Below are 72,089 nucleotides of genomic sequence, written 5' to 3' on the forward strand. Positions count from 1 at the left end.
AGCTGTGTATTGTCCGCATAGCAGTGAAAGTTAACATTATGTTTCCGAATGACATCCCCAAGAGGTAAAATATATAGAAAAACAATAGTGGTCCTAAAACGGAGGCTTGAGGAACACTGAAATTTACAGTTGATTTGTCAGAGGACAAACCATCTACAGAGACAAACTGATATCTTTCTGACAGATAAGATCTAAACCAGGCCAGAACTTGTCCGTGTAGACCAATTTGGGTTTCCAATCTCTCCAAAAGAATGTGGTGATCGATGGTATCAAAGGCAGCACTAAGGTCTAGGAGCACGAGGACAGATGCAGAGCCTCGGTCTGACGCCATTAAAAGGTCATTTACCACCTTCACAAGTGCAGTCTCAGTGCTATGATGGGGTTTAAAACCAGACTGAAGCATTTCGTATACATTGTTTGTCAGGAAGGAAGTGAGTTGCTGCGCAACAGCCTTTTCAAACTTTTTGAGAGGAATGGGAGATTCGATATAGGCTGATGGTTTTTTATATTTTCTGGGTCAAGTTTTGTTTTTTTCAAGAGAGGCTTTATTACTGCCACTTTTAGTGAGGTTGGTACACATCCGGTGGATAGAGAGCCATTTATTATAGTCAATATAGGAGGGCCAAGCACAGGAAGCAGCTCTTTCAGTAGTTTAGTTGTAATAGGGTCCAGTAGGCAGCTTGAAGGTTTGGAGGCCATGATTCTTTTCAGCAATATGTCAAGAGATATAGTATTAAAAACTTGAGTGTCTGCCTTGATCCTAGGTCCTGGCAGTGTTGTGTAGACTCAGGACAACTGAGCTTTGGAGGAATAGGCAGATTTAAAGAGGAGTCCGTAATTTGCTTTCTAATGATCATGACCTTTTCGTCAAAAAAGTTCATGAATTTATCTCTGCTGAAGTGAAAGCCATCCTCTCTTGGGGAATGCTGCTTTTTGCGACAGTATCAAAAATACATTTTGGATTGTTCTTATTCTCCTCAATTAAGTTGGAAAAATAGGATGATCAAGCAGCAGTGAGGGCTCGTCGATACTGTACAGTACCGTCTTTCCAAGCTAGTCGGAAGACTTCCAGTTTGGTGTAGCGCCATTTCCGTTCCAATTTTCGGGTATTTTCTGTATACCAGGGAGCTAGTTTCTTATGACAAATGTTTTTTGTTTTTAGGGGTGCGACTGCATCTAGGGTATTACGCAAGGTTAAATTGAGTTCCTCAGTTAGATGGTTAACTGATTTTTGTACTCTGACGTCCTTGGGTAGGTGGAGGGAGTCTGGAAGGGCATCTAGGAATCATTGGGTTGTCCGAGAATTTATAGCATGGCTTTTGATGATCCTTGGTTTGGGTCTGAGCAGATTATTTGTTGCAATTGCAAACGTAATATAATGGTGGTCCGATAGTCCAGGATTATGAGGAAAAACATTAAGAAAAACATTAAGATCCACAACATTTATTCCATGGGACAAAACTGAGTCGATGATGGCTCCGAAAGCTTTTTGGGGTGGGTCTGTGGACTTTTCAATGTGAAAATTAGCCACCAAAAATTAGAATATTATCTGCCATGACTACAAAGTCCGATAGGAATCCAGAGAACTCAGTGAGGAATGCTGTATATGGCCCAGGAGGCCTGTTAACAGTAGCTATAAAAAGTGATTGAGTAGGCTGCATAGATTTCATGACTAGAAGCTCAAAAGACGAAAACCCAGTTGTTTTTAAAAATGCTTTATTTGCTATCGTAAATGTTAGCAACACCTCCGCATTTGGGGGATATGGTCACTAGTGTAACCAGGAGCTCAGGCCTCATTCAACACAGTAAATTCATCAGGCTTAAGCCATGTTTCAGTCAGGCCAATCACATCAAGATTATGATCAGTGATTAGTTAATTGACTATAACTGCCTTGGAAGTGAGGGATCCAACATTAAGTAGCCCTATTTTGAGATGTGAGATATCACAATGTCTTCCAATAATGACAGGAATGGAGGAGGTCTTTATTCCAGTGAGATTGCTAAAGTGAACACCGCCATGTTTAGTTTTGCCCAACCTAGATCGAGGCACAGACACGGTCTTAATGGGATAGCTGAGCTGACTCCACTAAGCTGGCAGGCTGGCTAACAGCCTGCTGCTTGGCCTGCACCCTATCTCATTGTGGAGCTAGGGGAGTTAGAGCCCTGTCTATGTTCGTAGCAATAAGATGAGAGCACCCCTCCAGCTAGGATGGAGTCAATCACTCCTCAGCCGGCCAGGCTTGGTCCCGTTTGTGGGTGAGTCCCAGAAAGAGGGCCAATTATCTACAAATTCTATCTTTTGGGAGGGGCAGAAAACAGTTTTCAACCAGCGATTGAGTTGTGCCTCTGGCCCCCTCCCTAACTGGGAGGGGGCCAGAGACAATTACTCGATGCCGACACATCTTTCTAGCTGATTTACACGCCGAAGCTATGTTGTGCTTGGTGACCTCTGACTGTTTCATCCTAACATTGTTGGTGCTGATGTGGATAACAATATCCCTATACTCGGCAGTTTTAGCCAACACCATCTTCAGATTAGCCTTAACGTCGGTAGCCCTGCCCCCTGGTAAACAGTGTATGATTGCTGGATGATTTGTTTTAAGTCTAATACTGCGGGTAATGGAGTCGCCAATGACTAGGGTTTTCAATTTGTCAGAGCTAATGGTGGGAGGCTTCGGCGTCTCAGACCCCATAACGGGAGTAGAGACCAGAGAAGGCTCGGCATTTGACTCCAACCCGTTGCTTAATGGGGAGAACCGATTGAAAGTTTCTGTCGGCTGAATGAGCGACACCGGTTGAGCATTCCTACAGCATTTCCTTCCAGAAGCCATGAGAAAATTGTCCGGCTGCGGGGACTGTGCGAGGGGATTTATACTACTATCTGTACTTACTGGTGGCACAGACGCTGTTTCATCCTTTCCTACACTTAAATGACCCTTGCCTAACGATTGCGTCTGAAGCTGGGCTTGCAGCACAGCTATCCTCGCCATATAGTTCTCCTGTATATTATGATTACAGCGACTGCAAGTAGAAGGCATCATGTTAATGTTACTACTTAGCTTCGGTTGGTGGAGGTCCTGACGAACCACGTCCAGATAAAGCGTCCGGGGTGAAAAAGTTGAATGAAAAAAGTTGTGCGAGGGAAAAACTAAAAATATAAACGGTAACTAAAAACCGTTAAGTTGGCAGGTAGCAAAGTAAGGTTAGCAACAAACCACACAGCAGCACGTAAACAAGTCTACTGGTTAAACTAGTTAGGAGTCTGGAGGGACCAACAGACAGACAGTAGTCTACTGGTTAAACTATTAGGGGTACTTCGGTCTGACACTGGACTGGTGGATTAAATCCCTGTTCCTCTCTAGAGTAGCCAGGCATGTCGATTAGGATTCATCCATCTTCTCTGTGTCACGGTTAACACATTTAGATTCACCCAAGCTGACTCACCCTTTCTCCCCCAACTCTTTTCTCTATCTATATCTACCCTTCTCTTCTCTAAAATCTATCTCCATCTCTTTCACCAGCTGATGGCTACATTCAGTTCAGTCACAACCAAAGAAAGATCATACTGTGTAGGTCGACATACAATATTTATTTAGGAACACAAAAAATGCTAAGTTAATTATCAGGTAGTCCACAAATATTGTGGGAATGGTAATACAGTCACACAGGGGGAAACATACACTGAGAAACCATTCAGGTACAGGCCATCCCAAGATGCCCAGATTCAAACAGAAATGATGGAAAAGGGATGAACTGAAACATTATTTTAGTCAAATTAAAGATGGTTTACTGAGAATTATAATGATATTTTCCTGAACATGTTCTTCCTAAAAAAAGAACTTACATAAACAAAGATTTCTAGCTGGGTTTTATTTTATATTCTTTATTCAATTGAAATAACCCAAGGACAACAAAACTGAATGGGGCCGACCCTGCATGTGAATATTGTCTTAAACAATGCTTTACATAATCTGCTATAGGCAGGATCACAGTACACATGTGATCATAACCAGTTATATAATGCTGCTATACAAATTATAAATCAGAGGGATAAACCATGTAGTATCCCCTGCGCCAACAGCCAGAAACATGTCTCGGTTTCAAGTGTTTGCTACAAGACAGTATACATCATGCAAAGTGGCAAGTTCTGCTTTACAAATGGTCAATGTATTTATAGTAGTCTGTTTTTTCTGTAGATTTATTTTTAGCTTCTCCGATTGGCTCTTCCCAAACACAACATAAACAAATCCCTCCAAAACCCCGCCCATCCCTCCCACCAAGAAAAACATGAACTTTAATATATCAAACCATGATTTTTATATAATACCCAAATCTGCAGAACCATTGCAGTGGCCAGTTCTATCTTCCAGAACAGGTTAATAGTAAAGCATCACCCCTCGTTGGAAAGAAAAGCTATAGTAGTGAACAGTGTCATCATCATGAGAAAATACCAGAGCTGAAAAATTACAATCAGTTTAAAAAAATGTTCTGCATTGTCAAACAGTTGAGAATCCCTGATAGGCTGAAAGAAGTCAGGTGACCACCAGGTGAGGTAAGAAGAGTTCCACCTTCTGATGGGTAATGAAAACTATGTCACTGTTTCTTCTGCTCGCTAGTTGAGTGTGTAAGTGTGTGTGACGGTTACACTGCACACAGACACATGTTGAGAATACTGGAGTAAAACATTACACTGCCAGATTCTCTCTCCATGCAGCACAAACACTTCTTATCACAGGTCCCCGGTAGAGGGAAAACACTGGATGGACAGACAAAAAGAAAAGAAGAAGAACAAGAGAAGAAACAGTTGCTGCCTTTTAAGTGTCAGAAAACATCAGCATGATGGTGATTACTTTTAGTTCCATACATTTCTTTGTCTTATCTATACATTTACTGAGAGAGAAGAAAAACAAACTAATAAAGATTTCAGTTGCTCTCTTATTGCTAAGTGTGTGCACTGCTTTTTCCATTAAATGTTTTACTTTTGATTCCTTATTTGAATCATTTTCTCCACCTCTTGTTGAAATGTCCACATTATGTAGTTGCTTGGTTTTGCTTGGTTTATGTAGCTGTCTCTGTCTCCACCCTCCCATCCTCAATTGGAAAGAGACACCTTCACCTTTCCTTTCCTCGTCACCAATCCCTCCCTCTCCCGTCCGCCACCCAGGGCCGTCCAGTCCTGGCCCCTCATCTCTCGGCCTCCATGGCCACACTCGCCTTCTGTTCGGTGGCCGGGTGTTGGTGGGTGTGGGGGTTAATGGTGACCCCCGTGGGCCAGGCTGCGGGGTGGGAGGGGGGCTCCCCCTGAATCCATAGTCCCTGACCCTGTGGGCCGCTCATTGGCATGGGGGGCGGTGGCACGCCCCAGCAATCGTGTGGAGGAGGGGGAGAGGTGGCCATGGAGGCCATGGGGCTGCTGGTGGTGAAGCTCTCTGAGGCCTTCAGCCGGGAGAACATGGCAAGGGCGTCAGGGAAGTTGGGCGGGGTGGCCGGTGTGTTAGCTGGGGTGCACATCTGGAGGAGAGAGACAGAGATGTTAGAGGGACAGAAGAGGAGCCCATACTGTTCATAAACGTCACTGTGTGTGACACACCATCACTGTGTGTGACACACCATCACTGTGTGTGACACACCATCACTGTGTGTGACGTGTGACATGTTTCAGGAAACTAGGCGTATATCATGGCCAATACTTCAGAGGAGAGCCGTTTGAACTCTAAAATCAAAATAGTTTTTTGGGCAGAAATGCCTTGTGAATTTTCAATTGCCTTCATTTTTATTTATCTAGGCAAGTTACTTAAGGACACATTTTTATTTACAACAACAGCCTACTGGGGAACAGTGGGTTAACTGCCTTGTTCAGGGGTAGAACAACAGATTTTTACCTTGTCAGCTCAGGGATTCCATCTAGTAACCTTTCGGTTACTGGCCCAACACTCTAACCACTAGGCTACCTGCCATCTGTAAATATGAGTAAAATTGTTAAATTACAAGCCTAGTTTGTTAACCTGTTTGGGATAGGGGGCAGCATTTTCACGTTCGGATGAAAAGCATGTCCAGAGTAAACTGCCTGCTACTCAGGCCCAGAAGCTAATATATGCATATTATTAGTAGATTTGGATAGAAAACACTCTGAAGTTTCTAAAATTGTTTGAATGATGTCTGTGAGTATAACATAACTCATATGGCAGGCGAAAACCTGAGACAAATCCAACCAGGAAGTGGGAAATCTGAGGTTGTAGTTTTTCAAGTCTTTGCCTTTCAAATATACAGTGTCTATGGGGTCATATTGCACTTCCTACGGCTTCCACTAGATGTCAACAGTCTTTAGAACCTTCTTTCAGGCTTCTACTGTGAAGGGGGAGCGAATAAGAGCTGTTTGACTAAGGGGTCTGGCAGAATGCCATGAGCTAAGTCAGGCGCGCGGCCGTGAGAGCGAGCTCTGTTCCTTTTCATTTCTAAAGACAAAGGAATTGTCCGGTTGAAACATTATTGAAGATTTATGATAAAACATCCTAAAGATTGATTCTATACATCATTTGACATGTTTCTACGAACTGTAATAGAACTTTTTTGACTTTTCGTCTGGACTTTCGTGCGCCTTGTGAATTTCGATTGGTGAACTAAACGCGCTAACAAAAAGGAGGTACATAAAGATGAACTTTATCGAACAAAACAAACATTTATTGTGGAACTGGGATTCCTGGGAGTGCATTCTGATGAAGATCATCAAAGGTAAGTGAATATTTATAACGCTATTTCTGACTTTTACTGACTCCACAACATGGCGGGTATCTGTATGGCTTGTTTTTGTGGCTTAGCGCTGTACTCAGATTATTGCATGGTGTGTTTTTTCCGTAAAGCTTTTTTGAAATCTGACACAGCGGTTGCATTAAGGAGGAGTATACAGTGGGGCAAAAAAGTATTTAGTCAGCCACCAATTGTGCAAGTTCTCCCACTTAAAAAGACGAGAGAGGTTACTAGTCCAACGCTCTAACCACTAGGCTACCTGTCACCCCATACGCCGAGAGTTTGGATTGGTCTGCCATATAGCACGCTTCTGTCTATTTGAGCTGGTCAGTATGTCTAGGAAACCTGTCTAACGCTGCTTTAATTTTTTTTTATTGCGTAGTAAAACTTAACAAAAGACTCCACTATGCAATTATCCATTTCAATAGAAATAGAATAGAATGTCAACGCAAACAACTGTTTCAGAGCACTCTCGTCTGAGTGTGCCAGAGCGCAGAATAACTGATGAATTTACGCACGCTCAACACCGGTTGAATATGGCCGTGGTCAGTAAACACGGCAAAAAAGCGTAATTAAATTGTTGCCAGGAGAACAGTTACAGTCACCAACACTCTGGAGAACATGAAAACCGCCTAACCAGCTCTGCTAGGGCGAGTAAAATGGTCAGAGTTTGGGTGGGGGATGAAGTTTAAGATGATTCTCATGGCATTGCACACAGTCAGTGTGAACCAGAGTGACTTGACACAACAACGGGCCAAGCAAGCTGTACAAACAAAAAGGAAACGATACAGGACGTCTTATTTAATGAAAGGGGTTGCAGTCTGAACCTATTTGGTTAACTTTAGCTAGCTACAACAATCAGTTTGTATTGCTAGTACTCTATGGATTGGTGATTATGGTTCATTGTTTAGCTAGCTAGCTTCATGTATAAACAAAATACCAAGTTAAAGCTTACTGTTAGCTAGCTAGCTGAAGTTAGATGGCTGGCTCGCTAGCTAACATTACATCTATGATCTGTGTGTAGTAATGTTATCTCAGAATGCCAAGCTAGCTATGACAATCGGTTTGTATGGCTAGTACTCTATGGATTGGCATTATGCTCCATTGTTTAGCTAGCATGTCTGAACAAAAAAGACTCCACTTTGCCAGATGATTACATGACCCATCAAGTTAGCCAGGTGTGTCTGACGGTGATTACGGCTATCTATTGAATAATAATGCCAAAACATGGGTATCTGGAATTTGTCTTTCAGCATCAGTAGAAAACGCCTGACTCTCCTCCACCAGTCATACAAGGAGAATGGTCTAATGCCTCCCATCAAAAATACCAAGCAAGCACAGGTTACACCTTGGTATGTAAAGCATAAACAACACGTCTTTATTATTTAATTGACCTCCAACATGATTGTCATTACTTTTATTGATATCACATCATTTCTGTATTTTCCAGAGGTACGTGTAGTTGGGCTGTGTGTTATTATTTCAACTTCCACTTTCCAAGATGATGTTTCTGTATGCAGTTCTGCAGCTCTGCACATTTGTAGGTAAGTTAAACTTACCTGATAATGATGCATAAAAAAAATTGTATTAAGTTTTACTTCACATTTTCTTTTCATGAACTTATCTTAATGTTATTTTGTTGTTTGCAGGGGCACTATCCTTCTGGCTCTATGCAGCCAAGTCCCATCTACTTTTTAACTCCTTGCAAGTGTGGCTTGTTTGGTGTCTGCTGTGAAGGAATACCACAATAAGTCAACTACTTGATTGATGAAGGCTTGTCATCCAGCAAAGGCAGCAGCGCAGTCATCAACTGCATGCACCATTTCTTCACCAACTACAGAGCTGGGGAAACACATGTGGACCTGAGGATGGTACGGTGCTGGTGGAAAGCTATGGCTGGCAACAACACCTGACTCCGTACTTCAGGTCGCTGCCACGGTTCAAGCAGTACCAGCTCTTCAGGTGAATATATTTTTCATTGAATTGTATGAGGTTATTCTTCCTATCTAAACCTGGGAGGTGAATTAATGTAGTTCAAGGTTGTAATGTCTTTTTGTTATTTCCTGTTTTAGAACTTCGATGCTCTGAAGCCTGGTGTTGTTGTCACCAAGGAGCATTGGACTCAGTCAGGACCATGTTTCAGCTGCAGCGCAACGCTGACCTCCTTCCTCCCATAGATGGTCTGCCTGTACAAGCACCACCTGGACTGGACACAGCTACACAAACTTATCTTTTTGAGAAGATCAGGGAGTTTTGCAACAAAGAGGCTATGGACATCAGATGCCCTGCATCAAAGTCAAGGGCAGGACAGAAACAGGCTCTCCGAATATAGATTTCCTTGTTCATGCGTGGTTCGGCTCCTAACACACACCAAACGTTGTTGCTACTATTTCTTTTTTTATCCTGCTGCTCAGCCACTTTACCCCTGATTGTATGCATATAACTACCTCATCTATCACTGATATTGTTATTGACACTGTTCTTGTAAATACTGTATATCATATAGTGATGGTGTGTGACATACAGTGATGGTGTGTAACATGTATGTTACACACCATCACTGTATGTTGCACACCATCCCTATATGTTGCACACCATCCCTATATGTTACACACCATCCCTATATGTTACACACCGTCACTGTATGTTGCACACCATCCCTATATGTTGCACACCATCCCTATATGTTACACACCATCCCTATATGTTACACACCGTCACTGTATGTTGCACACCATCACTATATGTTGCACACCATCCCTATATGTTACACACCATCCCTATATGTTACACACCATCACTATATGTTACACACCATCCCTATATGTTACACACCATCACTATATGTTACACACCATCCCTATATGTTACACACCGTCACTGTATGTTGCACACCATCCCTATATGTTACACACCATCACTATATGTTACACACCATCACTGCATCCAGGATGAGGAGGCCAGTATCTAAGCCTGTATATGGTTAGTCCAAAATAGAGAGGAATGTAGGGGAATCCCGTCCTCTCTCTCCCTGAGGATCCTGACGACATTCCTCCCACCCCTTTCTCTGTTCGGTTCCTAACAACCTGTGTTTGGGTCCAGCCTCTCCACGACCTCACATCCTGTTAGCAGTACACTGACAAATCTCTCTGCCAACCCCCATCCTCCCCATCCTCCCTCCCCATTGTCACGGCGCCATCTCTGGTAGTAACTCCTTCAGTGAAGATGATAGTGGTGGGGGTGAAGACAATGTCACAACATCTACAGTACAACCCCATACCCTGCCAAAAACAACACCAGCCAACCATCACCTCCCTGCAGTTCAGGAGCCAGGCCAGGCAGGCGTAAACACTGTCTTCATAACACACTCCTCAGAGTGTTGTAGCAACAACACACAGCATCTCACTCCCAGAGGCCTGGTTGTTCCAGGGCCAGTTTCCTTTACTCCACATCGATATTATTATTATAGACTACTGTCTATTCCTGACCTCAACAACAACACGTTACACAGGCAGCCCCATAGAGCTACTGTCTATTCCTGAACTACAACAACAAGACGTTACACAGGCAGCCCCATAGAGCTACTGTCTATTCCTGAACTACAACAACAAGACGTTACACAGGCAGCCCCATAGAGCTACTGTCTATTCCTGAACTACAACAACAAGACGTTACACAGGCAGCCCCATAGAGCTACTGTCTATTCCTGAACTACAACAACAAGACGTTACACAGCCTTCAACTCCCAATGGCAGAACAGGAGGTAAACTAGAATAGCCCAACTTGTGACGATGAATGCTAATTTTGAGAATGGGTCACGAGTACTGTGTCTACACAACACTGTTAGCCTATAACAAAATACATGCCATGTATGCACACAGACACCCAGCAGCGAGAGGAAACGTCCTGTCCTTCATGGTTACCCCCTCTACTTCCTGGTTAACCCCTCTACTTCCTCCCTATTTCCTCTACTTAGGTATTGAAATAGTGATACGCGTGTTGACTCATAACCCACAGTTTAGGGAGGATGAAGGGCGGGTTGAGTAAAGAGAAAACAATACCTTGAAAAATTCATAAATGTATCATTGTTGTGCAATTTATATCTATAGGCTACATTGAGGTTTTTCTTTACTTTAGGCTAGCTGGCATTAGTGCATTACCCTAAGCTTTAGGGCCTAACTGTACTCCTGCCAAATAGCCTACACACCAATTGCTTTTGGGAACAGTCAGAAAAGGTAACGTCGATCCACGGAGGCAAAAAGCTGCAAAATGGAGAATTGAAAAAAAAAGAGAAGCGAGGGCCAGAAAAGTCATGTTTGGGAAAGATTTGGTGATGATTGTGAGGCGCTATACAAATTCCACGGTCACAAGACGGGGATAGGCCTATGGGATGTCAAGCGAACTGTAGTCTATTGTTGAGATGGGTTAAATGGAAACTGAAATCTGGACACTGACTATAGGCCTATAACCTCTCACATAGCCTTAATATTAACTCCTGCAGACCCTTTCGTGCAGTAAAAGTATACACCAAAATCTAGGCAAAATGTTGACTTGGGAACAGGAGTGGATATATGATTTCTTTGTATCAGCATCTTGAGGGAATGTGAATGTGCAGTTAGGGACCGTCTGTAGAGGTGCTGTCTTTATCAGCATCATAAAAGCTGATAGTATTTCATCCACATAAAATATGCATCCAAGCCCAACTGAAATCTGATCAGAAACATGTTGAGTCGTTTTCACAGCTTTCTATTTCCTTTTTTGCGCAGAAAAATCTTTCCTGTTTCCCCCCCCGGTCCCTAAACATCTTTGCTCCAAGAAATAATTGTATTTATCCTATATGTAACTTGTCAAGCCAGTGAAGAACAAATTCTTATTTACAATGACAGCCTACCCCAGCCAAACCCAGACAACACTGGGCCATTGCATGCCACCCTATGGGACTCCCAATCACAGGCAGATGTGATTCAGCCTGGATTTGAACCAGGGACTGTAGTGTTGTTTTTGCACTGAAATGCAGTGCCTTAAACCATTGCGCCACTTGGGAGCCCCAAATAAGTTTTTTACTGATTTCAACTAGATTGAAGCGGTCATTATATCGATTTATAACATTTGCCCTTCTCACTCACATACATTCACTCCTAGACACACACACACACACACACACACACACACACACACACACACACACACACACACACACACACACACACACACACACACACACACACACACACACACACACACACACACACACACACACACACACACACACATTGATCCATAGGGAAACGGACCGGTGCTCAGTGTAGAGGCTGCAACACACTCCTTGTCTGTAGAGGTCTGTCTGTCCTCAACCTTGCAGTCAGTGTCTGTAGAGGTCTGTCTGTCCTCAACCTTGCAGTCAGTGTCTGTAGAGGTCTGTCTGTCCTCAACCTTGCAGTCAGTGTCTGTAGAGGTCTGTCTGTCCTCAACCTTGCAGTCAGTGTCTGTAGAGGTCTGTCTGTCCTCAACCTTGCAGTCAGTGTCTGTAGAGGTCTGTCTGTCCTCAACCTTGCAGTCAGTGTCTGTAGAGGTCTGTCTGTCTGTCCTCAACCTTGCAGTCAGTGGCTGTAGAGGTCTGTCTGTCTGTCCTCAACCTTGCAGTCAGTGGCTGTAGAGGTCTGTCTGTCTGTCCTCAACCTTGCAGTCAGTGGCTGTAGAGGTCTGTCTGTCTGTCCTCAACCTTGCAGTCAGTGGCTGTAGAGGTCTGTCTGTCTGTCCTCAACCTTGCAGTCAGTGTCTGTAGAGGTATGTCTGTCTGTCCTCAACCTTGCAGTCAGTGTCTGTAGAGGTCTGTTTGTCCTCAACCTTGCAGTCAGTGTCTGTAGAGGTCTGTCTGTCCTCAACCTTGCAGTCAGTGTCTGTAGAGGTCTGTCTGTCTGTCCTCAACCTTGCAGTCAGTGTCTGTAGGGGTCTGTCTGTCCTCAACCTTGCAGTCAGTGACAGGGTGCTGATGTTTATCCAGGCTGGAAGGAAGCACATGCTCAGAGGAATAGTCTGTGTACAGTTTATTTTCAGTCATAGCCAGGCAGCACACACTGGGCTGTGAAGACTGCAGACTACAGCATTACGGCCTGCTGTAAAGCCATAGTAGCTTGATCAGGCTGGCAGAAGATAAAAATTAGGACCTGTCTGTCTGTGAAGGACACAACCAGGTAATGCTGAAATGGGTGCTGGGACAGTGTGTGAGGGCAAAGCATCAAATCCGATTGGATGAGTGGGGGCATGTGCACTTGAAATGAGAAAGGTGCATAAATGCATGCATGTACACACTAAGAGAAATGCATGTTCCCGACCACAGCATCCATTATTTAGAGAGAGAGTGTATTTGTTCTAGAAGGAGAGTGTTCTAAAATAGGCAAACACTGAGGCATTGTGATGGTGATGGCCCATTGTTATGATGAAGACAGATCTGGTGGTGATGGATACACACAAAAATAAAGGTGCTAAATTGTACCAGATAGGGGTTCTTTGGCTTGTAACCATAGTGGAACCCTTTTTGATATAAAGAACCATGCTGATAAGGTTCTAAATGGAACCTGTATAGTACTATAAAGAACCCTGTACTAAAATGCTATAAAGAACCATTAATAAAAGGTTCTATACAGCACCAAAAAAGGGTTTCGCTCTGGCTACAACCCTTTTGGGGCTATATAGAACACGTTTGTATGGTTCTTTCTAGAACCTTTATGGAGAACGGTTCTATAAAATAACCTTTCTCAATCTGAAAATCCTTTTGAAGAACCATAATGTTTTTTTTATTCTGGTCAGCCATATTATATTGTTAAATTCCATAGGTGTTATTATGTGTTTATTGACAAGTTGAATCAAGTCAGCTACCTCTAGAACAGCTGGGGGTCTCTGAGGGGAGAATGGACAACTAGTGACTGATTTAGTCAACCATTTTCAAATGACAGAAGGCCATAAGTGAGTCTCTCACAAGACACTGGCCATAGTCATATACAGTATAACATGCAGTAGTGGTGTGCATTTCGCACTCTTTTTAACTGACTCGTGAGTCATGATTTGTATTTCCGAGTGACTCTTTAATTTTAATAGTTTGTTTGATCTGCTGGCTCGCCTGTCCGCAATAAATTCTAAAGCAGGATTAATACGTGCTCCTCTGGTTCAGCGGCTACGGAGACGTGCTCAGACCACCAACTGTCTATCATGTAATAATATAGATCACGCTGCAGGCAGCATAGACAAGGGAAATAACTGAGAAATTATTGCATGGTGCAAGAATGAATTGATTATTGAACGTTACGGATGGACACAGCTTTGTAGAACCAGAATATACACAGCCTGCCTCTGCTCAACACTCAAACTCCAGAACCAATAGTTTCTGCTACATTTCACAAATGATAGCCTATTGTGCAAATCTCTCTCGCAGCAGTCAAACAGCTGAAATCGCAAATAGAGCCGGATTTTCCATCACTAATATGTACTGACATTACACAACATTAGATCAACTGGAATGACACTCTCACTCAGGGTTGCACAAAAAGAGCTGTGAGCAAACCACACCTCAAAATATGCTAATGAGCTGCCGGCCCTACATTTGAGTGATCACTAAAAGAGCAAATAACCCTTTTGTGAACTGTAAAGAACCATTGAAGAGCTCAAAGGTTGACCCACGTAGAACCATCACCAATCCCAAAGAACCCTTGAGGAACCATCATTTTTTTGTGTGTAGGACGTCTGTCATTAAGTTTACTGTGGACTCCAATCTGACGTTTCACACTGCACCACTCTAGACATGCCTTTCTGTCTCTCTGTCCAACCAGCCCTCCACTGTGGTGAGGCTTAAGCCCCAGTCCTCACTCTTCACTAATGTCTCTGACCGACGACATTCCTGAATAAAACCCTGTTTACAGGGAGCAACATGTGTTGAATTTGTAAGGGGAGCAGATATTCCTCCCGATCACTATCCAGCCTGGAGAGGTTCAAACTTTTACATGAATGCTGTAGCCCTGCATATTATTCAACCACATGTTAGTTGTCTCTGTCTGTCTCTTCTTCCAGTGGCTGTTTCATGTCACCCCTTGCAGACAGACTCATGAGAGTTTAACTAGAGAACCACAAAGAGCTGGGTAGAAGTTGCCCTTAGGCACAGATGATCTAGGATCAGTTTACCCTCCCCAAATCTTAACGCTAACCATTATGTGGGCCAAACACATAACTGACCTTAGATCAGTTTCTAGGTGTAACTTTCTATTGTTAAGATTACTTGTTAGATTATACTGCATGGTCGGAACTAGAAGCACAAGCATTTCGCTACACTCGCATTAACATCTGCTAACCATGTGTATGTGACCAATAAAATTTGATTTGATTTTTATTTCGCCAACATCATCTCTCCACCAACATTTCCTCTAGTGTTGTGTTCATTTGATTTGCTAACTGATTTCCGACTTGCTAACTGGTTGAACGCAGCATGTGTATAACTACAACCAGTTAGTCAAAAATGTCAGAGTTTCCTAGTTCCGACTAGCACATAAACGCGGCATGAATCCCTGTCCAATGACGTCCCTTGCTCAATAAACAGGGTAGGGAAGTATTTACAGTTTTTTGCGAGAGCCATGAAAAAGCTGCACCTGTCTTAACTGGTTGAATGTGGAATGTACCGGAGCATAACGTAGAATTGTGCAGGATTGTTTTCAAAATCCATTCTGTCCAATGAGGAGGTCTGTTCCAAAGTCATCGACCTGTGTTGTGACAGAGGGAGAAAGTGACTGACTAGCTCCAGTCCTTTCAGGTCTGTGCAAATACAGGAGAGGAGATAAGCAAAACAATCAACTTTAGACTATTGGGACGCTTCCTCTGACTATCAGGGACCCTTGGGGCTAGGTGACTAGGATGTCCTGTAATTAATATAATAATATGCTAGTTAATATAATTAAATGGTAGGTAATGGAATAATTGATGAGTCTCTGTGTTCCACTGTAAAGCAACCTGATAAGACGCATAATGATGCACAGACTGGCAGCAGTGTTGAACTGTCGGAGAGAAAGAGAGACAGAGAGAGAAAGAGATTGACAGAGTGAGAGACAGAGAGACAAAGACAGAGACCGAGACAAAGAGGCAGAGAGAGACCGAGACAGAAAGAGAGACAGAGGGTTGCCCTTTTCTTGTGGCAACAGGTCACAAATCTTGCTGCTGTGATTGTTATTGTGAAGTGGAAACGTGTAGGAGCAACAACGGCTCAGCCGCAAAGTGGTAGGCCACACAAGCTCACAGAACAAGACCACCGAGTGTTGAAGCGCGTAGCATGTAAAAATGGTCTGTCCTCTGTTACAACACTCACTACCAAACTGCCTCTGGAAGCAACGTCAGCACAAGAACTGTTCGTCAGGAGCATCATGAAATGGGTTTCCGTGACCGAGCAGCCACGCACACATGCATAAGATCACCATGTGCAATGCCAAGTGCTGGCTGGAGTGGTGTAAAGCTCACCGCCATTGAACTCTGGAGCAGTGGAAACGCGTTCTCTGGAGTGATGAATCACGCTTCACCATCTGGCAGTTCGACGGACGAATCTGGGTTTGGCAGATGCCAGGAGAATGCTACCTGTCCCAATGCATAGTGCCAACTGTAAAGCTTGGTGGAGTAGGAATAATGGTCATGGTGGTTTTCATGGTTTGGGGAAGGCCCCTTAGTTCCAGTGAAGGGACATCTTAACACTACAGCATACAATGACATTCTAGACAATTCTGTGCTTCCAACTTTGTGGCAACAGTTTGGGGAAGGCCCTTTCCTGTTTCAGCATGACAATGCCCCCGTACACAAAGCGAGTCCATACAGAAATGGTTTGTCGAGATCGGTGTGGAAGAACTTGATGAGCCTGCAGAGCCCTGACTCCAACCCCATTGAACATCTTTGGGATGAATTGGAACGCCGACTGCAAGCCAGGCCTAATCTCCCAACATAAGTGCCGACCTCACTAATGCTCTTGTGGCTGAATGGAAGCAAGTCCCCGCAGCAATGTTCCAACATCTAGTGGAAATCCTTCCCAGAAGAGTGGAATGAAATGTTTGACGAGCAGGTGTCCACATACTTTTTGTCATGTAGTGTACAAGCGGAACAACACTCACAGTTATCAGTTGAGACAAAGTCGAGTGTGTGGGTGTGAAACCAAAGCGTGCGTGCGTGTACGTGTGTCTGTGTGTGTGTACTGTGCCTGTGTGTGTGTGTGTGTGTGTGCATGCTGTGCCTGTGTGTGTGTGTGTGTGCTGTACCTGTGTGTGTGTGTTGTACCTGTGTGTGTGTGGGTGTGTACTGTGCCTGTGTGTGTGTACTGTGCCTGTATGTGTGTGTATTAGAGGTCGACCGATTATGATTTTTCAACGCCGATACCGATTATTGGAGGATCAAAAAAGCCGATACCGATTAATAGGCCGATTTTTTTATTATTACTTATTTATTTGTAATAATGACAATTACAACAATACTGAATGAACACTTATTTTAACTTAATATAATACATCAATAAAATCAATTTAGCCTCAAATAAATAATGAAACATGTTCAATTTGGTTTAAATAATGCAAAAACAAAGTGTTGGAGAAGAAAGTAAAAGTGCAATATGTGCCATGTAAAAAAGCTAACGTTTAAGTTCCTTGCTCAGAACATGAGAACATATGAAAGCTGGTGGTTCCTTTTAACATGAGTCTTCAATATTCCCAGGTAAGAAGTTTTAGGTTGTAGTTATTATAGGAAATATAGGACTTTTTCTCTCTATACCATTTGTATTTCATATACCTTTGACTATTGGATGTTCTTATAGGTGCTTTAGTATTGCCAGTGTAACAGTATAGCTTCCGTCCCTCTCCTCGCCCCTACCTGGGCTGGAACCAGGAACACATCGACAACAGCCACCCTCGAAGCATCGTTACCCATCGCTCCACAAAAGCCGCAGAGCAAGGGGAACAACTACTCCAAGTCTCAGAGCGAGTGAAGTTTGAAACGCTATTAGCGCGCACCCCGCTAACTAGCTAGCCATTTCACATCGGTTACACCAGCCTAATCTCGGGAGTTGATAGGCTTGATGTCATAAACAGCGCAATGCTTGAAGCATTGCGAAGAGCTACTTTTGCTGGCACAAAAGTGCTGTTTGAATGAATGCTTACGAGCCTGCTGCTGCCTACCACCGCTCAGTCAGACTGCTCTATCAAATATCAAATCATAGACTTAATTATAACATAATAACACACAGAAATACGAGCCTTAGGTCATTAATATGGTCAAATCCGGAAACTATCATTTTGAAAATAAAAACGTGAAATACGGAACTGTTCCGTATTTTATCTAACGGATGGCATCCATAAACCTAAATATTCCTGTTACATTGCACAACCTTCAATGTTATGTCATAATTACGTAAAATTCTGGCAAATTAGTTCGCAACGAGCCAGGCGGCACAAACTGTTGCATATACCCTGACTCTGGGGTGCACTGAACGCAAGAGAAGTGACACAATTTCCCTAGTTTAATATTGCCTGCTAACATGAATTTCTTTTAACTAAATATGCAGGTTTAAAAATATATACGTCTGTGTATTGATTTTAAGAAAGGCATTGATGTTTACGGTTAGGTACATTCGTGCAACGATTATGCTTTTTTGGCAAATGCGCTTTTGTTAAACGATCCCCGTTTGACGAAGTTGGCTGTCTTTGTTAGGAAGAAATAGTCTTCACAGTTCGCAACGAGCCAGGCGGCCCAAACTGCTGCATATACCCTGACTCTGTTGCACAGAACGCAAGAGAAGTGACACAATTTCCCTAGTTAAAAGAAATTCATGTTAGCAGGCAATATTAACTAAATATGCAGGTTTAAAAATATATACTTGTGTATTGATTTTAAGAAAGGCGTTGATGTTTATAGTTAGGTACACATTGGTGCAACGACAGTGCTTTTTTCACGAATGCACTTGTTAAATCACCAGTTTGGCGAAGTAGGCTATGATTCAATGATAAATTAACAGGCACCAGATCGATTATATGCAACGCAGGACAAGCTAGATGAACTAGTAGTATCATCAACCATGTGTAGTTAACTAGTGATTATGTTAAGATTTATTGTTTTTTTATAAGATACATTTAATGCTAGCTAGCACCTTACCTCCTTGCTGCACTCGCATAACAGGTAGCCAGCCTGCCACGCAGTCTCCTCGTGGAGTGCAATGTAATCGGCCATGATCGGTGTCCAAAAATGCCGATTACAGATTGTTTGAAAACTTGAAATCGGCCCTAATAATTGGCCATTCCGATTAATCGGTCGACCTCTAGTGTGTATGTGTGTGTGCTGTACCTGTGTGTGTGTGTGTGTGTGTGTGTGTGTGTGTGTTGTACCTGTGTGTGTGTGTGTGTGTGTGTGTGTGTGTGTGTGTGTGTGTGTGTGTGTGTGTGTGTGTGTGTGTGTGTGTGTGTGTGTGGTGTGTGTGTGTGGTGTGTGTGTGTGTGTGTGTGCTGTACCTGTGTGTGTGTGTGTTCGCTGTACCTGTGTGTGTGTGCACTGTACCTGTGTGTGTGTGTGTGTATGTTACATGAAGTTGATGCAAAGAGTCAATATTTGCAGTGTGGACCCTTCTTTTTCAAGACCTCTGCAATCCGCCCTGGCATGCTGTCAATTAACTTCTGGGCCACATCCTGACTGATGGCAGCTCATTCTTGCATAATCAATGCTTGGTTAGTCAGAATTTGTGGGTTTTTGTTTGTCCACCCGCCTCTTGAGGATTGACTACAAGTTCTCAATGGGATTAAGGTCTGGGGAGTTTCCTGGCCATGGACCCAAAATATAAATGTTTTGTTCCCCGAGCCACTTAGTTATCACTTTTGCCTTATGGCAAGGTGCTCCATCATGCTGGAAAAGGCATTGTTTGTCACCAAACTGTTCCTGGATGGTTGGGAGAAGTTGCTCTCGGAGGATGTGTTGGTACCATTCTTTATTCATGGCTGTGTTCTTAGGAAAAATTGTGAGTGAGCCCACTCCCTTGGCTGAGAAGCAACCCCACACATGAATGGTCTCAGGATGCTTTACTGTTGGCATGACACAGGACTGAAGGTAGCGCTCACCTTGTCTTCTCAGGACAAGCTTTTTTTCCGGATGCCTCAAACAATCGGAAAGGGGATTAATCAGAGAAAATGACTTTACCCCAGTCCTCAGCAGTCCAATCCCTGTACCTTTTGCAGAATGTCAGTCTGTCCCTGATGTTTTTCCTAAAGAAAAGTGGCTTCTTTGCTGCCCTTCTTGACACCAGTCCATCCTCCAAAAGTCTTCGCCTCACTGTGCGTGCAGATGCACTCACACCTGCCTGCTGCCATTCCTGAGCAAGCTCTGTACTGTTGGTGCCCCGATCCCGCAGCTGAATCAATTTTAGGAGACGGTCCTGGCGCTTGCTGGACTTTCTTGGGTGCCCTGAAGCCTTCTTCACAACAATTGAACCGCTCTCCTTGAAGTTCTTGATGATCCGATAAATGGTTGATTTAGGTGCAATCTTACTGGCAGCAATATCCTTGCCTGTGGAGCCCTTTTTGTGCAAAGCAATGATGACGGCACGTGTTTCCTTGCAGGTAACCATGATTGACAGAGGAAGAACAATGATTCCAAGCACCACCCTCCTTTTGAAGCTTCCAGTCTGTTATTCCAACTCAATCAGCATGACAGAGTGATCTCCAGCCTTGTCCTCGTCAACACTCACACCCGTGTTAACGAGAGCATCACTGACATGATGTCAGCTGGTCCTTTTGTGGCAGGGCTGAAATGCAGTGGAAATGTTTTTGGGGGATTCAGTTCATTTGCATGGCAAAGAGGGACTTTGCAATTAATTGCAATTCATCTGATCACTCTTCATAACATTCTGGAGTATATGCAAATTGCCATCATACAAACTGAGGCAGCAGACTTTGTGAAAATTAATATTTGTGCCATTATCAAAACGTTTGGCCACGACTGTACCTGTGTGTGTGTTGTACCTGTGTGTGTGTGTTGTACCTGTGTGTGTGTGTGGATAGCCAGGTCCAGTGTTCTGGGTAGTGTTGCTCGTGGAAACATGCAGAACAGCACGCTGGAACATACTGAGCTCAGGACAAGCCTGCCTGGTACTGTGACACCCCACACACACCACACAGGGAAATACTATACACTCTGCGTGGCCTGAACAGATGGTAAACTTGGAACTACGAGCAAAAATACACACGCAGATACACACAGTCATGCACCCACACACACCTGTCTTTCTCAATACGGGAAACATACAGTGGATTTCAGTTCATTCCAATGGTATTTATCCAGAGACAAAGTGGAACTTTTTTCACCAGCCAGGCAGACTGCCACAGACACGAAGATGATCTGTGTTAGTAACTGAGGAGAATCATCTCTCGTCTCCAAATACTTCATCATCATTACCCTGTTATTACCCTATTCTACCCTGCTGGAAAACCAATACTCTGACTTTATTTTCCTCCCTTCCATATTGCCTCACTACTCTCCTCTCTTTTCTCTCCCTTCTTCCCTCCCTCCCTCTGCCCTCGTGATGAACAGATCATGGTCATTGTCCAGGGCCAGTCAGACAGAGAGGGATAGGACCATTTCTCTCCTAGCAGCCATTGCAAAAGTGCAGTCAGTCAGCCATGTTGTCATTTATGACTGTGATTATAAATATCTTCCCATCTAAAACATGACCAGTTATAGCCTAATGGAGACTTCAAAATAAATGTGTGCGTGTATTTGTATTTATTAAGGATACGCATTACTTCCTGCCAAGGCAGCAGCTATTCTTCCTGTGGTCCAAACAAGATGAAGGCAATTACACACTACTCTACCACAACATATCTACAATACAACACATTATTACACACTACTCTACCACAACATATCTACAATACAACACATTATTACACACTACTCTACCACCACATATCTACAATACAACACATTATTACACACTACTCTACCACCACATATCTACAATACAACACATTATTACACACTACTCTACCACAACATATCTACAATACAACACATTATTACACACTACTCTACCACAACATATCTACAATACAACACATTATTACACACTACTCTATCACAACATATCTACAATACAACACATTATTACACACTACTCTACCACAACATATCTACAATACAACACATTATTACACACTACTCTACCACAACACATCTACAATACAACACATTATTACACACTACTCTACCACAACATATCTACAATACAACACATTATTACACCACTACTCTACCACAACATATCTACAATACAACACATTATTACACACTACTCTACCACAACACATCTACAATACAACACATTATTACACACTACTCTACCACCACATATCTACAATACAACACATTATTACACCACTACTCTACCACAACATATCTACAATACAACACATTATTACACACTACTCTACCACCACATATCTACAATACAACACATTATTACACACTACTCTACCACCACATATCTACAATACAACACATTATTACACCACTACTCTACCACAACATATCTACAATACAACACATTATTACACACTACTCTACCACCACATACAGTGGGGAGAACAAGTATTTGATACACTGCCAATTTTGCAAGTTTTCCTACTTACAAAGCATGTAGAGGTCTGTAATTTTTTATCATAGGTACACTTCAACTGTGAGAGACGGAATCTAAAACAAAAATCCAGAAAATCACATTGTATGATTTTTAAGTAAATAATTAGCATTTTATTGCATGACATAAGTATTTGATACATCAGAAAAGCAGAACTTAATATTTCCTACAGAAACCTTTGTGTGCAATTACAGAGATCATACATTTCCTGTAGTTCTTGACCAGGTTTGCACACACTGCAGCAGGGATTTTGGCCCACTCCTCCATACAGACCTTCTCCAGATCCTTCAGGTTTACGGGGCTGTCGCTGGGCAATACGGACTTTCGGCTCCCTCCAAAGATTTTCTATTGGGTTCAGGTCTGGAGACTGGCTAGGCCACTCCAGGACCTTGAGATGCTTCTTACGGAGCCACTCCTTAGTTGCCCTGGCTGTGTGTTTCGGGTCGTTGTCATGCTGGAAGACCCAGCCACGACCCATCTTCAATGCTCTTACTGAGGGAAGGAGGTTGTTGGTCAAGATCTCGCGATACATGGCCCCATCCATCCTCCCCTCAATACGGTGCAGTCGTCCTGTCCCCTTTGCAGAAAAGCATCCCCAAAGAATGATGTTTCCACCTCCATGCTTCACGGTTGGGATGGTGTTCTTGGGGTTGTACTCATCCTTCTATTCCTCCAAACACGGCGAGTGGAGTTTAGAGCAAAAAGCTCTATTTTTGTCTCATCAGACCACATGACCTTCTCCCATTCCTCCTCTGGATCATCCAGATGGTCATTGGCAAACTTCAGACGGGCCTGGACATGCGCTGGCTTGAGCAGGGGGACCTTGCGTGCGCTGCAGGATTTTAATCCATGACGGCGTAGTGTGTTACTAATGGTTTTCTTTGAGACTGTGGTCCCAGCTCTCTTCAGGTCATTGACCAGGTCCTGCCGTGTAGTTCTGGGCTGATCCCTCACCTTCCTCATGATCATTGATGCCCCACGAGGTGAGATCTTGCATGGAGCCCCAGACCGAGGGTGATTGACCGTCATCTTGAACTTCTTCCATTTTCTAATAATTGTGCCAACAGTTGTTGCCTTCTCACCAAGCTGCTTGGCTATTGTCCTGTAGCCCATCCCAGCCTAGTACAGGTCTACAATTTATCCCTGATGTCCTTACACAGCTCTCTGGTCTTGGCCATTGTGGAGAGGTTGGAGTCTGTTTGATTGAGTGTGTGGACAGGTGTCTTTCATACAGGTAACGAGTTCAAACAGGTGCAGTTAATACAGGTAATGAGTGGAGAACAGGAGGGCTTCTTAAAGAAAAACTAACAGGTCTGTGAGAGCCGGAATTCTTACTGGTTGGTAGGTGATCAAATACTTATGTCATGCAATAAAATGCAAATTAATTACTTAAAAATCATACAATGTGATTTTCTGGATTTTTGTTTTAGATTCCGTCTCTCACAGTTGAAGTGTACCTATGATAAAAATTACAGACCTCTACATGCTTTGTAAGTAGGAAAACCTGAAAAATCGGCAGTGTATCAAATACTTGTTCTCCCCACTGTATCTACAATACAACACATTATTACACACTACTCTACCACAACATATCTACAATACAACACATTATTACACACTACTCTACCACAACATATCTACAATACAACACATTATTACACACTACTCTACCACAACATATCTACAATACAACACATTATTACACACTACTCTATACCACAATATTTCTACAATACAAAATGTATAATACCACAATGTTACAACATTACTGTCACGCCCTGGCCTTAGTATTCTTTGTTTTCTTTATTATTTTAGTTAGGTCAGGGTGTGACATGGGGAATGTATGTGTTTTTGGATTGTCTAGGGGTTTGTATGTTGAATGGGTCAGTGTCTTGTCTGTTTGTATGTCTATGGCTGCCTAGATTGGTTCTCAATTAGAGGCAGCTGTGGTTCATTGTCTCTGATTGAGAGCCATATTTAAGGCAGCCATAGGCATTGGGTTTTGTGGGTAATTGTCTATGTAGAACGTTTGTAGCTTTTGTATTGCACTTACGTTTGTAGCTTCACGGTCGTTTGTTGTTTTGTTTTGTTTAGTTTTGTTATAAGTGTTCGTTTCGTGTTTCTCTCGTCTCTAATGAAAGAGAATGTATTTTTCACACGCTGCGTTTTGGTCCTCTCTCTCACCGCAAGACGATCGTGACAATTACAATGTACGTGTGTGAAAGAGTGTGTTTGTTTGTGTGTGTCAGCTAATCAGAGTTCTTCTAACAGTCTTTTTAGCCCCAACCAGAAACAAAATCACAAGTTTAGTTACCAGAAACTACTCCCCATCTCTCTCTCCCTCCCACCCCCCTCCCCACCGCCCATCTCTCTCTCCCCCATCTCTCCCTCCTCATCCCTCTCTCCCCACCGCCCCTCCCCCTCTCCCCATCTCTCTCCCTCCTCCCCCATCTTTCCCCTACTCCTCTCTTTCCCACCCCTCCCCCCTCTCCCTCCTCTCTCCCCATCCCACCCCCTACCCATCCCTCTCTCCCCCCTCTCCCCCCCCCTCCCTCTCTCCCCAGCCCACCCCCTACCCATCCCTCTCCCACCCCTCCTCCATCCCATCCCTCTCTCCCACCCCCATCCCTCTCTCCCACCCAACATCAGAGTATTCATAGTTCCAGGAAACAAATGTTCAACTACTCTTGTTAACTTACTCTGCTGTCCAATCCTTTCTTGACTACGTCAGCGTATCCAGACGACAGCTAGCCAGCTACTGTGAATGCCAGCATTGTAAAGAGTGGTTCATTGGACCACAAGACGACACATGGAGTCTAATGGTTTGTTCATTGATCATCTAGACCTACAATATCACACCAGACATGAATGAACAATGACATCCATATCCACAAACTGTATATTTGTGTTGGAGTGAGTCACATCCCCTGGTTTTGATAATACAATAGTGACATGAAATTAGTCAAATCTACAGGCATATTGTATCAGTCTAGGCTTTATAAACTGTATTTCCTGGTTGTTACTGTAGCTGGTTCTCTAGGTTAGTGATCAGTCACATGTGCTGTAGTGAAAGTCAGCCCACTTCCTTCTCCCAGGTCACGTGATGCTCCATTCACTTTACTACAGCTGTAAGGCCCAGATAGAGATAAGAGAAGTTACTTTCAGTTCCACTCTCCAGCAAAGCCGCCAGTCAACAACACACACACACACACACGCACACGCACACACTTCAAAGAGTGGGTGGTTTCACCACCTCCTATTCAGAAAGTCCCCCAGCTCACACCCTCATAGAGGTGCTGTGTGACCTCTGTCTATTCAGAAAGTCCCCCAGCTCACACCCTCATAGAGGTGCAGTGTGACCTCGGTCTAGGCCCAAAACATAGCCAGATAGTTAGCTCTGTGTCTGCAGCCTAGCTGGCCCCTGCTGCTCTGAAAGAGTCCATTTGGAACAGCCGGAGTCTGGCTTCCTATTGGAATGTGTTGCGGTGGCACTGTTTGTATGGGCAGATAGTGTGTGGAGAGGGAAACCGCGGAGGGGAGAGCCGAGCAGACACAACAAAGAGGAAAACCTAAACATGGCTGAGCATAGGCTAGCCTCTGAGGACCGCTGGGTCAGGAGGGACAGGAAGGGGCGAGGGCGGAGAGGAGTACAGGGAAGGGCGGGGGGGGGGGGGCAGAGTGGAGGGTAAGGAGGGGCAGGCGGAGCAGGGAAGAGAGTAGGGAGGGACTGGAGGAGCAGAGTGGAGGGTAGGGGGAACATGAGGCTGGAGGGTAGGGAGGGGCAGGCGGAGCAGGGAAGAGAGTAGGGAGGGGCTGGGGGAGTGAGTGGGGGGTAGGGAGGGGGGGGAAGGGCGGGGGGGGGGGGCAGAGTGGAGGGTAAGGAGGGGCAGGCGGAGCAGGGAAGAGAGTAGGGAGGGACTGGAGGAGCAGAGTGGAGGGTAGGGGGAACATGAGGCTGGAGGGTAGGGAGGGGCAGGCGGAGCAGGGAAGAGAGTAGGGAGGGGCTGGGGGAGTGAGTGGGGGGCAGGGAGGGGCAGAGTGGAGGGAAGGGGGTGGGGGCAGGCGGAGCAGGGAAGAGAGTAGGGAGGGGCAGGGCAGCAGGGTGGAGGGTAGGGAGGGAATCTACCCAGGCAGCCGGCAGGAGTTTAGGAATACATTTCCCCTCGCCACTGATTTGAAAGGTCTATAGGTCTCTAGTCCATCTGATGGTTAAGGTTAGGATTTAGGGAGGGAAAGCTGATCCTAGATCTGTACCAGAAAGGCTACTTCGGTCCTAAGCTCCTCACTGAGTAGTAGGCTCCTAACTCCACCACGGCTAGGCTAAGTCTCACTTTAACTACAGGCTTTAACTAAGCCCCTTACATCAGTAACAGGCTCACAGAACTGAAGTCCACAGTAAAGGGTCTGCTTCACGCCCATTAGTCTTTGTGTTGTCAAACAGAGGATGCTTCATTAGTATTCTATCCAATAAACACGACTAATTTGAAGCCTGTTATGCTCTCTGAAAAAAGATTGTGTACAAACACACACACAAACACACACCCATCAAATCTGTGTCTGTGCAAAGCTTAACGTTTGTTTATGTTGTGCCAGGGAAAGGGCACGGCACTCCTCTAGCTTTGCAATAGCTGCTGAAAAAATAATAAAAAGCTTAAGTTAGGCTAAATCTCCCACCTTTCACAACATTATGCAAGAAGAGACAGGGGCTGCTGCATGCCGCTACTGGGACCAGTCCATATTTAATTGGTGATCAATCTCCAGCTGGAAAAAGCTCATTGGTAGAATGTGTTGATGCTAGGGTAAATACTATTTAGACTTAGCTAAAGGAAAGTCAGAATTAATAAAGATAATATTTTATAGTATACTCTGGAACAGTCATCATCTCATTATACTGAGGATAAACATTTATGTGAATTCATGAGCATAGAATAGAGAAATCCCACCTGCTTGAGGACAAGAGGTTAGCATACATTAGAACACTACATACAAACACATAGCTAAGTATCTTACCATTCATGTTAGGGGTAGATTTATATTCATGTGTATTGCACTGTAGAGCATTGACATGGTTAATGTTCAGAACAGTTGCTCAGGACCTGGTTTATGCCGGTTTCCTTTACGGCGCTTTAGCTGTATCCATCAGGTCTGTCAATCACTATAAAGTGTGTCAGTCAGAGGAAAGACTGGAGCAAAGTGGATTAAGTCTCTATAGCCAAGCCACACATACAGGCTCCAGTTGGCAATGGCTGCAGCCTGTCATGAAGAAGAATACCACACACACACAGACACAGAGCCAACTGTTCAGTATTGAGACGGAGGTTCATTATTCTGTGTCTATGGATATGAAATCCCCCCTACTGATATGATACAGGCTACTGTACACAAATACAAGTGTACGACCCAGGTTCACCTATATCTGCGTGAATGTTGACTTACTAAATAAAAAAAGTCATTTCAGGTGACACACATATAGGCTAAAAAAAGGTTGGAAGGTAGAAGTATTGTTTCTGCACAGCTAATAGATGTCATCAGGTCTTGGTTGAATCACTCCTACAGTGTTGTATTTTCAATCACAAAAGCTTCAGGTAAAACACCATATTCTCCAGTTTAAATAAACAGCGTTGGATGAATACACTGTACTGTAAGCATCATGCCATGCACACAAATAAAACGTATATCTGATACCAATCATTGCATTGACACAGCAGCATGAACACTAAAATGTCCACTAGCGTGGTGACAACCTAACCTGACAAAGAGAGAATCTGGACAAACATAGCGATGGGTTTCTGCTCAGCTCCAAACTGATCAACATTTCCCCAAATCCTCATCTATGGTGTGTCCCAGAATGCAGCTGTTGCTAGGTCCTGCCATGACATGCAGCTCAACACAAAGGCCTATGTGCCACTGAGTGGGCAGTGTAGTGCTTACAAAACCATAACAAGTGACTGACTGACAATGTTATGCTTGAGATGTTGTTTCCTCTATTGCTTTACACATGTAATACACGTAGAACAACACATAATGATGTAACATAGTCCGACAAATGGAGACAACTACAGCAGCAGGGACTGGCTGTCCTTTTCTGGGAAATGACATTACCTGGTGTCTCCATTTATCCGACTATGATACAATATATGGTGTTTGTGGCACACAGAATGTGAAATCCGTTCACGTGTATCCACCACTACGCAGTCCACATATCACCGACATATTCTTCGAATCCATCTGCAACTTTCCTCTGTCCATTCCATGATCACCAACGTTCTGATCGAACACAGCCTGTGCTGGCTGAAAAGAACGTGACTGCTGCTGCAAGCATGCCTCTGTTTACAGAGCCCCCAACTACGCAACATGGCCGACATGTGCTTTGTTATTGTTGCTACATCATAATTATCGTTTTCTAAGTAATTAATTAACTAAGAGAAGTTCTACTATACTACTATTGACACTGTTAAAAATAAATGACACCATCATATTAAAAAAAGATTAAGGTGAAGAGTGGACTGCATTCCGATACGTAGCCCATACTCACCATTTGATGATGGTGACCGTATGGAATATTCGTTTCTTGAAAAAAGGCACTGAGGGCAGTCTAAAACAAAAATAAAATATAATTTGATCAATTCTATTTAGACTCTAATACATAGAACACAGAACATGTATTTTTTATTTTTTATAAATCAATATAAATCCATGTTGTTTAGAGATTTATGTAATTACAGTGTGTTTACAAAAACATTCAGCACATAAACAATGGAGCTGAATCAAACGTGATGTGAAAAATCTATTTCACTTTTCTGTGCAGACTAAACAATCATGCGCAGTCAAAACAAACGAACGGTTGTCTTCATTGCATAATTGCATTTTCTAGCCTCGCCTAACCACTGCATGGGAACAGGTTAATTTAATCGCTAGAGTAAATTATAATTGGATATTGACTGGGTAAACGTTTCCCATTCCAGCCTTACATAATGGATACTACGGATATTTATAAAGCACAAATACAATAGCACAATTCGATAAAAATACAAATAAATACATGTTAGAAGTTGAGTTTATTAAGTGTTGATACTGATCTTTCTCTTCGAATGTTCTTGTGCAACATCAAATTTCGGCCATGAATTTCGGCCAAATTTCGCTGCCCGGTCAAAACTACATTTACTGTCTGTCACATACGCAGTCAAACATAAACATTAGCATGCCATCTCGCTACTGATCGTAGCTAACCCCATACCTCAAATTGCCAATGTGCTGCTTGCAAAAGCTGCTTTGCCTGATCTGCAGCACAACCCGCTGTCAAGACGAACTGGTTTATCATTACTTGGTGTTTGAGCTCCTCCATTTTGCGCTGAATCTTTATTCCTACTCGCGTCTCGTAGTATTGTGTCTAGACTTCGATATTCGTGGTTTTATTCCTCTCTTTTCGGTCTCAGTCGTTCACCATCACAACCAGTTGAGAAAACACAAATATTTACTGTAGGAGCAGTAGTGCCCCTTGAGTGACGCCAGCCGGCAGCCAGTGAAGAGAAAGCACTGCAAATGGGATTTGTATGCCGCAAAAGTCCTGCCATAACTAAGGGACCTTGATGAATTATTCCATGTTCTCGAATCACAAGACAGGAATTGTCAGTATTTTGCAAAAAATAATATGGAAATGCTTAGAATCTAGACAGTTCACATGTTCATGAAAATATAAAATAGTAACGTCAAATATGAGAGGATTATGTGCCCAAAAATGAGGATTTATTATATTTGTTTGTTTTGGACTACAAATCCCATGAGTCAATGCATTGTTTGTAAAGTTCTAGGGGGTGGAATTTTGTGAATGACGGCCGGTCCTGTCCAATTCCCATGCGCGCTGTGTCACTATCTTGCCAAATATGGTAAACAAAACTTCCACAATTACATTAGGGACAGTCTATTCACGGGTGTATTTAATATAGCCACATTCAGAAGCGTCGTGTCTGCGCATTTCTTTAGTGAGGTGATTTAAGTCAATATTGCAGTCAAAACCACGCAGCACAACCTAGATTGTCTATATGCAGTCATTAAATCATTTATTACATGTTTATAAATTACTTGTTAAATGTTGTCATATACCAATTATATCTATGTTTTGTATTATGAATACTTTATAATAAATGTATTATATATATATATGTTTCAAACTGTCTACGACTCTATTACTGTACGCGTAGCCTCGTCGAGAACCAGGCTTATCCAAGGGAGGCGTTACAACGACGTGATTTTGGAGGTTTGGTAACGCGAGACTACTGCATGTGTGACTTGTTCTCATTCTGCTCGTGCAGATTTGAGAATCTGCAATAATTTTCTCTCTTTGTCCATACACCCTATGTACTGAGCCTCTAGTTGGCAGACTGTTTCATCCCAATTAGCTCTCATAGGAAAGACAATGTTTCATTTAATGGCCCCAATGAGACCCCTATTAACAACAGACCCCAATGCATAAATTGCATTGAAGTGGATGCAGGGTGAAAGGAAAATAACAGCGCAGCCACAGGGAGTAGACAACGGTTACCCAGCTGGCGTTTTCTGAGCAAAAAATAATAATCTATATATATTTGTTTATTTTATTGTTGGACGTAAAATACTGTAAAAACACCAGCAAATCAGCTCCAAGTGATTTTAATTTTGGAAATCTGTTCCAAAGTATTCCCACGCATAATAGAGATATATACAGTATGTGACCATATACAAATATCAGCAAGGTTTGAAATTATTCTGTTTTAGTCTAATATTATATCTGTTTGGGCTTCTTGCGGTCATTTTGCAGTTGACAAATTATTTGTAATTACGTTCCGGCCACCTGACCATCTGCTCAAGAAAAATCGTCCCGCGCCTGAATCTAGTTGATGATCCCTGGAGTAGATTGTGTGTAAAACGAACCCTCAATACCGTCAATAAACCTACAAGGATTGTGGGAAACTGGATACTGTAAATATCCTGTTATCTGTGTGCAGCCTCTCTTATGCGCAGCCTCTCTGTGGGTGTGTGTGCGTGGGTTTGTGTTAGGTTTTGGAAATAGAGACACCTGCTGGTGAAATGGTCCCTTTGAAAAATGCATTATATCAATATAATATAGCTATCCTCAGGGCACAACCAAACTGTCAAATTCTAGTTTTGGACTCTCTATGAATATGGTCAATGTTGTTGCTTTTAGTACTATAATCCCCTTTTTGATTGGTCTGATGACCTTTATAATCACCCCTTAAGGACACCATAGGTAGACCATATACCGTGGCCTGATTTCAGTGTCCTCATGTAAAGTGGGCTAGACGTCATGCAAAACAGGTGAATAATGACAGATTACAAGACATCCCCTATTACAACAGACCCCCGTCTGTAGACGTACTGTATGCCATAGGCCTCTCTTGACAAACACTGCTGTTGCCTCTAGCAACCATAAGAACAGCTGGTCAAACACTACCCTGTTTCACCAGGTCCCTTCGTGATTGACCAGAAACGAACCTGGAAACATCCCACTGGGCACACGCTGATTGAATCAACGTTAATTGCACGTCATTTCAATTAAATGACATTGAACCAACGTGGAGTAGACGTTGAATTGACGTCTGTGCCCAGTGGGATTTTGAAACCATGTGGTGCCTCCTTCCTTCCGTGACAGACAGCCTGCAACAGCTGGACTGGCTTATCTAAGTTTTTACATGCAGTCATTCATGCTCCACTCTCATAAAATGACCCACTTCTTCTTTGTCCCAGCATTCACAGCTCTGCTTTGCCCCAGATCTGTTCAGGCAACTAGCCTACTGTTTGTGAACCCGCTCTTCTACAAGCGCATGGACCAAAGGCTCTTTAGTATGCCCACTATTAACAGTGTAATGATTGAGAGTCTGCAGTATTTTCCCACTACAGCCACAAATGTAACAACTGAGAGGGAACAGCCAGCTCGGCGCTCCAACCACCAACCCTCAAGTTACAGGGCAAGCGCAATAAAGATTCTATTAAATTACTAGAGCGACTATGTCATAAACCCTAAAAGTTCCAGAATGGGTGAAAATGGCAGCCATATTGGTCAGGGAGAAATCCTAACCAGTCTAATTAGAATGAATGGCAGTAGAGGCATAATCCTGATTTTACTTAAAGCAGGAAAATAAAAGTAGCGTAAGTTATGTAATATATCAGAAATGGAGTAATAACACGTTTGTCAACCTAGAATATTGTCATATAATTATAAATATAGTTTATACAGGTTTTATACCAATTTTCTGTATAAATAGCCTCTAAAATATGTAAACAGACCATAGATGTCCAAATAAAAAATACAAGTGGGGGAAAGCTGTGAGTGCTATTATATGAAACAATGTCAGTACTTGTTGCATTTACAACTTGTCTAAGTCCTATCATCAACGGATTTCAGCCAGTGACCGGCTGTGGGTTGACTGCATTATTTGAATGGAATGTAGGCATGTTGGCAGTTAATTATAAAAATGTATTGGGGGATCCACTACATTTGTGATTTTTTTTAAACCTAAATGTATTTCAGTGTTTACAAGCATTTGTAATTTGAGTCTGATAATTATCTGATAATACTTGTGGATTTAAAAATATTTGGTTGATATATGTTTTCCACTTTGAAAATGTATGCGCTCACTACTGTAAGTTTCTCTGGATAAGAGTGTCTACTAAAATGGAAAAGGAATGAATAGACCATTTCAGTTTTCACATAGAAATAAGTTGCATTTACATACCTTTTCATACTGGTCCCCCACGGGAATCAAACCCACATCCCTGGCATTGCAAGCACCATGGTCTACCAACTGCACCACGTCATCACATCATTGCAAACCACTTGATGTCTCAATGTACTCAATTACTGTATTGTGCATTGTTTTTAGTGACAGAAAGTCTACAGGTACAAACCTAGATGACCAGCCTATGTATAATACAGTAACGTACATTTACATTAAGTGGTTTGTAAGAATGGTAAAATAATACTGCACAAAAAAGTGGTGGTTTCCATGTTATTTGATTAAGAAAAAGATTTATTTTGATGTGGATGTTTTGTGTCTTCGCCCATAACTTGATGCCTTTTGATGTAAATATTTGAAGACAGACAGGGTTTGGTTCTTTCTGGATTCCATTAGAATGGATTTAGAAGAGAAGGGGACAGGGAAACAACTCTTACAATTCCAACTATTGAATCCTGCAAGATACTGTTCTTAATTATACAACCACCTTTCTTGCCAAATCAGAGATGCCCGCTATATCGGTCCGCTAATACTAGTAAATGCCCAGTGCACTACTTTTGTGAGAAAAATATATATATAATTTATATTAATATATTAATACCCTCAGCACCCCTACTTCCCACGACTATGGATTCAGAGCAACTACAACAGAGGTTAAATGAAGCCTGTGAAAGGGAAAATATTGCAGGAAAGGTCACTGTGCGTGAGGGAGAGTGAGGTAAGGTCAGGTTAGGATCCTTAATCTCTGCGAACCTCTAGAAAATCTCTGATCTATTACTGGCTTAGGTCTGGGGCCATCTGTTTGAAGATGCTGAAACCACCATGGGCAGCATCTCAATGTCTTATGTGGTTTCCTCTGCTCATGCCCTATCCTTCATTTGCATTGATCTACATGCACCAACCTGCTGGGAATTTGCTTTCACCTGTCCAGTTTTATCATATCAGTACAAATTGATTCAGCTCTCTAGGTATAGTGTGTAGGATCTTAATATGATCACCCTGTTGCAGGAGAACTTTCCTGAAATACCGAACATTTATAGTTGTTGGCATTTGAGTTTTTTTGAAACCTTGAAATATCAGACTTGATTTTCCGATATGAAAAATGTACCAACCACTACAAAAATGTATATGATTTATAATCCACATAATAATTCACATTTCTTGTTGCTGGAGGATTATTTTCCTGCTGTCGCAAACTTGCTCAAATTAAGCTGCAGTACACTATATCTCCACAGAGCGGCAGTGCATCCCTATGTGAGGAGCGGAGATAGCTTTCCATGGAGGCAGGTTTTTTGTTGTTGTCATTTAGAAACTGTGGATTGTAGTAAAGAGAAAAACTAGATGTCCATAGGGATTATACAAAATCCCTCAAAATGTCAATAATTTGTTGGAGTAGGCTAATTTGTTAGGTCATCCCCCAATATTACGCTAATTCCCTAGGAGTGAAGTTGTGCAACTTGAGTCATTTTGTATTCTATTTCACAAGCATTATAGTTGGAGACAAATTGAATATACATTACATTATTTAAAATGAAATAATTCAGATACCGTAATATGTTATAGTAGGCCTAGACCTGCTATAGCCTATGATGCTATTGTGTAGGAATTCCCTCTCATATTTCCCTCTCTGCAGTTGGATGGTGCTATTTGATAGCCTACAGTTAATAAGGGGTTAGCTAAATGTTGACAAAAGGTATGGAATGCTGAGTGTAAAGTGTAGCACACGCGCGGGACTTGTGGCGCGACATTTCAGCGCTCCGTGGGGGCATTGTCGCGCCATATTGCTCTCAACAGGTCTTGGATCAGGATTGGGCTCGGGACAACAATAGCATTTAGGAAAGAAGAACGAGATGTCAATTGTTGTTGATTTTGTGGTTATCCTTGTATTCCGCAATGTAACCTTAACATAGGGCCAGCCTAATGTCGGTATAATGATAAATTCCTGGTTGAGCAGTTGAGTGCGCTCCTCATATCCTCATGCACATCAGCTTTGTCTGTCAAGACAAGTGAAACCTGGAGAGCAGGCAACCAATCAGAGACCTCTAAGACGTTTAAAGGGCTCGTGGGGAGTCTCTCCGCCTTTATTATTAGCATCCAAGAACCTTCCAGCACCCAGACCTTTTCATGTATCATTCTGGTGTGCAATTGGCCGGGATTGAAATATTATGGATTATGCAAAAACGACTGAAATTGATTAAATAATCTTCTACATTTCTATATAAACTGCTGGATCATACTTAGGTGAGCCCTCCCCCTCTGCACTTGTTGCGCAGAAGATAGATGCTGCTTCTCCGGAGTCCTAGGAGAATAGAGCACAGGGACCGACCGATCACCGACCACTGCAACAGGTGTACACTGTTCCCGAGCATTGTCGCTGACCTGTTTTTGAGGTAAGGGTATATAGGCTACTGTGTTATAATCACTTGTTTAATTTTCATGTTTTGACATGTTGGCATGTTGAGAAAAAATAGTTTTTTTTATATAGAATGTTTTTAATAGGCTATTGTAATGGGAGTAGTGACTCGAATTCGACTGTTGAGACAAATAGGCTTTTTTATATAGTGTGTTTTTAATAGGCTACTGTAATGGGGGTAGTGGCTCAAATGCAATTTTTCATGTGGTTTTGGTCGATTTCAATATTTGTTTTGCTGCAGGACATCTCATTGAACAGTCCTTCAAAATTTCCACATCTTCGCGATTGAACGTCCCGTGACTCACGCTTAGAATGCCTGTCCTGCTGAGTCCGGAGATCGCCTCCAAGTTTAAGGAGAAATGGCTGAACCTCCAGCCGGAGCTTCAGGACAGCGCAGCCGGCTCAGTGCACCTGGACGACAGCCTGACCAGCCTCCACTGGCTGCAGAACTTCTCCATCCTCAGCGCTAACCAGGAAAGACCCACTGGCACTGGCTCCGGTTGCCCATCACATCACCTGCTTTCATACCACCAGCGCATGTACCCCCGTGGAACCGACTCCCCGTCCAGCCCTCCAGCGGGGGACACCGCCGCTACCGGTATGCCTTTCTGCCTCGGGAGCCCGGTTACCTCTGGCAGTAACTCCACCGACGTGCGTTTGGTGAACTACCCTCACCACGACCACCACATCAAGGCGCAGATCATCTCACCAGAGGAGATTGACTTTAAAACGAACCCCAAAGTCAAACCGCCGTATTCCTACGCCTCTCTCATCTGTATGGCCATGCAGGCTAGCAAGAAGCCCAAGGTGACTCTGTCCACCATCTATAACTGGATCACAGACAACTTCTGCTACTACAGACACGCAGATCCTAGCTGGCAGGTAAATGACCCGGTTATCCTCTGTCACTCTATTATTGATGAGCTAAATGGCGACAGGGAGAGAAGAGAGAGAGAGACCAGATAAGGGCTAGCAGAAGGGTTGCAATATGCACACTAAACCTGTTGTTTTGTTGTAAGAATATTAATACACAAAAATCTATTTAAAACACATTGTTCCTGTTATTTATTATAATCATCCAGTAACTTATAATCATCAACAGTAACTTATAATCATCAACAGTAACTTATACTGTATTTTATTAGATCCTAATGATATTCATTTGAATTTACATTTGTAATTTTATAAACCAAGGTGTCTCAAATAAGAGTACATCTCTGCTATTTCTACGCCCCCGAGAGATCTCTGTCAGGCTTCTATCTCAGGGGGTCAGACACAAGTGCTTTACTGCTCTAGGGAGGGGGTTGTGTGTGTGTGTGTGTGTGTGTGTGTGTGTGTGTGTGTGTGTGTGTGTGTGTGTGTGTGTGTGTGTGTGTGTGTGTGTGTGTGTGTGTGTGTGTGTGTGTGTGTGTGTGTGTGTTAATGAGTATCCCTATGAGATCTCCCTTGGCAGCTAAGCACAGTTGATCATGTTTGAAATGCACAGAGCTCTACACTAGAAAGCCTCATTAGGTACATTTCCTACACAAACAACAACAATAACTCCTCCTCCCCCTTAGAAGGCCCCCTCTCTCTTTTTCTCTCTATTTGACACACACACGCATACGAACACACATACACACACTATATCAAATTAGATTATTATATACATCACATGCAACATGGATTTAACACATTTGTTTCTTCGCCCCTCCCCTTCTTCCCTGCCCCTCCCCTTCTCCCCTCCCCTTCTCCACTCCCCCTCCCCTCCTCCCCTTCTCCACTCCCCCCCTTCTCCCCTCCCCTTATCCACTCCCCCTCTTCTTCTCCCCTTCACCTCCCCATCTCCCCTCCCCCCTCCCTTTCTCCCCTCCCCCTCCCATTCTCCCCTCCCCTCCCCATCTCCACTCCCCCCCTTCTCCACTCCCCTAACAGAACTCTATCCGCCATAACCTCTCGCTCAACAAGTGTTTCATGAAGGTGCCGCGGCAGAAGGATGAACCAGGGAAAGGAGGCTTCTGGCAGATCGACCCTCAGTACGCTGACATGTTCGTTAACGGAGTCTTCAAGAGAAGGAGAATGTCCTCCAACCTTTACAACACCAACAGGCAGAGCAAGCTGCTACACAACCAGGAAACTGGCTACCATAGAGGCACTCAGGGGAGCCAAGATGGCTACCACTACCTTGGAGCTGGAGCCAGCAGCAAGCGTAAACAACCTTCTCCAAGGCAACACGGCAAGATGGCACGGACCCACAAATCCCCGCTGTTAGCCATGGAGGCACACAGCGCAGATATAGTTCTGAGGGGAGATTTTGACCTGGCGTCTGTGTTTGATGACGTCCTCAGTGGTAACTGCAGTACGTTCGAAGAACTGGATATCGACACTGCTCTGAGTTCCCTGGGCTGCTCTTTGGACCTGACCCTGCAGGGGAGGCACTCCGCTGGGCTGGGAAGGTGGTGTGGAGAGGGGGACAATCAGACCCAGCAGACCCACTACTCTTACGACTACATGGAGCTGAGTGGCTCAGTGGGATGTGACAGCAGTAACATGGGGGACCATCACGTTCAACAGCAACAGCTGAGCCAGGATCAGTTGTTACAGAGCCACCTGCACCAGTTCGAGGAGGTGACTCTGTTTCCAGAGCAGCAGGAGGTGCACCCCTGGGAGGAGATGAAGGAGGAGGCGCAGGCTATCCCTCTGACTCTGGATCAGGGCTTTGGGCTGTGTGAAGGATTCTTCTCAGAGATACAACCCTGGGAGAGGGCTGAGGCCTACCTGTGACAGAGCAACCACTGTTACGCCAGCCATTAATCAAGGGATTCAGGCCCTAGCCACGGCTTTCTTACAGTAAATGCTGGGACAGGAAAGTCAGAAATCACCGGTGGGCCAGGAGACCTACATACAGACTACTATTTTGCTACATTAGCATCATAAAGTCTTATATACATTATGTTTTTTTCTTTATGTTTTGAGAGATCTATACTGTATGTTTAGGACTTTAAGATTATCTATGTTTCTGGTTTGATCACGGACTGGAGGACTAGAGGTCAATGAAGTGGAGATGCACTTATGGTGTTGGGTCGTAGTCGGACCTAGAGATCAGATTTCAATATGCTTTTCAAGTAGTCAATTTAATATATATCCATTAGAGTCTATGATAAGAGTCTGGCCTGGCACTAGTCTTTTGAGTCATAGGCTATGGCAAAGTGGAGAGAGGGACATAAATGAACTGAAATGCCTCAATCAGAATATCCAAGCATATGAGAGACAACGGGTATGTTTGAGGATAGAAAACATTTCAATTTCTAATGCTCTGCTGTCCGTCAGAATGCTATTTGCCCTTGTTCCATAAAACATGCAATGACACAGATTGAACACTCCATTGTTTGACAACAATACCACAGCCTTGGCAGGCACAGACGCTTTTGTTCAAGTTTTCCATGATTTATTCTGCCAATCTTGCATTTGATTGAACTCTGTCGATAAGTCTGTTCAGAATTAGACTACCCATTGATATACTGAGGAAATCTAAATTCTCTCTCTGGGGTGTTCGGCTTCCTTTTAGTGATATTGATTTCTGATTGATTACTTCAAGTTACTATAATTTTGTATGTTTTTAAAGGATGATTCATTTAAAAAGGTATCTTGTTTGGGAAAACTGATGAACCAATGAAAGGCTTGTACTTATTGAGTCAATCGTGAAGTTCAGCTCAAACTTGATACAATGTCTTCAATGTAATTCTGGTGTAATTCATAAATTGTTCAAAATGCAATCATGCGTCAATGCAATAAATGGCAGTTTAGATGTTTTATCGCATTCGTTTGCCATACTGCATATGAAAGTCAAAGATGCAATCCATTGGTCAATAAGGGTCAAGAACAGCTTGTTCATAGATGGGAAGACAATATATCGCAATCATAGTCAGGCCCAGACTAGATTGGTCTCTCAGACTAACCTGGTCTTTCAGACTAACCTGGTCTCTCAGACTAACCTGGTCTTGCAGACTAGCCTGGTCTCTCAGACTAACCTGGTCTCTCAGACTAACCTGGTCTCTCAGGCTAACCTGGTCTCTCAGACTAACCTGGTCTCTCAGACTAGCCTGGTCTCTCAGACTAACCTGGTCTCTCAGACTAGCCTGGTCTCTCAGACTAACCTGGTCTCTCAGACTAACCTGGTCTCTCAGACTAACCTGGTCTCTCAGACTAGCCTGGTTTCTCAGACTAACCTGGTCTCTCAGACTAACCTGGTCTCTCAGACTAACCTGGTCTCTCAGACTAACCTGGTCTCTCAGACTAACCTGGTCTCTCAGACTAACCTGGTCTCTCAGACTAGCCTGGTTTCTCAGACTAACCTGGTCTTGCAGACTAGCCTGGTCTCTCAGACTAACCTGAACTCCCAGACTAACCTGGTCTCTCAGACTAGCCTGGTCTCTCAGACTAGCCTCGTCTCTCAGACTAACCTGGTCTCTCAGACTAGCCTGGTTTCTCAACATCACAAGAGAGAGAGAGTATGAGTTGGTGGAATAGAGAGTGAGAGGGAAGAGAGAGAGTGTCAAAGATTGGGGGGATGCCGGGCAAGAATGGGCACGCCACGGGCACAGAGTGTTTCATTCACCTGTTAGAGGTTGGATACGCCATGTGCTGAAGTGTACTTGTTCAAGGTAGTACAGGAGCATATTGTGGGGTTGGAGCATGAAGAACGGCATTAATGTTATTTTCTATTTCCAGTTGTCTCATTTTGCTGTCTCTTGACATGCCCCTTTTACTTGAGAGATTAAGGCTCTGAAATGTCTCTCAGCATTTGTGTTGATCAAGTCTTTATCCAGAGAGAATTCTCTCAAACCAGGTTGGTTTGAACTAAGAGTAACAGGTTTCAAGGATATTACATCTGTGTAATGCATACAAACATGGTTTTCTCCCTTCAAATCTATTTTTAATTGAAAAAGGCAGCAAAAGGGGATAAAAAGGGAGAACCCATTGGTTCTCCCTCCCTGGGGTTGGAGGTCAGGAGTAAAGATATTTTGGGATCAACCAAATAACTCAGATTCCTAGAAACAGCAGGGACTATGCACAGAGACAGAATTGTGATGCTACTTGTTTCCATATTCATCCTGAGAGCTGATGATCTCTATGGTTCATCAGCTCTGTACCAGCCTGTACCAGTTGTTATGTTCCAGTCTCAAAAAGAAGAGACCAGCTTCTTGTTGTTACTGTTTGACAGTGTGCCTAATATCATTGTCAAGTCAAGGGATCACTAACGCTTGTTGTTGAGGAGCACATTGAGGAGAGGTGGGGTTCAGTCAGTGTGTGTCTGTGTTTCTTTATGTGTGCCTGTGTGTGTGTGTGTGTGTGGGTGTGTGTGCGTGCGTGCGTGTGTGTGCATGTGTGTTTGTTTGTAAATGTGTGTGTATGTGAGGTTTAAATATTGGCTCAATGGTTGAATAGATAACCTTATCTCCATGGGGCAGGTCCCTGCAGCTCTATTCACCCTGTCTCTAAGACCAGCGCTTCCCAGAATGCAGACGCTGTGACTGCAGGACCAGGAACAAGACCGGCCTGTCACAGTGGGCTTATGCTACGCAACTTTATCACTGTGTGTGTGTGTGTGTGTGTGTGTGTGTGTGTGTGTGTGTGTGTGTGTGTGTGTGTGTGTGTGTGTGTGTGTGTGTGTGTGTGTGTGTGTGTGTGTGTGTGTGTGTGTGTGTGTGTGTGTGTGTGTGTGTGGTTATGGCCAACCCCTGATTAGCGGGGTGCATACAGACCCCTATAACACATAGAGGACAGGAGAAGGGAATCTGAGGAGTGGAAGGGGAGTGGCTAAGGAAATACACCTCAATGACCTTTCTAAAATGTTGATGTTTATGCATGACATGTAAATCAGGTTCCATTTGACAATCTTTGCTCTTTTCATCCTTGTGCTTCTCAGTGTACTATGTACCAGTGATACAATGGTTTACATTGTTTGTGTTCGTGCCTGTGTGTGTGTGTGTGTGTGTGTGTGTGTGTGTGTGTGTGTGTGTGTGTGTGCCTGCTACGTGTGTCCATATGTCCGTCTGTTCAGAACACTTTACATGTAAAAGCTCTCAGCAGCCTGATTTGAATGGGGTTTAGTGATGTTATTGTTAAGCTAAACCCAGAAGCTTTCCCCCAGCAATTAACCATTCTGTCTATGTGGCTATGATTAACAGTGGCTGTACCTTATAAGTTGTGTGTGTGTGTGTGTGTGTGTGCCCCCCCACACACACATGCACACACGCACATGTACACACACATTTTCATTTGTTTTTGATGTGCTAATTTCATTTACTCATGCACCCCCCACCCCTCCTCCCCTAGCCAGCAGGCAATTAGGGACATGGAGGCGTCTGCATACTAGGTTCGGTTTGCTCCTAGCAGAACTCGGCTAGGTGAAGTGAACGTCTGTGCCTCGCATAGGCCTTCAAACGTTCACTTGAAAAACTAGAAAAAAGCGGCAATAGTATTGTTTGTCCCTCTTGAGACACTGCAGCCAGTATTTGCTTCCTCAAAATAGTCTGAATGAATCTGTTAATTATTAATTAATTATGACATTTTTGCTGCTTAGTCACGTAATTTTACATCTAAATAAGATGTTTGGTGCAGTATTTCTCAGGTAAAAAAATTTGTTGAATGACAACAAACACTTAATTGAAGAATCCCTAGTGTTGACCAATCAACGAAGGGGCCTAGACTTTAGCTACCGAACTTCCGCATGCCTCAGGATAAAATGTTGTGCCACAAACAGTCGAGAAAACCCTTGCTGAACAACAAAACGAACAAAAACGTGACAAAATATCGTCATAATGCACAAACTGTTTTGGACAGGAAGCATGCAGAGGGCTTAAAGAGGATCCATTCAGACCGTAGCAGAGGTATCTGGGATGGAGACCAGAACATCCCCATGCCCTAACCCTCCCCTCACCTCCCCCACCTGCCCGAACTCCCCTCACCATGCCCTCCCCTCACCTACCCTCCCCTCTCCTCTCCTCACCTACCCTAACTCCCCTCATTATGCCCCCTCTCCCTTCACCTGCACTAACCCTCCCCTCCCCTTACCTGCCCTCCCCTCCCCTGCCCTCCCCTCACCTACCCCCCCTCACCTGCCCTAACTCCCCACACCATGCCCTAACCCTCCCCGCCCCTTACCTACCCTGCCCTCCCCTCACCTCCCCCCCCCTCACCTGCCCTAACTCCCCACACCATGCCCTAACCCTCCCCGCCCCTTACCTACCCTGCCCTCCCCTCACCTGCCCTAACTCCCCTCACCATGCCCTCCTCACACCATGCCCTTCCCTCACCATGCCCTAACCCTCCCCTTACCTCCCCTCCCCTGCCCTCCCCTCACCTACCTTCCCCTCCGCTCATCTGCCCTAAGTCCCCTCACCATGCCCTCCCCTCCCCTTACCTACCCTGCCCTGCCCTCCCCTCACCTACCCTCCCCTCACCTGCCCTAACTCCTCTCACCATGCCCTCCCCTCCCCTCACCTGCCCTAACCCTCCCCTCACCTGCCCTAACTCCCCTCACCATGCCCTCCCCTCCCCTCCCCTCACCTGCCCTAACCCTCCCCTCACCTGCCCTCCCCTCACCTCCCCTCCCCTCACCTGCCCTAACCCTCCCCTCACCTGCCCTGCCCTCCCCTCACCTATCCTACACTCAACCGCCACAACTCCGCTCCCCTCCCCTCACCTGCCCTAACCGTCCCCTTACCTCGCCTGTCCTCCCCTCACTTGCCCTAACCCTACCCTCACCTGCCCTCCCCTCCCCTCACCTATCCTACCCTACCCTCAACCGCCACAACTCCGCTCCCCTCCCCTCACCTGCCCTAACCCTCCCCTTACCTCACCTGTCCTCCCCTCACTTGCCCTAACCCTCCCCTACCCTCACCTACCCTCCCCTCACCTCCCCTCCCCTCACTTGCCCTAACCCTACCCTCACCTGCCCTCCCCTCCTCTCACAGTTCTATGTTATTCAGAGGGTTCATTCTATAGGGGGATGACTATTAAGCACAGTTCTATGTTATTCAGAGGGTTCATTCTATAGGGGGATGACTATTAAGCACAGTTCTATGTTATTCAGAGGGTTCATTCTACAGGGGGATGACTATTAAGCACAGTTCTATGTTATTCAGAGGGTTCATTCTATAGGGGGATGACTATTAAAACTTCTTACGGCTGACATCCCGTTAACGGGATCGATATGACAACAACCAGTGAAAGTGCAGGGCGCCAAATTCAAAACAACAGAAATCTCAAAATTAAAATTCCTCAGACATACAAGTATTTTAAACCATTTTAAAGATAAACTTGTTGTTAATCCCACCACAGTGTCCGATTTCAAAAAGGCTTTACAACGAAAGCACACCAAACGATTATGTTAGGTCTGCACCTAGTCACAGAAAAACACAGCAATTTTTCCATCCAAAGAGAGGAGTCACAAAAAGCAGAAATAGAGATAAAATTAATCACTAACCTTTGATGATCTTCATCAGATGACACTTATAGGACTTCATGTTACACAATACATGTATGTTTTGTTCGATAAAGTTCATATTTATATCCAAAAATCTCAGTTTACATTGGTGCGTTATGTTCAGTAATGTTTTGCTTCCAAAACATCCGGTGATTTTGCAGAGAGCCACATCAATTTACAGAAATACTCATCATAAATGTTGATGAAAATACAAGTGTTATGCATTGAACTTTAGATAAACTTCTCCTTAATGCAACCGCTGTGTCAGATTTCAAAAAATCTTTACCGAAAAAGCACACCATGCAATAATCTGAGTACAGCGCTCAGACAACAAAACAACCATACAGATATCCGCCATGTTGTGGAGTCAACAGAAGTCAGAATAGCATTATACATATTCACTTACCTTTGATGATCTTCATCAGAATGCACTCCCAGGAATCCCAGTTCCACAATAAATGTAATCATTTATGTCCAAATACCTCCTTTTTGTTTGCGCGTTTAGTACACCAAACTCGTGACGCGCGGGCAAGTCCAGGCAAAGGTTCAGATGAAAAGTCATATTACAGTTCGTAGAAACATGTCAAACGAAGTATAGAATCAATCTTTAGGATGTTTTTATCATAAATCTTCAATAATGTTCCAACCGGAGAATTCCTTTGTCTGTAGAAATGCAATGGAACAGAGCTAACTCTCACGTGAGCGCGCGTGACCAGCTCATGACACTCTGGCAGACCCCTGACTCATTCAGCTCCCATTCCCCCCTCCTTCACTGTAGAAGCATCAAACAAGGTTCTAAAGACTGTTGACATCTAGTGGAAGCCTTAGTAAGTGCAATATGACCAACATTCCACTGTATATTCGATAGGCAAAGAGTTGAAAAACGACAAACTTCAGATTTCCCACTTCCTGGTTGGATTCTTTCTCAGGTTTTTGCCTGTCATATGAGTTCTGTTATACTCACAGACATCATTCAAACAGTTTTAGAAACTTCAGAGAGTTTTCTATCCAGATCTACTAATAATATGCATATATTAGCAACTGGGCCTGAGTAGCAGGCAGTTTACTCTGGGCACCTTATTCATCCAAACTACTCAATACTGCCCCCAGCCATAAAAATTAAGCACAGTTCTATGTTATTCAGAGGGTTCATTCTATAGGGGGATGACTATTAAGCACAGTTCAATGTCATTCAGTGGACCAGTATGCTATAGAAACAGAGAAGCATTTAAATGCAAATAAATGTGGTGCATGCTTTAATCAGACGGACGTCCTCTTCGATCAAAGGTGATGACCACCAATTCTAAATCGACCCCTATCTATTCTAGGCACCTGAACTATAGGTTATGAGATGGAAGCAATACGGTGAACAAAAACTCCAACTAGTATATTAGGGGTCCATTTGAAACTATTAACATATTATTAATGCACAGTTGAAGTCGGAAGTTTTACATACACCTTAGCAAAATACATTTAAACTCAGTTTTTCATCATTCCTGACATTTAATCCTAGTAAAAATGCCCTGTCTTAGGTCAGTTAGGATCACCACTTTATTTTTAAGAATGTGAAATGTCAGAATAATAGTAAGAGAATGATTTAGTTCAGCTTTTAATTCTTTCATCACAATCCCAGTGGGTCCGAAGTTTACATACACTCAATTAGTATTTGGTAGCATTGCCTTTAAATTGTTTAACTTGGGTCAAACATTTCGGGTAGCCTTCCATAAGCTTCCCACAATATGTTGGGTGAATTTTGGCCCATTCCTCCTGACAGAGCTGGTGTAACTGAGTCAGGTTTGTAGGCCTCCTTGCCAACACATGCTTTTTCAGTTCTGCCCACACATTTTCTTTGGGATTGAGGTCAGGGCTTTGTGATGGCCACTCCAATACCTTGACTGTGTTGTCCTTAAGCCATTTTGCCACAACTTTGGAAGTATTCTTGGGGTCATTGTCCATTTGGAAGACCCATTTGCGACCAAGTTTTAACTTCCTGACTGATGTCTTGAGATGTTTGTGAAGTGCACCAGTCCCTCCTGCAGCAAAGCACCCCCAGAAAATGATGCTGCCACCCCCGTGCTTCAGGGTTGGGATGGTATTCTTCGGCTTGCAAGCCTCCCCCTTTTTCCTCAAACATAACGATGGTCATTATGGCCAAACAGTTCCATTTTTGTTTCATCAGACCAGAGGACATTTCTCCAAAAAGTACGATCTTTGTCGACCATGTGCAGTTGCAAACAGTTGCAAATATAGATACTTTTTTACCTGTTTCCTCCAGCATCTTCACAAGGTCCTTTGCTATTGTTCTGGGATTGATTTGCACTTTTCTCACCAAAGTACATTCATCTCTAGGAGACAGAACGCGTCTCCTTCCTGAGCGGTATGACGGATGCGTGATCCCATGGTGTTTATACTTGTGTACTGTTGTTTGTACAGATGAACGTGGTACCTTCAGGTGTTTGGAAATTGCTCTCAAGGATGAACCAGACTTGTGGAGGTCTGCAACTTTTTTTCTGACGTCTTGGCTGATTTCTTTTGATTTTCCCATGATGTCAAGCAAAGAGGCTTGAAGGTAGGCCTTGAAATACATCCACAGGTACACCTCCAATTGACTCAAATTATGTCAATTAGCCTATCAGAAGCTTCTAAAGCCATGACATAATTGTCTGGAATTTTCCAAGCTGTTTAAAGGCACAGTCAACTTAGTGTATGTAAACACTAAGTTGACCCACTGGAATTGTGATACAGTGAATTATAAGTGAAATAATCTGTCTGTAAACAATTGTTGGAAAAATTACTTGTGTCATGCACAAAGTAGATGTCCTAAACGACTTGCCAAAACTATAGTTTGTTAACAAGAAATGTGTGAAGTGGTTGAAAAACGAGTTTTAATGACTCCAACCTAAGTGTATGTAAACTTCCGACTTCAACTGTACCTATAAAAAAATTGGACTGGGGGCCGATTTGGAAATGGGTGCCACCATTGAACCACTGCATCGTAGTAGTAATGGGGGGGATCTATAAGCTGCAGAACAGAGAGCTTGAAATGGGAAACAGAGAGATGCCATTTACTTTCATGAATCTCATGAACAGCTTATGGTGCTCGCTCATTGTAGAAGACGATCTTCTCTGTCTATTCAAATTGTGTTAAAAATCATTCCAGTCAGGCCTCTATTCTGATGGGGCAGTACTAGCAATGCTATGGACAGTGGTGTTAGTATGATAAAGTTGGTGAGCAGTATGTGCCATAATGATGTGTGTTGTTGGAGTCCCGTGGAGTGTTTTCCAGAGGGTGTTGGTGTGTGTTGGCATTGCTGCTACCACTACTGCCCAGGTCAGTGAAAGACATTCCTCTCTGCTACCTTTGGTTACCATGATCTATGGGTTCTATGGAACCTAACTGGCTGCTCAGGGGAGAGAAGGGAGGGGGGAGACTATGGAACTAAACTGGCTGCTCAGAGGAGCGGAGGGGGGCGTGGTCTATGGAACCTAACTGGCTGCTCAGGGGAGAGAGAGGGGGAGGGTCTATGGAACTAAACTGGCTGCTCAGGGGAGAGAAGGGAGGGGGGGGACTATGGAACTAAACTGGCTGCTCAGGGGAGAGAAGGGAGGGGGGAGACTATGGAACTAAACTGGCTGCTCAGGGGAGAAAGGGGAGGGGGGGGGGGGTCTATGGAACTAAACTGGCTGCTCAGGGGAGAGAAGGGAGGGGGGGAGGTCTATGGAACTAAACTGGCTGCTCAGGGGAGAGAAGGGAGGGGGGAGACTATGGAACTAAACTGGCTGCTCAGGGGAGAAAGGGGAGGGGGGGGGGGGTCTATGGAACTAAACTGGCTGCTCAGGGGAGAGAAGGGAGGGGGGAGACTATGGAACTAAACTGGCTGCTCAGGGAAGAGAAGGGGGGAGGGTCTATGGAACTTAACTTGCTGCTCTAAACACACTGCCCCATGCCAAACACACTGCCCCATGCCAAACACACTGCCCCATTCCAAACACACTGCCTCATGCCAAACATACTGCTCCATTCCAAACACACTGCACCATTCAAAACACACTGCATGTCACGTTCGTCATCTAGGTGGAATTGACCGGACCAAGGTGCAGCGTGCTGAGAGTACATTTCTTTTTATTATGTAAATGTCGCCAACAAAACAAGAAACAAAGAAATGACAGTGAAGCTTACTAGGGCTATAGTGCCACTAACAAAGATAACTACCCACAAATTACAAAGGAAAAAAGGCTGCCTAAGTATGATTCCCAATCAGAGACAACGATAGACAGCTGCCTCTGATTGGGAACCACACTCGGCCAAACACACAGAAATACAAAACATAGAATGCCCACCCCACATCACACCCTGACCTAACCAGATAGAGAAATAAAACGGCTCTCCAAGGTCAGGGCGTGACAGTACCCCCCCCCCCCCCCCCCCCCCCAAAGGTGCGGACTCCCGGATGCAAACCTGAACCTATAGGGGAGGGCGGCTCACCCCACTTTGGTGGCGCCTCTGGAGCGGGGACCCTTATCGCCGACCCCGAACTGGGGACCTTCTCCGCAGGCCCCGGACTGGGGACCCTCGCCGCATGCCCCGGACTGGAGGCTTCGTGCCATGGATCATCACTGGAGGCTTCGTGCCATGGATCACCACTGGAGGCTTCGTGCCATGGATCATCACTGGAGGCTTCGTGCCATGGATCCTCACTGGAGGCTTCGTGCCATGGATCATCACTGGAGGCTTCGTGCCATGGATCATCACTGGAGTGAGGAGACGTATGGACAGCCTGGTGCGTGGAGCTGCCACAGGGCTTACCAGGCTGGGGAGACATACAGGAAGCCTGGTTCTGGGAGCAGGCACAGGACTCAACAGGCTGGGGAGACATACAGGAGGCCTAGTTCTGGGAGTAGGCACAGGACTCACCAGGCTGGGGAGACATACTGGAGGTCTGGTTCTTGGAGCAGGCACAGGACTCACCAGGCTGGGGAGACATACTGGAGGCCTGGTTCTTGGAGCAGGCACCGGATACACTGGGCCGTGGAGGCGCACTGGAGGTCTCGAGCGTAGAGCCTGCACAACCCGTCCTGGCTGGATGGTTACCTTCACCCGGGAAAGGCGGGGCGCTGGCACAGGACGCACTGGGCTGTGCAGACGTACCGGAGACACAGTGCGCAGAGCCGGTGCAGGATATCCTGGGCCGTAGAGACGCACTGGCAGCCAGATGCGCTGAGCCGGCACCATCCGTCCTGGCTGGATGCCCACTCTAGCCCGGCCGATCCGGGGAGCTGGAATGTAGCGCACCGGACTGTGACCGCGCACTGGAGACACCGTGGGCTCCACCGCATAACACGGGGCCTGACCAGTACCACGCTCCCTACGGTAAGCATGAGGAGTTGGCTCAGGTCTCCAACCTGACTCAGCCAATCTCCTCGTGTGCCTCCCCCCAAAATGTTTTGGGGCTGCCTCTTGTGCCTGCTCCGCTGTGCCAACTCCTTGTACTGACGCCGCTCTGCTTTCGCCACCTCTATCCCCCCCTTGGACACCGATACTCGCCAGCCTTTGCCCAGGGTCCCTTGCCTTCCAAGATCTCCTCCCATGTCCATTTCCCCAGAAAACGCTGCTCCTCCTTACCACGCTACTTGGTCCGTTTGTGGTGGGTAGTTCTGTCACGTTCGTTGTCTAGGTGGAAATTACCGGACCAAGGTGCAGCGTTGTGAGCGTACATTTCTTTTTATTATGTAAATGTAGAATGCCCACCCCACATCACACCCTGACCTAACCAAATAGAGAAATAAAACGTCTCTCTAAGGTCAGGGCGTGACACTGCACCATTTCAAACCCACTTCCCCCTGCCGAACACACTGCCCCATGACAAACACACTGCCCCATTCCAAATACACTGCACGATGCCAAACACACTGCCCCATACTAAACACACTGCCCCATACTAAACACACTGCCCCATACTAAACACACTGCCCCATACTAAACACACTGCCCCAATCCAAACACACCGCACCATGCCAAACACAGTGCCCCATGCCAAACACACTGCCCCATGCCAAACACACGGCCCCATGCCAAACACACTGCACCTTTCAAAACACACTGCTCTATGCCAAACACACTGCCTGCCCCATGACAAACACACTGCACCATATCCAAACACACTGCCCCATGCCAAACACACTGCCCCATGCCGAACACACTGACCATGCCAAACACACTGCCCTATGCAAAAAACACTGCCTTATCGCCGACCCCGGACTGGGGACCTTCTCCGCAGGCCCCGGACTGGGGACCCTCGCCGCATGCCCCGGACTGGAGGCTTCGTGCCATGGATCATCACTGGAGGCTTCGTGCCATGGATCACCACTGGAGGCTTCGTGCCATGGATCATCACTGGAGGCTTCGTGCCATGGATCCTCACTGGAGGCTTCGTGCCATGGATCATCACTGGAGGCTTCGTGCCATGGATCATCACTGGAGTGAGGAGACGTATGGACAGCCTGGTGCGTGGAGCTGCCACAGGGCTTACCAGGCTGGGGAGACATACAGGAAGCCTGGTTCTGGGAGCAGGCACAGGACTCAACAGGCTGGGGAGACATACAGGAGGCCTAGTTCTGGGAGTAGGCACAGGACTCACCAGGCTGGGGAGACATACTGGAGGTCTGGTTCTTGGAGCAGGCACAGGACTCACCAGGCTGGGGAGACATACTGGAGGCCTGGTTCTTGGAGCAGGCACCGGATACACTGGGCCGTGGAGGCGCACTGGAGGTCTCGAGCGTAGAGCCTGCACAACCCGTCCTGGCTGGATGGTTACCTTCACCCGGCAAAGGCGGGGCGCTGGCACAGGACGCACTGGGCTGTGCAGACGTACCGGAGACACAGTGCGCAGAGCCGGTGCAGGATATCCTGGGCCGTAGAGACGCACTGGCAGCCAGATGCGCTGAGCCGGCACCATCCGTCCTGGCTGGATGCCCACTCTAGCCCGGCCGATCCGGGGAGCTGGAATGTAGCGCACCGGACTGTGACCGCGCACTGGAGACACCGTGGGCTCCACCGCATAACACGGGGCCTGACCAGTACCACGCTCCCTACGGTAAGCATGAGGAGTTGGCTCAGGTCTCCAACCTGACTCAGCCAATCTCCTCGTGTGCCTCCCCCCAAAATGTTTTGGGGCTGCCTCTTGTGCCTGCTCCGCTGTGCCAACTCCTTGTACTGACGCCGCTCTGCTTTCGCCACCTCTATCCCCCCCTTGGACACCGATACTCGCCAGCCTTTGCCCAGGGTCCCTTGCCTTCCAAGATCTCCTCCCATGTCCATTTCCCCAGAAAACGCTGCTCCTCCTTACCACGCTACTTGGTCCGTTTGTGGTGGGTAGTTCTGTCACGTTCGTTGTCTAGGTGGAAATTACCGGACCAAGGTGCAGCGTTGTGAGCGTACATTTCTTTTTATTATGTAAATGTAGAATGCCCACCCCACATCACACCCTGACCTAACCAAATAGAGAAATAAAACGTCTCTCTAAGGTCAGGGCGTGACACTGCACCATTTCAAACCCACTTCCCCCTGCCGAACACACTGCCCCATGACAAACACACTGCCCCATTCCAAATACACTGCACGATGCCAAACACACTGCCCCATACTAAACACACTGCCCCATACTAAACACACTGCCCCATACTAAACACACTGCCCCATACTAAACACACTGCCCCAATCCAAACACACCGCACCATGCCAAACACAGTGCCCCATGCCAAACACACTGCCCCATGCCAAACACACGGCCCCATGCCAAACACACTGCACCTTTCAAAACACACTGCTCTATGCCAAACACACTGCCTGCCCCATGACAAACACACTGCACCATATCCAAACACACTGCCCCATGCCAAACACACTGCCCCATGCCGAACACACTGACCATGCCAAACACACTGCCCTATGCAAAAAACACTGCCTCATGCCAAACACACTACCCCATGCCGAACACACTGACCATGCCAAACACACTGCCCCATGCCGAACACACTGACCATGCCAAACACACTGCCCTATGCCAAACACACTGCCCTATGCAAAAAACACTGCCTCATGCCAAACACACTGCCCCCTTCCAAACACACTGCCCCCTTCCAAACACACTGCCCCATGCCAAACACACTGCCCTATGCAAAAAACACTGCCCCATGCCGAACACACTGACCATGCCAAACACACTGCCCCCTTCCAAACACACTACCCCATGCCAAACACACTGCCCTATGCAAAAAACACTGCCCCATGCCGAACACACTGACCATGCCAAACACACTGCCCCCTTCCAAACACACTGCCCTATGCCAAACACACTGCACCAAGCTAAAAACACTGCACCATGCCAAACACACTGCACCATGCTAAACACACTGCCCCATGCCAAACACACTGACCATGCCAAACACACTGCCCCATGCCAAACACACTGCCCCATGCCAGACACACTGCCCCCTTCCAAACACACTGCCCCATGCCGAACACACTGACCATGCCAAACACACTGACCATGCCAAACACACTGCCCCATGCCAGACACACTGCCCCATGGCAAACACACTACCCCCTTCCAAACACACTGCCCCATGCCGAACACACTGACCATGCCAAACACACTGCCCCCTTCCAAACACACTGACCATGCCGAACACACTGACCATGCCAAACAAACTGCCCCATGCCAAACACACTGCCCCCTTCCAAACACACTGCCCTGTGCCAAACACACTGCCCCATGCCAAACACACTGCCCCATGCCAAACACACTGCCCCATACCAAACACAGACACCATTTCAAACATACTGCCCCATGGCAAACATACTACCCCATTCCAAACACACTGCCCCATGCCGAACACACTGCCCCATGCCGAACACACTGCCCCATTCCAAACACACTGCCCCATGCCGAACACACTGCCCCATTCCAAACACACTGCCCTATGCCAAACACACTGCACCAAGCTAAAAACACTGCACCATGCCAAACACACTGCACCATGCTAAACACACTGCCCCATTCCAAACACACTGCCCCATACCAAACACACTGCCCCATACCAAACACACTGCCCCATACCAAACACACTGCCCCATACCAAACACACTGCCCCATACCAAACACACTGCCCCATTCCAAACACACTGCCCCATACCAAACACACTGCACCATTCTAAACACACTGCACCATACCAAACACACTGCCCCATACCAAACACACTGCCCCATTCCAAACACACTGCCCCATACCAAACACACTGCCCCATACCAAACACACTGCCCCATTCCAAACACACTGCCCCATACCAAACACACTGCCCCATACCAAACACACTGCACCATTCTAAACACACTGCACCATTCTAAACACACTGCCCCATACCAAACACACTGCCCCATACCAAACACACTGCCCCGTACCAAACACACTGCACCATTCTAAACACACTGCACCATTCTAAACACACTGCACCATTCTAAACACACTGCCCCATACCAAACACACTGCCCCATACCAAACACACTGCACCATTCTAAACACACTGCACCATTCTAAACACACTGCACCATTCCAAACACACTGCCCCATACCAAACACACTGCACCATTCTAAACACACTGCACCATTCTAAACACACTGCACCATTCTAAACACACTGCACCATTCTAAACACACTGCACCATTCTAAACACACTGCACCATTCTAAACACACTGCACCATTCTAAACACACTGCACCATTCTAAACACACTGCCCCATGCAAACTTACTGCACCATTCCAAACACACTGCCCCATACCAAACACACTGCACCATTCTAAACACACTGCACCATTCTAAACACACTGCCCCATGCAAACTTCCTGCACCATTCCAAACACACTGCCCCATACCAAACACACTGCCCCATTCCAAAAACACTGCACCATGCCAAACACACTGCACCATGCTAAACACATTACCCCATTCCAAACACACTGAATGATTTCAAACACACTTCCCCATGCCAAACACAAACCACCATTTCAAACACATAGCCCCATGCCAAACACACTGCCCAATTCCAAACACACTGCCCCATTCCAAACACACTTCCCAATGCCAAACTTACTGCCCCATGCTAAACACACTGCACCATTCTAAACACACTGCACCATTCCAATCACACTGCCCCATGCCAAACACACTTCCCCATACCAAACACACTGCACCATTCCAATCACACTGCCCCATGCCAAACACACAGCACCATACCAAACACACTGCACCATGCCAAACACATTGCACCATGCCAAACACAGTGACCCATGCCAAACACACTGCACCATGACAAACACACTGACCCATGCCAAACACACTAATTGATGCCAAACACATTGGCCCATGCCAAACACACCGCCCCATGCCAAACACACCGCCCCATGCCAAACACACCGCACCATGCCAAACACACCGCCCCATGCCAAACACACCGCACCATGCCAAACACACTGCACCACGTAATTTAGTGTGACGGCAGAACTCGTCTCTGATGAATATACGACACATTGGTAATAGCATCAGGCTAATATCCATGGTGGATATTGTCATGGTGGATATTTACATGGTGGATATTGTCATGGTGGATATTGTCACGGTGGAATTTTGTCACGGTGGAGATTGTCACGGTGGAGATTATCACGGTGGATATTTTCACGGTGGATATTATCACGGTGGAGATTATCACGGTGGAGATTATCACGGTGGATATTGTCATGGTGGAGATTATCACGGTGGAGATTATCATGGTGGATATTGGCATGGTGGATATTATCATAGTGGATATTATCATGGTGGATATTGTCATGGTGGATATTATCCTAGTGGATATTATCATGGTGGATATTGTCATCGTGGAGATTATCATGGTGGAGATTGTCACAACAAAGATATGAATGCTTAATAGTTCTTGAGACTCCCGCAAAAAGTATTTTTCAGTAGAATGTGTGCGTGTGTGTGTGTGTGTGTGTGTGTGTGTGTGTGTGTGTGTGTGGGTATATGAGTGTGTGTGCCTGTCTGTCTATACACCCACACCAAACGTCCTTAGCCTCTTGAAGGCCCTACACTGAGCACTGAGCCTCCCCACGGTTCCTCTCATTCGCTCTCTCCCCGACGTACACACACACACACACACACACACACACACACACACACACACACACACACACACACACACACACACACACACACACACACACACACACACACACACACACACACACACACACACACACACACACACACACACACACACACACACACACTCCATTCTCTCTCTCAGTCTACACATACACTGCTAAGGGCTCTTATTTGTTTAGCTGGGCTTTGCTTTGTCAAGCCTGGCATCTGGCACACACACGCACACACATACACACACCATCACCACAATCAACATCACCATCAGTAGCGTAAGCAGCACTCCTAACAAAAACCAGTCCAGTCTAAATCATTTACATCTGTCGAACTCTGATCATGATCTGTATGATCTCACTCCATTGTTGGGAAAGCACCTCTGATTACATAAGGGTGACTGTATGGTGTGTAACTCTATCGGTCAGGCCTTATTTAAACTAATCACCTGTTGGTTAAATATGCATGAACTGACTGGTCACCTGTGTGGGGTGTGAATATGCCATGTGCCAAACATCAGGTGTCTTCCCTCAGCTTACCTTACAGTAACCACATCAACATGGTCTTGGAGAGTTAGAAGATTGTAGCAGAGGTGGTTTGCAGGACTCTGGTTGCATGATGACAAACCTGGCTGAGCTGAAGTGGATTAGTAAACTGTGATAGTTAGAGAGCACGCACACACACACACACACACACACACACACACACACACACACACACACACACACACACACACACACACACACACACACACACACACACACACACACACACACACACACACACACACACACACACACACACACACACACACACACACACACACACACACACACACACACTTACCACAAGGGGTTAATTAAAACTGATTGGGTCTTGTGGGACCACACCTGCCCCTGACAGGTAAGGTATCAAGCTCACATGTGTGTGTGTGTGTGTGTGTGTGTGTGTGTGTGTGTGTGCGTGCGTGCGTGCGTGCGTGCGTGCGTGCGTGCGTGCGTGCGTGCGTGCGTGTGTGTGTGTGTGTGTGTGTGCACAAGAGGTTGGTGGCACCTTTATTGGGGAGGATGGGCTTGTGATAATGGCTGGAGCAGGATAAGTGGAATGGTATCAAATACATCAAACATATGGTTTCTATGTGTTTGATGCCATTCCATTTGCTCCAATCCAGACATTATTATGAGCCGTCCTCCACTCAGTAGCCTCCACTGATGTAAGCTAAGCAGTGCGTCCCCCTCCCCCACTGCAGTGCTTCTCAGTGAGACAGGCGTGAAGCTGTAGGCAGGCAGAAATTGGTTCTGGAGTGTTCCAGTGTGTAGGTCTAATCAGCAGGCGAGCGTGAGCATTCTGAAGTGGCTCTGAAGAGCATGGCACACCTCTCTATATCCTGCTGGGACTGCTGGGGGTAAAGACAGAGCCTAGAGCCCATGAGCACTACATTAGGCCTATCACTCTACACTAACACACACACACACACACACACACACACACACACACACACACACACACACACACACACACACACACACACACACACACACACACACACACACACACACACACACACACACACACACACACACACACACACACACACACAGACATAAAGATGTACACGCACCCACCCACACACACGGACCCATCCTTCCACCCACACACACACACACACACACACACACACAGACAGACAGACAGACAGACAGACAGACAGACAGACAGACAGACAGACAGACAGACAGACAGACAGACAGACAGACAGACAGACAGACAGACAGACAGACAGACAGACAGACAGACAGACAGACAGACAGACAGACAGACAGACAGACAGACAGACAGACAGACAGACAGACAGACAGACAGACAGACAGACAGACAGACAGACAGACAGACAGACAGACAGACAGACAGACAGACATGAGCTAAATCTATACAGACAAGCAATTCAGAGTATTGTCTTCTGTTGTCTGTGCCAAGATATTGGGGTGTTCATATTAGCATGGAATGTTCTGTTCAGTCACAGGCTGGATGTTCATGTCAGCTAAGCAAAGCGATGTTCTAAAGCAGCAGAATGGCAGGGCCAGGAAACAGGCACTAACAGTACACACCTCCCTCTACTCTGCCAGCAGGCTAGAACAGTCAAATTGGCCACTGGGGAACAGACAGGGCCATGGTAGAGATCTCCACTGGGGCTGGATGGTAACGCAGGGGAGAGGAGAGAGAGAGATAGAAAGAAAGAGAGTGAGAGAAAGAGAGAGAGTGGGGGAGAGGGAGGGAGGAGCATGGGGGAGAGAGAGGGGGGAGAGGGAGGGAGGAGCAGGGGGGGAGAGAAGGGGTAAGGAGCAGAAGAGAGGAATAGAAGGAGAGAGAGCGGAGTAGAGCGAGAGGGGGAAGGAGAGGAGAATGAGAAAGGGGAAGAAGAGAAAAGAGTGAGATTGGACGTGTAATTATATTGGAGGTGTTGACATGCAGCTAGTCTATGCCTCCTAGTGCCCTGTCATAACACACAGAGCATGAGGAAGACGATGACCCTGTCCTCCTCCACACTCCTTTCTGTTGGTCTGTACTTCTAGTACGTACCTCTGTCTAAAGCTGAAACAGCCATGGCTACTAAGCTAGCCATGTTCACAGTCACTAGGATCATGGTACTGTCTGGTGCCAATAAAGCTTTTTGGAAGAGGCCAAGTCACAGTTGCGGGTCACTGTGTCCAAATGTGGACGAGTGTTTCTGTGACCAGAATGGCTCTTTAAATTGACACTGTCAAACTGTCATAGCCATCTATAGGACTCCAAAAGGACAAAGGTCTTCATTCTGATTCAGTATCAAATACATCTGTACTAGGCCAGTCTTTCTGTAAATCTGATTCAGTATAAAAGACTTCTGTACTAGGCTAGTCACTTTGTCAATAGGATTCAGTATCAAATACCTTTGTACTAGGCCAGTCACAGGTCTACAATCTGATTCAGTAACAAAGACTTCTGTACTAGGCCAGTCTTCTTGTCAATCTGATTCATTATCAAAGACTTCTGTGCAAGGCCAGTCTTTTTGTAAGTCTTATTCAGTATCAAAGACTTCTGTACTAGGCCAGTCACAGTTCTTCAATCTGATTCAGTATCAAAGACTTCTGTACAAGGCCAGTCTTTTGTCAGTCTGATTCAGTATGAAAGACTTCTGTTTTTGGCCAGAATGTTTGTCAAGACAATTCAGTATCAAACTCTTCTGTACTAGGCCAGTCACAGTTCTTCAATCTGATTCAGTATCATATACTTCTGTACTAGGGAGTTTTTTTGTCAATCTGATTCAGTATCAAAGACTTCTGTGCTTGGCCAGTATTTTTGTTAATATGATCCAGTATCAAATACTTCTCTACTAGGCCAGTCTTTTTGTCAATCTGATTCAGTATCAAAGACTCCTGTAGTAGGCCAGTCACAGTTCTTCAGTCTGCTTCAGTATCAAGTTCTTCTCTACTAGGCGAGTCACAGTTCTTCAATCTGATTCAGTATTAAAGACTTCTGTACAAGGCCAGTCTTTTTTCAATCTGATTCGGCATCAAATACGTCTATAGAAAGCCAGCCACCAATCTTCAATCTGATTCAGTATCAAAGACTCCTGTAGTAGGCCAGTCACAGTTCTTCAGTCTGCTTCAGTATCAAGTTCTTCTCTACTAGGCGAGTCACAGTTCTTCAATCTGATTCAGTATTAAAGACTTCTGTACAAGGCCAGTCTTTTTTCAATCTGATTCGGCATCAAATACGTCTATAGAAAGCCAGCCACCAATCTTCAATCTGATTCAGTATCAAAGACTTCTGTTTTTAGCTAGTATTTTAGTAAATTTGAATCAGTATCAAATGCTTCTGTACGAGGCTAGTCTTTTGTCAATAAGATTCAAAATCAGCAATTTATGTATTTGGCAGCTATTTTTGTCAATTTGATTCAGTATCAAAGACTTCTGTACTAGGCCAGTCTTCATGTCAATCGGAATCAGTATCAAATACATCTGTACTAGGCCAGTGTTTTTGTCAAACTGATTCAGGATCAAAAACTTCTGTACTAGGCCAGTCTTTTTGTAAATTTGATTCAGAATTTAAGAGACTTCTCTACTAGGTCAGTATTTTTGTAAAATTGATACAGTATCAAAACAACTTCTGAACTTGGCCTATCACAGTTCTTCAATCGGGTTCAGTATCAAAGACTTCTGTACTAGGCCAGTCACCGTTCTTCAGTCTTATTCAGTATCAAAGACTTCTGTACCTGGACAGGTTTTTTGTCGGTCTGATTCAGTATCAAAGACTTTTGTAACTAGGCAATTATTTTTGTAAATCAGATTCAGTATCAAATACTTCTGTACTAGGCCAGTCTTTTTGTCGGTCTGATTCAGTATAAAAGACTTCTGTACCTGGCCAGTTCTTTTGTAAAATAGATTCAGTATCAAAGACTTATGTTTTTGGCATGTATTTTAGTCAATTCTATCCAGCATCAAATGCTTCTGTACCAGGACAGTTTATTTGTCAATAAGATTCAATATCAGCGAATTCTGTATTTGGCCAGTATTTTTGTTAATTTGATTCAGTATCAAAGACTTCTGTACTTGGCAAGTACTTTTGTCAATACGATTCCGTATCAAATACTTCTGTACTAGGCCAGGCTTTTGTCAATTGGATTCAGTATCAAAGACTTCTGAACTAGGACAGTCACAGTTTTCAATCTGATAAAGTATCAAATAATTTTATTCTAGGTCAGTCACAGTTCTTCAATCTGATTCAGTATCATACTTCTGTACTAGGCCAGTTTTTTGGAAATTTTATTCAGTATCAAAGACTTGTAGAATAACAGTCACAGTCTTTCAATCTGATTCAGTATCAAAGACTTCTGTACTAGGCCAGTCACAGTTCTTCAATCTCATTCAGTATCATACTTCTGTACTAGGCCAGACAATTTGTCAATCTGATTCAGAAATAAAAGTACTTCTGTACTAGGCCAGTCTTTTTGTAAAATTGATTCAGTATCAAATTATTCTGTACTAGGCCAGTCTTTTTGTCAATCTGATTCAGTATCAAAGAATTCTGTACAAGGCCAGTCACAGTTTTTCAATCTGATTCAGTATCACACTTCTGAACTAGGCCAGTCTTTATATCAATCTGATTCAGTATCAAAGACCACTTTAGTAGGCCAGCCAAAGATCTTCAATCTGATTCAGTATCAAATCATTTTATTCTAGGCCAGTCACAGTTCTTCAATCTAATTCAGTGTCACACTTCTGTACATTGCCAGTCTTTTTATCAATTTGATTCAGTAACAAAGACTTCTGCACCCAGCCAATATTTATGTACATTTGATTCAGTGTCATACTTCTGTCCTAGGCCAGTCTACTTTATCAATCTGATTCAGTGTCTAATACTTCTGTAGTTGGAGAGTAACAGTTCTTCAATCTGATTCAGTATCAAAGATTTCTTTACTAGGTCAGTCTTTTGTCAATCTGATTCAGTATCAAAGACTTCTGCAGTAGGCCACCCACCGATCTTCAATCTGATTCAGTATCAAATTATTATCTACTAGGCCAGTCTTTTTGTCAATCTGATTCAGTATCAAAGATTTCTTTACTAGGTCAGTCTTTTGTCAATCTGATTCAGTATCAAAGACTTCTGCAGTAGGCCACCCACCGATCTTCAATCTGATTCAGTATCAAATTATTATCTACTAGGCCAGTCTTTTTGTCAATCTGATTCAGTATCAAAGACTTCTGTACTAGGCCAGTCACAGTTCTTCAATCTGACTCAGCATTCAGAGACTTCTGTACTAGGCCAGTCACAGTTTAAAATCTGATTCAGTATCAAGTACTTCCGTACTAGGCCAGTCACTTTGTAAATCTGATTCAGTATCAAAGACTTCTGTAGTAGGACATTCATATTCATTCAATCTGATTCAGTATCAAAGACCTCTGTACTAGGCCAGTTTCAGTTTTCAGTCTGATTCAGTATAAAATACTTCTGTTTTTGGCCAGTCTTTTTGTCAATCGGATTCAAAATCAAGAACCTCTGTACTAGGCCAGTCACAGTTCTTCAATCTGATTCAGTATCAAAGACGTCTAAAATAGGCCAGTCTTTTTGTCAATCTCATTCAGTATCAAATACTTCTGTACTAGGCCAGTCTTGTTGTCAATCTGATGCAGTATCAAAGACTTCTGTAGTAGGACAGTCACAGTTTTCAATCTGATTTAGTATCAAAGACTTCTGTACTAGGCCAGTATTTTTGAAAATGTGATCCAGCATCAAAGACTTCTGTAGTTGGCGAGTAACAGTTCTTCTATCTGATTCAGTATCAAAGAGTTCTTTACTAGGCCAGTCTTCTTGTCAATCTGATTCAGTATCAAATCCTTCTGTAGTAGGCCAGTCTTTTAGTCAATTGGATTCAGTATCAGAGACCTCTGTACTAGGCCAGTCACAGTTCTTCAATCTGATTCAGTATCATACTTCTGTACTAGGCCAGTCTTTTTGTCAATCTGATTCAATTTCAAAGACTTCTGTACTAGTACCGTCTTGTTGTAAATTTTATTCAGTATCAAGGACTTCTGTACTAGGCCAGTCGTAGTTCTTCAATCTGATTCAGTATCATACTTCTGTACTAGGCCAGTCTTTTTGTCAATCTGATTCAGTATGGAAGACTTCTGTAGTAGGACAGTCACATTCTTTCAATCTGATTCAGTATCAAAGATTTCTGTACTAGGCCAGACTCAGTTTTCAGTCCGATTCAGTATAAAATACTTCTGTACTAGGCCAGTCTTTTTGTCAATCGGATTCAGTATCAGAGACTTCTGTACTAGGCCAGGCACAGCTGTTCATTCTGATTCATTATCAAAGACTTCTGTAATTTGCCAGTCACAGTTCTCTGATGTGATTCAGTATCAAAGACTTCTCTACTAGGCCAGTCTTCCTGTCAATCTGATTCAGTATCAAAGACTTTTGCACAAGTCCAGTCTGTTGTCAATCTGATTCAGTATCAAATACTTCTGTAGTAGGCTAGTCTTTTTGTCAATCTGATTCATTATCAAAGACTTCTGCCCAAGTCCAGTCTGTTGTCAATCTGATTCAGTAGCAAATACTTCTGTAGTAGGCCAGACTTTTGTTAATCTGATTCAGTATTAAATTTGTCTGTAGTAGGCCAGCCAACGATCTTCAATTGGATTCAGTATCAAATTGTTATCTACTAGTCCAGTCACAGTTTTCAATCTGATTCATTATAAAATGCTTCTCTACTAGGCCAGTTTTTTTGTCAATATGATTCTATCAAAGACTTCTGTAGTAGGACAGTCACATTCATTCAATCTGATTCAGTATCAAAGACTTCTGTAGTAGGACAGTCACATTCATTCAATCTGATTCAGTATCAAAGACTTCTGTACTAGGCCAGTTTCAGTTTTCAGGCTGATTCAGTATAAAATACATCTGTACTAGGTCAGTCTTTTTGTCAATCTGATTCATTATCAAAAACTTCTCTGCTTGGCCAGAATATTTGTCAATATGATTCAGTATCAAATACTTCTGTACTAGGCCAGTCTTTTTGTCAATCTGATTCAGTATCAAATACTTCTGTAGTAGGCCAGTCCCAGTTATTCAATCTGATTCAGCATTAAATACTTCTGTACTAGGCCAGTCTTTTTATCAATGTGATTCTGTATCGAAGACTTCTGTACTAGGCCAGTCACAGCTTTTCAACATGATTCAGTATCAAGGACTTCTGTACTAGGCCTGTCTTTTTGTAAATTGTATTCAGTATCAAGGACTTCTATACTAGGCCAGTCTTTTTGTCAATCTGATTCAGTATCAAATACTTCTGTAGTAGGCCAGTCCCAGTTATTCAATCTGATTCAGCATTAAATACTTCTGTACTTGGCCAGTCTTTTTATCAATGTGATTCTGTATCGAAGACTTCTGTACTAGGCCAGTCACAGCTTTTCAACATTATTCAGTATCAAAGACTTCTGTACTAGGCCACTCTTTTTGTCAATCTGATTCATTAATAAAGACTTCTGTATCAGGCCAGTCTTTTTAAAAATTTGATTCAGTGTCAAAGACTTCTGTACGAGGCCAGTCACAATTCTTCAATCTGATTCAGTGTCATACTTCTGCACTAGGCTAGTCTTTTTATCAATCTTATTCAGTGTCAAAGACTTCTGTTTTTGACCAGTCTTTTTGTTAATCTGATTCAGCATAAAAGACTTCTGTACTAGGCCAGTCACAGTTCTTCAATCTGATTCAGTATCAAATACTTATTTACTAGGCCAGTCTTCTTGTCAATCTGATTCAGTATCAAAGACTTCTGTAGTAGGCCAGCCACCGATCTTCAATCTGATTCAGTATCAAATTATTATCAACTAGTCCAGTGTCAGTTTTCAATCTGATTCAGTATCAAATACTTCTCTACTAGGCCAGTCTTTTTGTCAATCTGATTCAGTATCAAATACTTCTCTACTAGGACAGTCACATTCATTCAATCTGATTCAGTATAAAATACTTCTGTACTAAGCCAGTCTTTTTGTCAATCTGATTCAGTATCAAATACTTCTCTACTAGGCCAGTCACAGTTCTTCAGTCTGATTCAGTATCATACTTCTGTACTAGGCCAGGCTTTTTGTCAATCTAATTCAAAATCAAGGACTTCTGTGCTAGGCCCGTCTTTAAAAAAAATGTATTCATTATCAAGGACTTCTGTACTAGACCAGTCGTAGTTCTTCAATCTGATTCAGTATCATACTTCTGTACTAGGCCAGTCTTTTTGTCAATTTGATTCAGTATGAAAGACTCCTGTGCTCGGCTAGTATTTTTGTCAATCTGATTCAGTATCAAAGACGTCTGTAGTAGGCCAGTCATAGTTCTTCAATCTGATTCAGTATCAAAGACTTCTGTACAAGTCCAGTCTTTTGTCAATCTGATTCAGTATCAAATGCTTCTGTACTTGGCCAGACACAGTTCTTCAATCTGATTCAGTATCAAGTACTTCTGTACCAGGCCCGTCTTTTTGTCAATTTTATTCAGTATCAAACACTTCTGTAGTAGGCCTTCCACAGAACTTCAATCTGATTCAGTATCAAATCATTATCTACAAGTCCAGTCAGTTTTCAATCTGATTCAGTATCAAATACTTTTCTACTAGGCCAGTCTTTTTGTCCATCTGATTCAGTATCAAAGACTTCTGTAGTAGGACAGTCACATTCATTCAATCTGACTCAGTATCAAAGACATCTGTACTAGGCCAGTTTCAGTTTTCAGTCTAATTCAGTATAAAATACGTCTTTACTAGGTCAGTCTTTTGTCAATCGGATTCAGTTTCAGAGACTTCTGTACTAGGCCAGTCACAGTCCTTCAATCTGATTCAGTATCATACTTCTGTACTAGGCCAGTCTTTTTGTCAATTTTATTCAGTATTAAGGACTTCTGTACTAGGCCATTTGTAGTTCTTCAATCTGAATCAGTATCAAAGATTTCTGTGCTTAGCCAGTATTTTTGTAAATTTGATTCATTATCAAAGACAACTGTACACATGTCCAGTCTTTTGTCAACCGGATTCAATATCAGAGACTTCTGTTCTAGGTCAGACACAGTTCTTCAATCTGATTCAGTATCATACTTTTGTACTAGGCCAGTCTTTTTGTCAGTCTGATTCAATATCAAGGATTCTGTAGTAGGACAGTCACATTCATTCAATCTGATTCAGTATGAAATACTTCTTTACTAGGCCAGTCTTCTTGTCAATCTGCTTCAGTATCAACTACTTATGTACAAGTGCAGTCTTTTGTAAATTTTATTCAGTATCAAGGACTTCTGTACTAGGCCCGTCTTTTTGTCATTCTGATTCAGTATCAAAGACTTCTGCACTAGGCCAGTCTTTTTGTAAATTTTATTCAGTATCAAGGACTTCTGTACTAGGCCCGTCTTTTTGTCATTCTGATTCAGTATCAAAGACTTCTGTAGTAGGACATTCATATTCATTCAATCTGATTCAGTATCAAAGACCTCTGTACTAGGCCAGTTTCAGTTTTCAGTCTGATTCAGTATAAAATACTTCTGTTTTTGGCCAGTCTTTTTGTCAATCGGATTCAAAATCAAGAACCTCTGTACTAGGCCAGTCACAGTTCTTCAATCTGATTCAGTATCAAAGACGTCTAAAATAGGCCAGTCTTTTTGTCAATCTCATTCAGTATCAAATACTTCTGTAGTTGGCGAGTAACAGTTCTTCTATCTGATTCAGTATCAAAGAGTTCTTTACTAGGCCAGTCTTCTTGTCAATCTGATTCAGTATCAAATACTTCTGTAGTAGGCCAGTCTTTTAGTCAATTGGATTCAGTATCAGAGACCTCTGTACTAGGCCAGTCACAGTTCTTCAATCTGATTCAGTATCATACTTCTGTACTAGGCCAGTCTTTTTGTCAATCTGATTCAATTTCAAGGACTTCTGTACTAGTACCGTCTTGTTGTAAATTTTATTCAGTATCAAGGACTTCTGTACTAGGCCAGTCGTAGTTCTTCAATCTGATTCAGTATCATACTTCTGTACTAGGCCAGTCTTTTTGTCAATCTGATTCAGTATCAAAGACTTCTGTAGTAGGACAGTCACATTCATTCAATCTGATTCAGTATCAAAGACTTCTGTACTAGGCCAGTTTCAGTTTTCAGGCTGATTCAGTATAAAATACATCTGTACTAGGTCAGTCTTTTTGTCAATCTGATTCATTATCAAAAACTTCTCTGCTTGGCCAGAATATTTGTCAATCTGATTCAGTATCAAATACTTCTGTAGTAGGCCAGTCCCAGTTATTCAATCTGATTCAGCATTAAATACTTCTGTACTAGGCCAGTCTTTTTATCAATGTGATTCTGTATCGAAGACTTCTGTACTAGGCCAGTCACAGCTTTTCAACATGATTCAGTATCAAGGACTTCTGTACTAGGCCTGTCTTTTTGTAAATTGTATTCAGTATCAAGGACTTCTATACTAGGCCAGTCTTTTTGTCAATCTGATTCAGTATCAAATACTTCTGTAGTAGGCCAGTCCCAGTTATTCAATCTGATTCAGCATTAAATACTTCTGTACTAGGCCAGTCTTTTTATCAATGTGATTCTGTATCGAAGACTTCTGTACTAGGCCAGTCACAGCTTTTCAACATGATTCAGTATCAAAGACTTCTGTACTAGGCCACTCTTTTTGTCAATCTGATTCATTAATAAAGACTTCTGTATCAGGCCAGTCTTTTTAAAAATTTGATTCAGTGTCAAAGACTTCTGTACGAGGCCAGTCAAAATTCTTCAATCTGATTCAGTGTCATACTTCTGCACTAGGCTAGTCTTTTTATCAATCTTATTCAGTGTCAAAGACTTCTGTTTTTGACCAGTCTTTTTGTTAATCTGATTCAGTATAAAAGACTTCTGTACTAGGCCAGTCACAGTTCTTCAATCTGATTCAGTATCAAATACTTATTTACTAGGCCAGTCTTCTTGTCAATCTGATTCAGTATCAAAGACTTCTGTAGTAGGCCAGCCACCGATCTTCAATCTGATTCAGTATCAAATTATTATCAACTAGTCCAGTGTCAGTTTTCAATCTGATTCAGTATCAAATACTTCTCTACTAGGCCAGTCTTTTTGTCAATCTGATTCAGTATCAAATACTTCTCTACTAGGACAGTCACATTCATTCAATCTGATTCAGTATAAAATACTTCTGTACTAAGCCAGTCTTTTTGTCAATCTGATTCAGTATCAAATACTTCTCTACTAGGCCAGTCACAGTTCTTCAGTCTGATTCAGTATCATACTTCTGTACTAGGCCAGGCTTTTTGTCAATCTAATTCAAAATCAAGGACTTCTGTGCTAGGCCCGTCTTTAAAAAAAATGTATTCATTATCAAGGACTTCTGTACTAGACCAGTCGTAGTTCTTCAATCTGATTCAGTATCATACTTCTGTACTAGGCCAGTCTTTTTGTCAATTTGATTCAGTATGAAAGACTCCTGTGCTCGGCTAGTATTTTTGTCAATCTGATTCAGTATCAAAGACGTCTGTAGTAGGCCAGTCATAGTTCTTCAATCTGATTCAGTATCAAAGACTTCTGTACAAGTCCAGTCTTTTGTCAATCTGATTCAGTATCAAATGCTTCTGTACTTGGCCAGACACAGTTCTTCAATCTGATTCAGTATCAAGTACTTCTGTACCAGGCCCGTCTTTTTGTCAATTTTATTCAGTATCAAACACTTCTGTAGTAGGCCTTCCACAGAACTTCAATCTGATTCAGTATCAAATCATTATCTACAAGTCCAGTCAGTTTTCAATCTGATTCAGTATCAAATACTTTTCTACTAGGCCAGTCTTTTTGTCCATCTGATTCAGTATCAAAGACTTCTGTAGTAGGACAGTCACATTCATTCAATCTGACTCAGTATCAAAGACATCTGTACTAGGCCAGTTTCAGTTTTCAGTCTAATTCAGTATAAAATACGTCTTTACTAGGTCAGTCTTTTGTCAATCGGATTCAGTTTCAGAGACTTCTGTACTAGGCCAGTCACAGTCCTTCAATCTGATTCAGTATCATACTTCTGTACTAGGCCAGTCTTTTTGTCAATTTTATTCAGTATTAAGGACTTCTGTACTAGGCCATTTGTAGTTCTTCAATCTGAATCAGTATCAAAGATTTCTGTGCTTAGCCAGTATTTTTGTAAATTTGATTCATTATCAAAGACAACTGTACACATGTCCAGTCTTTTGTCAACCGGATTCAATATCAGAGACTTCTGTTCTAGGTCAGACACAGTTCTTCAATCTGATTCAGTATCATACTTTTGTACTAGGCCAGTCTTTTTGTCAGTCTGATTCAATATCAAGGATTCTGTAGTAGGACAGTCACATTCATTCAATCTGATTCAGTATGAAATACTTCTTTACTAGGCCAGTCTTCTTGTCAATCTGCTTCAGTATCAACTACTTATGTACAAGTGCAGTCTTTTGTAAATTTTATTCAGTATCAAGGACTTCTGTACTAGGCCCGTCTTTTTGTCATTCTGATTCAGTATCAAAGACTTCTGCACTAGGCCAGTCTTTTTGTAAATTTTATTCAGTATCAAGGACTTCTGTACTAGGCCCGTCTTTTTGTCATTCTGATTCAGTATCAAAGACTTCTGTAGTAGGACATTCATATTCATTCAATCTGATTCAGTATCAAAGACCTCTGTACTAGGCCAGTTTCAGTTTTCAGTCTGATTCAGTATAAAATACTTCTGTTTTTGGCCAGTCTTTTTGTCAATCGGATTCAAAATCAAGAACCTCTGTACTAGGCCAGTCACAGTTCTTCAATCTGATTCAGTATCAAAGACGTCTAAAATAGGCCAGTCTTTTTGTCAATCTCATTCAGTATCAAATACTTCTGTAGTTGGCGAGTAACAGTTCTTCTATCTGATTCAGTATCAAAGAGTTCTTTACTAGGCCAGTCTTCTTGTCAATCTGATTCAGTATCAAATACTTCTGTAGTAGGCCAGTCTTTTAGTCAATTGGATTCAGTATCAGAGACCTCTGTACTAGGCCAGTCACAGTTCTTCAATCTGATTCAGTATCATACTTCTGTACTAGGCCAGTCTTTTTGTCAATCTGATTCAATTTCAAGGACTTCTGTACTAGTACCGTCTTGTTGTAAATTTTATTCAGTATCAAGGACTTCTGTACTAGGCCAGTCGTAGTTCTTCAATCTGATTCAGTATCATACTTCTGTACTAGGCCAGTCTTTTTGTCAATCTGATTCAGTATGGAAGACTTCTGTAGTAGGACAGTCACATTCTTTCAATCTGATTCAGTATCAAAGATTTCTGTACTAGGCCAGACTCAGTTTTCAGTCCGATTCAGTATAAAATACTTCTGTACTAGGCCAGTCTTTTTGTCAATCGGATTCAGTATCAGAGACTTCTGTACTAGGCCAGGCACAGCTGTTCATTCTGATTCATTATCAAAGACTTCTGTAATTTGCCAGTCACAGTTCTCTGATGTGATTCAGTATCAAAGACTTCTCTACTAGGCCAGTCTTCTTGTCAATCTGATTCAGTATCAAAGACTTTTGCACAAGTCCAGTCTGTTGTCAATCTGATTCAGTATCAAATACTTCTGTAGTAGGCTAGTCTTTTTGTCAATCTGATTCATTATCAAAGACTTCTGCCCAAGTCCAGTCTGTTGTCAATCTGATTCAGTAGCAAATACTTCTGTAGTAGGCCAGACTTTTGTTAATCTGATTCAGTATTAAATTCTTCTGTAGTAGGCCAGCCAACGATCTTCAATTGGATTCAGTATCAAATTGTTATCTACTAGTCCATTCACAGTTTTCAATCTGATTCATTATAAAATGCTTCTCTACTAGGCCAGTTTTTTTGTCAATATGATTCTATCAAAGACTTCTGTAGTAGGACAGTCACATTCATTCAATCTGATTCAGTATCAAAGACTTCTGTAGTAGGACAGTCACATTCATTCAATCTGATTCAGTATCAAAGACTTCTGTACTAGGCCAGTTTCAGTTTTCAGGCTGATTCAGTATAAAATACATCTGTACTAGGTCAGTCTTTTTGTCAATCTGATTCATTATCAAAAACTTCTCTGCTTGGCCAGAATATTTGTCAATCTGATTCAGTATCAAATACTTCTGTAGTAGGCCAGTCCCAGTTATTCAATCTGATTCAGCATTAAATACTTCTGTACTAGGCCAGTCTTTTTATCAATGTGATTCTGTATCGAAGACTTCTGTACTAGGCCAGTCACAGCTTTTCAACATGATTCAGTATCAAGGACTTCTGTACTAGGCCTGTCTTTTTGTAAATTGTATTCAGTATCAAGGACTTCTATACTAGGCCAGTCTTTTTGTCAATCTGATTCAGTATCAAATACTTCTGTAGTAGGCCAGTCCCAGTTATTCAATCTGATTCAGCATTAAATACTTCTGTACTAGGCCAGTCTTTTTATCAATGTGATTCTGTATCGAAGACTTCTGTACTAGGCCAGTCACAGCTTTTCAACATGATTCAGTATCAAAGACTTCTGTACTAGGCCACTCTTTTTGTCAATCTGATTCATTAATAAAGACTTCTGTATCAGGCCAGTCTTTTTAAAAATTTGATTCAGTGTCAAAGACTTCTGTACGAGGCCAGTCAAAATTCTTCAATCTGATTCAGTGTCATACTTCTGCACTAGGCTAGTCTTTTTATCAATCTTATTCAGTGTCAAAGACTTCTGTTTTTGACCAGTCTTTTTGTTAATCTGATTCAGTATAAAAGACTTCTGTACTAGGCCAGTCACAGTTCTTCAATCTGATTCAGTATCAAATACTTATTTACTAGGCCAGTCTTCTTGTCAATCTGATTCAGTATCAAAGACTTCTGTAGTAGGCCAGCCACCGATCTTCAATCTGATTCAGTATCAAATTATTATCAACTAGTCCAGTGTCAGTTTTCAATCTGATTCAGTATCAAATACTTCTCTACTAGGCCAGTCTTTTTGTCAATCTGATTCAGTATCAAATACTTCTCTACTAGGACAGTCACATTCATTCAATCTGATTCAGTATAAAATACTTCTGTACTAAGCCAGTCTTTTTGTCAATCTGATTCAGTATCAAATACTTCTCTACTAGGCCAGTCACAGTTCTTCAGTCTGATTCAGTATCATACTTCTGTACTAGGCCAGTCTTTTTGTCAATCTAATTCAAAATCAAGGACTTCTGTGCTAGGCCCGTCTTTTTAAAAAATGTATTCATTATCAAGGACTTCTGTACTAGACCAGTCGTAGTTCTTCAATCTGATTCAGTATCATACTTCTGTACTAGGCCAGTCTTTTTGTCAATTTGATTCAGTATGAAAGACTCCTGTGCTTGGCTAGTATTTTTGTCAATCTGATTCAGTATCAAAGACGTCTGTAGTAGGCCAGTCATAGTTCTTCAATCTGATTCAGTATCAAAGACTTCTGTACAAGTCCAGTCTTTTGTCAATCTGATTCAGTATCAAATGCTTCTGTACTTGGCCAGACACAGTTCTTCAATCTGATTCAGTATCAAGTACTTCTGTACCAGGCCCGTCTTTTTGTCAATTTTATTCAGTATCAAACACTTCTGTAGTAGGCCTTCCACAGAACTTCAATCTGATTCAGTATCAAATCATTATCTACAAGTCCAGTCAGTTTTCAATCTGATTCAGTATCAAATACTTTTCTACTAGGCCAGTCTTTTTGTCCATCTGATTCAGTATCAAAGACTTCTGTTGTAGGACAGTCACATTCATTCAATCTGACTCAGTATCAAAGACATCTGTACTAGGCCAGTTTCAGTTTTCAGTCTAATTCAGTATAAAATACGTCTTTACTAGGTCAGTCTTTTGTCAATCGGATTCAGTTTCAGAGACTTCTGTTCTAGGCCAGTCACAGTCCTTCAATCTGATTCAGTATCATACTTCTGTACTAGGCCAGTCTTTTTGTCAATTTTATTCAGTATTAAGGACTTCTGTACTAGGCCATTTGTAGTTCTTCAATCTGAATCAGTATCAAAGATTTCTGTGCTTAGCCAGTATTTTTGTAAATTTGATTCATTATCAAAGACAACTGTACACATGTCCAGTCTTTTGTCAACCGGATTCAATATCAGAGACTTCTGTTCTAGGTCAGACACAGTTCTTCAATCTGATTCAGTATCATACTTTTGTACTAGGCCAGTCTTTTTGTCAGTCTGATTCAATATCAAGGATTCTGTAGTAGGACAGTCACATTCATTCAATCTGATTCAGTATGAAATACTTCTTTACTAGGCCAGTCTTCTTGTCAAT

At 43.6% G+C, this 72,089-nt stretch overlaps 2 protein-coding genes across 2 annotated transcripts; one reads left to right on the forward strand and one right to left on the reverse strand.

Annotated features, from left to right (window-relative positions):
* Positions 1–4,964: 4,964 nt before the first annotated feature.
* Positions 4,965–29,909, reverse strand: LOC139571331 (UBA-like domain-containing protein 1). The gene is made up of 3 exons (XM_071394116.1): positions 29,667–29,909; positions 28,965–29,024; positions 4,965–5,511 (listed from the first exon to the last, which is right to left on the reverse strand). Exons 1-3 carry the CDS (start codon positions 29,772–29,774, stop codon positions 5,185–5,187), a joined length of 495 nt encoding a protein of 164 aa, XP_071250217.1. The 5' UTR covers positions 29,775–29,909; the 3' UTR covers positions 4,965–5,184.
* Positions 29,910–35,069: 5,160 nt separating this feature from the next.
* Positions 35,070–39,367, forward strand: LOC139571332 (forkhead box protein J1-B-like). Its single transcript, XM_071394117.1, has 3 exons — positions 35,070–35,552; positions 35,817–36,457; positions 37,490–39,367. The coding sequence occupies exons 2-3, from the start codon at positions 35,888–35,890 to the stop codon at positions 38,336–38,338; spliced, it is 1,419 nt and encodes a 472-aa protein (XP_071250218.1). The 5' UTR covers positions 35,070–35,552; positions 35,817–35,887; the 3' UTR covers positions 38,339–39,367.
* Positions 39,368–72,089: the final 32,722 nt, after the last annotated feature.

The sequence above is a fragment of the Salvelinus alpinus genome, chromosome 3 (genome assembly GCF_045679555.1).
Source record: "Salvelinus alpinus chromosome 3, SLU_Salpinus.1, whole genome shotgun sequence".
Lineage (NCBI taxonomy): Eukaryota > Metazoa > Chordata > Actinopteri > Salmoniformes > Salmonidae > Salvelinus > Salvelinus alpinus.

Excerpts from the sequence above, each read along its gene's own strand:
- LOC139571332 (XM_071394117.1), top strand. The coding sequence starts at position 35,888 with ATGCCTGTCCTGCTGAGTCCGGAGATCGCCTCCAAGTTTAAGGAGAAA. Across the intron at positions 36,458-37,489 it reads ACGCAGATCCTAGCTGGCAG|AACTCTATCCGCCATAACCT; the intron begins GTAAATGACCCG and ends CTCCCCTAACAG.
- LOC139571331 (XM_071394116.1), bottom strand. The coding sequence starts at position 29,774 with ATGGAGGAGCTCAAACACCAAGTAATGATAAACCAGTTCGTCTTGACA. Across the intron at positions 29,025-29,666 it reads CAGCACATTGGCAATTTGAG|ACTGCCCTCAGTGCCTTTTT; the intron begins GTATGGGGTTAG and ends TTTTTGTTTTAG. Across the intron at positions 5,512-28,964 it reads ACGGTCACCATCATCAAATG|ATGTGCACCCCAGCTAACAC; the intron begins GTGAGTATGGGC and ends TCTCTCCTCCAG.